Source organism: Nicotiana tabacum, chromosome 22 (genome assembly GCF_000715075.1).
Source record: "Nicotiana tabacum cultivar K326 chromosome 22, ASM71507v2, whole genome shotgun sequence".
NCBI lineage: Eukaryota > Viridiplantae > Streptophyta > Magnoliopsida > Solanales > Solanaceae > Nicotiana > Nicotiana tabacum.
The window spans coordinates 149620324-149692412 of record NC_134101.1 but is presented as its reverse complement, the minus strand read 5'-3'; the positions used below and the strand labels follow the sequence as shown (position 1 = coordinate 149692412).

At 40.6% G+C, this 72089-nt stretch overlaps 1 protein-coding gene across 1 annotated transcript; it reads left to right on the top strand.

Moving 5' to 3' along the window:
• The first annotated feature begins 40603 nt into the window (after positions 1-40603).
• LOC107820048 (chlorophyllase-2-like) lies at positions 40604-42497 on the top strand. Its single transcript, XM_016646254.2, has 2 exons — positions 40604-41080; positions 41507-42497. Exons 1-2 carry the CDS (start codon positions 40796-40798, stop codon positions 42203-42205), a joined length of 984 nt encoding a protein of 327 aa, XP_016501740.1. The 5' UTR covers positions 40604-40795; the 3' UTR covers positions 42206-42497.
• Positions 42498-72089: the final 29592 nt, after the last annotated feature.

Below are 72089 nucleotides of genomic sequence, written 5' to 3'. Positions count from 1 at the left end.
GCAGCCTTGATTAGTTTTCTTGTTTTCCTAATTGCTTTCCGAACATGTGGGGTCAATTTTATCATTCCTCGTCCCCTACCCTGGGAGGACTCCCCTCTTCCTTTCTGTTTGTCACCACCTTCTCTTGATTTAACCATTGTCTGCAAGGAGAATTCAGTTAATGTTTATTAGCATCAATACCAAAAGAAGCAGTGAAGGGTATGATTGAAAATAGTTGACTGCGGACCGCATAAAATGCATTGCGGCCGCAAAAGTACCACCGCGGACTGCAAAGAATAGCACCGCGGACCACAATGGGGTAGGATTCAGACTACCCACCCTCTGAATAAGGGTCACTGCGAACCGCAAAAAAGATGCACGGCCGCGGTAAAGCATCGCGGACCGCAAAAAATGCCATTGCGGACCGCAGTGATCAAGGCTTAAAATCTCTCAAAAGATGGTTGACCGCATACCGCGAAAAAACAACCGTAGACCGCAACGGTCAACATTCTAGGCTTGGAACCTAGGGTTTCAATGTTTCGTGCATTTTAGCATTAATCAACAAATTATCAACCCACTAGGTAGTTTATCACCATGTTTGACTAATTAAACCCTAATCTAAATAACATTATATAACCCTAAGTTAAAAATTGAAAGAAAAAGGACAAAGAAGAAGTAAGAACTACCAAATTAAAAGAAACTAAAAACCAAATTAAAGACTAAGGTTAGATTTGAAGTACCAGAAGTGAGATGTAATACAGATGATTGCTCAGTTCTTTTCTTGTGCAAATTAGGGTGTGAGTGAATAGTACTCAGTAATCTGTAAGAATTGAAAAAGCGAAAAGTGTAAAAGGGGGCCGAAGGTCCTATTTATAGAAAAGACATGGGATCCACACTACTTACCACCACGGACCGCGGTAATTAAACACAGAAGTCACTGACAAGGACTTCACCGCGGACCGTAGAAAATGCACCACCATCGTGGTAAGGCACCGCAGACCGTATAAAATGCATTGCGGCCGCGGTTGAAACTTCAGAGAACTATCACTTTTGCATATTTAGCACTGCAGGTCGCAATCAAATTTTTGCCCTCGCGATAAGGCCATTGCGGCTGCAAAATATACAATGTGGCAGCAGTCCAAACTTCAGAGAGTGCAACATTTTTCCAATTTGGTCATGCACTGCATCAAAACAGCCCTACACACATCTCACAACTAGCTAGTCCAAAAGCAAATCCTACACTAAGAATAAAATCAAAAATAAAAACAAAAAGAAAGACACATGGGTTGCCTCCCATGAAGCGCCTGATTTAACGTCGCGACACGATGCAGGTTACCATCAAATTACTTTAGATGGATCAGTGCCACCAAGTGGCTGTCATCAATCTTGCCAAGGTAGTGTTTGATACTGTGCCCATTAACTCTGAAGATCTCTCCATTTTTGTTTTTCAAGTCAAGTGCCCCAAAGGGAGTCACAAGCACCACTTCAAAAGGTCCACTCAATTTCGACTTAAGCTTTCCCGGAAACTGACGTAACGGAGAATTGAAAAAGAGAACCAAATTACCCACTTTGAACTCCTTGCCACGAGCATACTTGTAATGAAGGTACTTCATCTTGTACTTATACAAGGACGAACTGGAGTAGGCATGAAATCGAAATTCATCAAGTTCATTAAGCTGCTCCACACGAATATTTGTTGCCACATCCCATTCAAGATTTAGCTTACTCAAAGCCCACATGTCCTTGTGCTCTAACTCGACCGGTAGATGGTAAGCTTTCCCAAACATCAACCGATACAGAGACATACTAATCGGAGTCCTGTAAGCAGTCCTATAAGCCCATAGAGCATCATCCAATTTCTTTGACCAATCGGTCCTATTTGCATTGACCGTCTTTGACAATATACTCTTGATTTCCATGTCTGAGACTTCAACCTAGCCACTCGCCTGAGGATAATAAGGGGTAGAAACTTTGTGATTGACACCATACTTTGCAAGCAAAGTGTCAAAAGATCTATTGCAAAAATAAGACCCCTCATCACTTATGATTGCTCGAGGTGTGCCAAAACTAGTAAAAATACTCTTCTTGAGAAACGCAATAACATTCCGGGCCTCATTATTGGGTAAAGCCACGACCTCAACCCACTTTGAAACATAGTCAATTGCCACTAGAATGTATGTGTTGCCACATGAGCTAACAAACGGGCCCATGAAATCAATGCCCCACACATGAAAGATATCAACTTTGAGAATAGTGGTGAGAGGCATCTCATCCTTCTTTGAAATTCCACCCGCTCTTTGACATTCATTGCATCTCTTCACAAGTTCACTTGCATCCTTATACAATGTTCGCCAGTAAAAACCACAACTCAGAACCTTAGAAGTTGTCCTCTCCCCACCATGATAACCACCGTAGGGAGAGGAATGCCAAGCCTCTAGAATACTCAATTGCTCCTCCTCCGGGACACATCTTCAGATCATACCATCATTGTAGATCTTGAATAAGTAAGGCTCATCCCAATAGTAATCCAAACTATCCTGTTTAAGCTTCTTCCTTTGGTTAGAAGAGAGCTCACACAGTACAATATCATTCACAAGGAAATTAGCAACATCCGTAAACCATGACATGCCATTCACTGGTACGGAGAGGAGCATCTCATTAAGAAAAGGATCATTAATTTCAAGTCCATCACGGGGCCTCCCCTCCTCTTCCAAGAGAGACAAGTGGTCCGCCACTTGGTTTTCACACCCTTTCCGGTCCACAATCTCCAAATCAAACTCTTGAAGCAATAAGACCCATCTCATCAAATGAGCTTTGGAATCCATCTTCGTCATCTATTATCGGAGTACGGCATGGTCGGAATGAACTATCAATTTAGCCCCCATGAGATAAGGCCTAAATTTCTCCATTGCGAACACAATAGCCAATAACTCTTTTTCCGTCACCGTGTAATTCACTTGAGCATCATTCATTGTTTTGCTTGCATAATACACCGGGTGAAACATTTTATTCACTCTTTGACCCAAGGTCACCCCAACGGCAACATCACTCGCGTTACACATGAGCTCAAAAGGCAAGCTCCAATTGGGTGCGGTAATAATATGAGTGGTGGTCAACTTGTACTTGAGGAGTTCAAAAGCTATCATTCATTCTTCATTGAACATGAACTTGTCATATTTTTCCAATAACTTGCACAAGGGATTCACTACCTTAGAAAAGTCTTTAATAAATCTTCGGTAGAACCCCGCATGCCCAAGAAAACTTCTAACCCCCTTGACTGAAGTAGAGGGAGGAAGCTTTGAAATCACTTCAATTTTGGCTTTGTCCACCTTTATGTCGTGCTTTGAGATATTATGGCCGAGGACAATGCCCTCCTAAACCATAAAGTGGCATTTTTCCTTATTAAGCACAAGATTGGTTTCTTCACACCAGGCCAACACCCTATCGAGACTCTTCAAATATTCGTCAAATGAGTCACCCACAACACTGAAGTCATCCATGAACACCTCCAAAATATCATCCACCATGTCGGTGAATATAGCCATCATACACTGCTGGAATGTAGCCGGTGCATTACACAACCCAAATGGCATCCTAGAAAAGGCAAAGGTACCATATGGACACGTGAAGGTGGTTTTTTCCTAATCTTCCGGAGCAATCAAAATTTTGTTGTACCCAGAATACCCATCCAAGAAATAGTAGAAGGCACGCCCAGCAAGTCTATCTAGCATATGGTCAAGAAAAGGCAATGGAAAGTGATCATTGCAGGTAACTTTATTCAATTTGCGGTAGTCCATGCACACCCTCCATCTAGTGACAGTCCTGGTAGGAATCAACTCATTTTGCACATTTGTAACCACGATCATACCACCCTTCTTCGGCACACATTACATCGGCGAAGTCCAAGAACTATCAGAGATGGGGTACACAACCCCGACATCCAACCACTTAATCACCTCCTTTTTAACAACCTCTTGCATTGCCTCATTCAACCTCCTTTGATGTTCCACGGAGGGCTTTGCATCATCTTCAAGAATAATCTTGTGCATACAAAAGGCGGGGCTTATCCCCCGAATATCAGCTAAAGTCTATCCAATTGCCTTCTTCCATTTTTGGAGCACCGCCAATGTGGCATCTACCTACATGTTTGTAAGACAAGAGGAAAGAATAGCTGGCAATGTTGAACTATGGCCTAAGAATTCATACCTGAGGTGTGGAGGCAATAACTTCAACTCCAACATGGGAGGTTCCTCGATTGAGGGCTTTATTGGTAGAGCCTTCCTATTCTCAAGATCCAAAGAGAGCTTCCTAGGATTATAAGAGTAAGAGCCCATTCCATGTAAAGCATTGACACACTCCACCCGGCCTTCATCCTCATTTACATCAAGATTCAACAATACCACCTCTAGAGGGTCCTCCATATTGATTATTGCACTAGTATCATCAACTATCACTGCCATGACAATATCCACGAAAGAGCACACTTTAGTACTATTGGGATGCTTCATTGACTTGCACACATGAAAGACCACTTTTTCATCACCACCCAGAAGGTGTTCCCCTACTTCCACATCAACTAAGGCCTTCCCAGTTGAAAGGAAAGGTCTTCCCAATATAATCGGAACCTCATAATCTACCTCACAATCCAAGATCACAAAATCAGCGGGCAAAATGAACTTGTCCACCCGAACAAGAACATCATCTACAATACCAAGCGGACTTTTCATAGTTCTATCCGCCATTTGCAACCTCATTGAAGTAGCTCTCGGTTTCCCAATACCCAAAGTCTTGAAAATGGAGTAAGGCATCAAGTTGATACTTACCCCTAAATCACATAGAGCTTTTGCAAAGTTTGCACTCCCAATGGTGCATTGAATGGTGAAAGCACCGAGATCTTCTAGCTTTTGAGCCATATAGTGCACTATAGTACTAACTTGGTGGGTCATTTTACTGGTGTCACAATCCATGGATTTTTTCTTTGTCACCAAGTCTTTCATGAACTTGACGTACCCTAGCATTTGTTCTAAAGCCTCCACCAAAGGCACATTAATTGATAAGCTCTTCATCATGTCAATAAACTTCTTAAACTTGTTCTCATTTTTTTGCTTCGCAAGCCTTTGACGATAAGGTGGAGGTGGCCTTGGAAAAGGAACCTTGGCTTTAGGCATAACAATTTTTGGCATGTCTATTATGTGTTCCCTAGACGGGTTCATGTCATTCTGAGTTTCCACCTCATTATCTTGGATATCAATCCTCACTTCCTCATTCAAGTTCTCATCAGTCACATTCTCAACCACCAAAGAGATATCATCCTCTTGCAACTCAACTTCATCACTCAAAATTGCTTTTTATTTGGAGGCATTCACATCACCACCTCATCCACTTCTTGTAGTTACCGCCATTACATGCCCTGCATTGTTCCCACCCTTTGGTTGACCACCGTATCACTAGGTAGAGCCCCCTTAGGGCGAGTATTCAAAGATTGTGAGATTTGGCCTAATTGAACCTCCAAGTTTCTGATTGAAGTATTGTGGAATGCCAACTGGGCATCAGAGTTAGCATTCTTTTTCACCATCTGTTCAAACATCATTTCGATTCTCCCTATTTTATTGTTGGATGAACTAGGACTTTGGGATGGAAATGGAGGTGGATTGTTCGGCTGTTGATACATTGGGGGTCTTTGAAAGCCTTGCTCCCGATTTTCTTGATTGCCATTGTTCCAACCACCCTGGTTGTTGTTTCTACCCCACTTGTTGTTGTTTCCACTCCAATTACCCTGATTGTTCTGGTTATTGTTTTTTGAATTTTGGTTGTTGTTCCCTCAATTACTATTCCCTTGTTGTTGTTGATTTCCCCAATTGCCTTGGGATCTCTATTGCTGTTATTGGTTAGAAGAATTGCCCCTTTGGCCCTGATAGTTGTTCACGTATTGCACTTCTTCATTTTGCTCGTCATACCCATCATCTTGGAACCCACCACTATCTTGGTCATATTGATCCGAAATCCCTTTGTTTGTGTTGACCTCTTTGTCTTCTTTTTTTCACTAACATGTTGACACACTCCATAACATTCACTTGTCGTCGAGTTTGAACCTGCTATAATTGTGCCTTTGCTAGATGGTTCATTGTTTTTGTTAGTTCTGTTATTGCGTGCCCATGATCATAGAGCTCCTTTGTGCACGTGAATGACCATGGGGTCACCCTGTGGCACATTGTCTCTACTTTTCCAAGCAGAGGATGTGTCAGCCATCTCATCTAATATTGCATTAGCCTCATCATACAGTGTGTTCATAAAATTTCCCCTGACAAGTTGGTTCACTATGCACTGATTTGTTGTGTTAATGCCCCAGTAGAATGTTTGTTGTATCATTGCCTCAGTCATATCATTATTTGGGCATTCCTTTACCATACTCCGGTATCTCTCCCATATCTCATGCAGTGGTTTGTTGGGCTCCTGTTGAAAGCTAAGATTTCATCCCTCAAGGTTTCCATGTGGCCCGGTGATAAAAACTTTGCAATGAATTTATCCGCCAACTTATCCCAAGTAGTGATGGAATGGTTGGGAAGCCTTTCAAGCCAGTCCAAAGTCTTCCCTCTAAGTGAAAAATGGAATAATCTCAACTGAAGTGCAACCTCTAACACATTTGTTTGCTTGCTCCCCTAACAGGTATCAACAAATCCTTTAAGATGTTTGTAAGCATTCTGATGGGGAGCACCTGTGAAATACCCTCGCTGCTCCAACAATGTCAACATCACATTTGTAATTTGGAAATTTCCCGCCCCGATACGGGGTGGGACAATTGCACTAGCATATCCTTGGTTTGGAAGCACCAGAGGAGCCACTCTTGGAGGTAGCGGGGGAGGTTCTGAAACATTATCATTGGCCTGCCGACCTTTTCTTTGTCCTTGAGGTACTATGGGCACCTCATCTTCACCATTATCATCAACCTCCTCCCCCGAGATCACATTTCCAAGAGGGTCACTGTTGTTGTTTGCCGCCATTTTGTACCTGAATTGGCAACACACAAGTTAGTATCACAGAAGGAAAGAAAAACAATACACAAAACTATTTAGATAGATACCCAAAACCGCTTAGCTCCCCAGCAACGGCACCAAAAAGTGATCGGGTCCAACCCTACACCACTACAGAATGGCGAGAGCGGTCAATGCAGCTTTTACCCGAGAAGGTCGGGATCGAATCCACAGGGAGCTACAACAATGTTTGGAGTTAGATTTCTAGCAGTGTGTAGTGCTCTTAATTACACTTCTAATCATATTTGTTTGTTTGTAACTTCTAATTTTATACTAATGATATGCGAAACTAAGCTAAGTATAAATGCTTGTAGGGTTTTCTAAATTGTTAAAAAGGCACTAGGAAAGTGAATTTCCCCTATGTGAATACTTGACGGGTTCTAAAGCTTAAGGCAAAGTTGTTATGTTTGGGATCGCGATATAGCCAATGCACGACACTACTCACTATATACCTATAGGTAGCTTGAGTGACTTTGCCCTAATTGACTTTCTCAAGACCAATTGGGTATCAAAATTGTGCAAGCAATATAGGCTCAAGTCGGGTATTACTATCTCTAGGTTTAACCCTTTAATTGGGGCTATCAATCTCTTGAATACGCCCCAATTCCTTGTTGACCTAATTTTCCTAGACTCAAACTCTCTTTCTCAAGAAGATCCCACGTCAAAAAGACATAAATTAGTGTTTGTAACCACTAATTCTACATGGAAAACACAAATCAGGCCAAATATCAACCACCCATAAATATCTAAGCCTTAAAACAAGAGACTCATCAAATACCCACACTAGGGTTGAGCCACAACCCTAGCAAATGGTTCTAGTTACTCATAATAATGGAAGAAATCAGATATTAAGATGAAGAATAACCCATAAAATATAATTACAAGCTAAGATTTGAAGATTCAATGTTAAACTAGCTACACAATTGCTAAAAATAGCTAAAAACGTCGTTCACGTGTTTAGCTACAAATAAGATACCCTAAAATTTGAAAAAGAAGTATTTATATAAGGCCGAATTTTCTAGACAAAAATACTCGTGACGGAGGTACCGCGGACTGCGAAAAATGAACCGTGGCCTCGTTGAGGCTTTTTGGCTTAAAGTTTTGGTCTCTAAATCTGGCCACCGCGGACCGCAGTAAATGGACCGCGGCCGCAATGGCTTCACCGCGGATCGCGGTGTCTTGAAACTTCAAAAATCCTAGCTCTCAAAATCCCTTCTCCATGGACTGCAACAAATGGATTGCGACCGTGATGAGGCTACCGCGGCCGCGAAGAATCTACCACGGACCGCATTGCTTAAACTTCCAAAATTGCATCCTCTCTGAACTATTCCACCGTGGACTGCAACAAAAGCATTACGGTCGTGGTGTGTCTTTTGTAGCCGCAGTGGATTTACTACTGTAGCAGTGCTTTGACTTGTTCTTAGCACTTGTACAGGTTTCACTCCTTATTGAGCTGGTTTTGACTTCCTTGTCACTTTTTGACCCAACACTGCAAACAAGCACAACATGTAACCTTTCGGGATTACTTGTATACATTTTTAATCCAAAACTCAAGTAAACAGGAGTATAAAATAGACTAGAATCCCTAGTTATCAGAAGCTACGAAGGGGGAGATCACCTTCTCGGTCAACGTGTCCAACAGTTCAGGACGCCAAATTCTATGTCCTCGACGGTGACATAAGGTACAACACATTGCTTGGAAGGCCATGAATACACAACATGAGGGCAGTACCATCAATTCTACATTAGATGATGAAGTTTCCAACGAAGGAGGGTATAAAAATAGTATATGGAGAACAACATGCGGTGAAAGAAACTTTTGCGGTCCACTGGAAAACGTTAGATTCTATACACTCTACTTCGGAAGATCCGGGAGGCAAACATACCCCCAAGGATAATGAGGAAGATTTCCTCGCTCCCCGAACCTTCGTTTCCCCCGAAGAGTCAGACGCAACAAAGTCGACTATTGAAGAACTAGAGCAAGCTATTTTGATCAATCATCTCCCAGATTGGAAGGTATACCTGGTAATAGGACTAAACGGGATTAACCCTCGAACTCAGGAAAAAACTCATTCAATTTCTTATTGATAACATCAATTGTTTCGCTTGGTCCCACTTAGATATGACAGGGATCCCACCGGAAATAACCACCCATCAACTAAGAGTCGACCCCAGATTCAAATCGATAAAGCAAAAAAGAAGACCCCAGTCCGAAATAAAACACGTATTCATCAAGGATAAGGTAACAAAACTCCTCAAAATAGGGTCTATTAGGGAGGTAAAGTATCCCGAATGGCTGGCAAATGTGGTGGTAGTTCCCAAAAAAGGAAATAAGTTAAGAATGTGCATAGATTACAAAAACTTAAACAAAACGTGCCCCAAGGATTCATTCCAGTTGCCTAACATCGACCGTTTGATCGATGCCACAGCAGGTCACGAGACCCTCACTTTTCTCGATGCTTACTCGGGGTATAATCAAATTCAGATGAACCCTGGGGATAGGGAAAAGACTTCGTTCATCACGAAGTACGGTACATATTGTTACAATATAATGCCCTTTGGGATGAAAAATGCGGGAGTCACATACCAGCGCCTGGTTAATAAAATGTTCAAATATCAAATAGGTAAATATATGGAGGTTTATATCGATGACATGCTAGTTAAGTCCCTACACGCAGAGGACCATTTGACCCATTTGCAGGAGACATTCAACATCCTTAGAAGCTACAACATGAAACTCAATCCCGAGAAATGTGCCTTCGGAGTGGGTTCGGGTAAATTCCTAGGCTTCATGGTGTCAAACAAGGGAATCGAGATCAACCCCGACAAAATCAAGGTCATCGAAGAAATCACGGTAGTAAACAACGTGAAGGCCGTGCAACAACTGATGGGGCGGATATCAGCCTTGGGCCGATTCATACCGAGATCATCAGACAGGAGTCATCATTTCTTATCCTTGCTCAAAAAGAAAAACAACTTTAAATGGACTCCAAAATGTCAACGCGCCTTGGAGGAGTTGAAGCGATACATGACTAGCCCGCCTTTACTCCATACGCCGAAGGAGGATGGAACGCTGTATTTATACTTGGTCGTATCCGAGAAAGTGGTAAGTGGTGTGCTAGTTCAAGAAGAGCAAGGTATGTAATTCCCTGTTGATTATGTAAGTTGGACCCTGGGAGATGCCGAAACTAGGTATCCGCACCTAGAAAAATTAGCTCTTGCATTAATAAGCGCATCGCGAAAATTGAAACCTTACTTTCAATGACATCATATTTGTGTTTTAACGAGATATCCTCTTCGAAGCATATTGCATAAGCCCAAATTATTGGGATGATTGGCCAAATGGGCCATAGGACTGGGGGGATAAGATATCGAGTATCAACCCCGAACGACTATCAAGTCCCAAATCCTGGCGGATTTTGTGGCCGGCTTCTCGCCCTTTCTTGTGCCCGAGGTAGAGAAAGAACTTTACTAAAAACAAGCACATCTTCTGGGGTGTGGACCCTATCCACTGACGACGCCTCGAACGTTAGAGGATCTGAGCTCGGCATAATCCTGAAGCCGCCTATGGGTGGCATAATCAGACAATCTATAAAAACTGCATGGTTGACTAACAACAAAGCAGAATATGAGGCTATGATTGCAGGTTTGGAAATGGCCAAAGGCTTAGGAGATGAAGTTATCGAAGCAAGATATGATTCCCTCCTGGCAGTAAATCAGGTAAACGGGAGCATCGAGGTTCGAGAGGATAGGATACAAAGATACTTAGGTAAAATTCAAGTCACATTGCACCGCTTCAAAGAATGCACTGGTCCACATACCTCAAGAGCAGAATAGCGAGGCCGATGCCATTGAAAACCTGGGATCATCTGTCGAAGAAGATGACCTACTCCCCAAGGCCGTTGTTCAGCTATCCAAATCAGTGATCGAAGAAGGTCATGCCGAGATCAACTCCACTAGCCTAACATGGGATTAGAGAAACAAATACATCGATTATTAAGAAAATGGGAAGCTGTCCGCGGATCCAAAAGAGCCGAGGGCCCTGCGAACCAAAGCAGCCCGATTCTTGCTCGATGAAAATAAAACTCTGTACAGAAGAACCCTTGATGGGCTCCTAGCGGTATGTTTGGGACCGGGGGACACTGATTATGTGCTCCGAGAAATCCACGAGGGAACCTACGGAAATCACTCAGGTGCCAATTCCTTAGTCTGGAAGGTGATCAGAGCAGGCAACTATTGTGATAACATGGAAAAGGATACCAAAGAATTCGTCCGTAAATGCGACAATTGGCAGAGATTTGCCCCGTTGATTAACCAACCTAGTGAGCAGCTGCATTCGGTCTTGTCGCCATGGCCATTCATGAAATGGGGGATGGACATCATCGGTCCTCTACCAACAGCACCAGGAAAAGCTAGATTTATTTTATTTATGACTGACTACTTCTCAAAGTGGGTGGAAGAATAGGCCTTAGAAAAAATAAAGTCATTAACTTTCTCTAAGACCACATCATATGCCGATTCGGAATTCCTTCCGAGATAACATGCGATAACAGGAAGCAGTTCATCGGAAGCAAAGTAACACAGTTCCTCGAGGATCATAAAATCAAAAGAGTCCTGTCGACACCCTACCACCCGTGTGCTAACGTTCAGGCTGAATCTACAAAAAAGACCATCATTCAAAACTTAAAGAAGAAGTTGGAAAGTGCTAAGGGAAAATGGAGAGAAATATTACCAAAAGTGTTGTGGGCATATCGAACAACTCCAAAATAAAGCACAGGAGAAACGCCCTTCTCTCTGGTATATGGTGTCGAGGCTTTGATATTGGTAGAAGTTGAGGAGCCAAGCGCCAGATTCAAAGACACCACCGAGAGATCAAACAATGAGGCCATGACTACGGCCCTTGAACTATTGGATGAAAAGCGAGAAGCTTCACTAGTCCGAGTGGCCGCCCAAAAAGAAATGATCGAGAGGTATTATAACAGGAGAACAAATCTACGACATTTTGGGATCGGGGACTTAGTCCTAAGGAAAGTCACCCTCAACACCCGAAACCCTAATGAAGGAAAGCTAGGCCAAAACTGGGAAGGACCATATCGCGTCCTAGGAGTGATCGGCAAAGAGTCCTACAAGCTCGATACCATGGAAGGCGAACAACTTCCAAGCAATTGGAACATATCAATGCTCAAACGTTACTACTACTGAGGTGTCTGAAGGAAGATGCCAAAATGCCCCCGGGCCTTTGAAGACCTCGGGTTTATAGAGCATGCATTGCACTCTTTTCCTTAGACCGGATTTTGTCCCAATAAGGGTTTTACCAGCAAGGTTTTTAACGAGGCAACACCCATATGCTACCCAAGGAAAATTTCACAAGTACTCAAGGCTTCTATTCAATAAACCTCGAACACTAGGGGCATCCCCCCGGGAAGATCACCTTCTCAGAGAAGCCAAGATGGGCCAAAAAGGGTCTCAGTAGGAAAATGATGTATCGGGCCAAACGGTCGAACGAACCGTGTCCGCATAGAATAATTGAGCCCTCGATGGCAAAAACATGTATACTTGTGCCAAGTAACTCATCTGTAAGACCTCAAGCAAGGCATGAACCATACTTGTGCCAAGTAACTCATCTGTAAGACCTCAAGCAAGGCATGAACCATACTTGTACCAAGTAACTTCTCTATAAGACGTCAAGAAAGGCATGTTAAAATTTTTAAGACCTCACAAAAGGCATAATCCCAATCTTAAAGTTAAAGCTATATATCCGAACTTATAAGACCCCTAAAAAGGCATACCCTCAATATAAACGCTGAACTACTTCACTCGGGGACTGAAAGGCTCCGGCCTAACACAATGACTACAGTCACAAGGCTGTACCAGCCAAACTAACGCAACTTGGGGACGCCCGACCATCGCTACAAAATCTCAGGCCTTCAATTACTTCGAAAAAACTTCGAAAACAATCGGTTAATCAGGATACCCTCGGCATAAGCAAAAGAGCTTCGATCATATCAGCTCCAAACAACAGGCTTCGAAACAACTCAGCCATTGAGCTAAACCTCCCGAGGTGCTCAATTACCTCTACCTAACGGCTCACAATCGAGGTTCTTATCAAATCATCGAAGAGTCGGGCGAACAAAAATACCGACCCAATGCGTAAGAGCCACTGTCGCCAACCTATACTAAGAGGTCGTACCGACCCAACGCATAAGAGCCTAAGGACCAGCCAAAAAACTTAAGGGCCAATAATCTCGAGTCGAAACTCGACTCGGAGATCGAACCCAAAATAGTTAACCAAAAATGCCCAAGGGCAAATGCGTAAGAGCCACTATCGCTAGCTAAAAATTAGGGGTTGTAGTGACCCAACGCGTAAAAGTCTAAGGGCCAGTTTAAAAACATTAGGGCCAATGAGCTCGAGTCAAAAATCCGACTCGGAGACTAAGCCCAAAACAGTTAACTAAAAATGCCTAAGGGCAAAAGCATAAGAGCCACTGCCGCTAGCCCATACTAAGAGGTTGCAGCGACCCAATGCGTAAGAGCCATTATCGCCAGCCAAAAACCTCAGGACCAGTTTCTAGACCTAAGGGTCGGTAAACCAGAGTTGAGAACATAACACAAGGACTAGGTCCCGAACGGTCGACCTTCGACCATTACGAATCGCTCAGCAATAGCGAAAACCCAAGGGTCTAACCCGAGGTCCCACATCTTAGATCAATTGCCGAAACACTTCGCAGATTATTCCTAAAAGGCAAAGGAAAAAATGAGTGATGAAAACCGAAAGGCCTTCCATATATATCGGTCACAAAGGTACATTTACAAGGCCTTTAAAAACCCTTACAAAGAAGAGATCATATAAAATCCTAACCTACCAATCGGGTCTACGCCTTCGATGACTCCCTCGGAAGTTATGCCCCAACGGTTTCAACCACGGCCCCAGGGCCTTCAATGGCCTCTTTCCTTGTGGGGATTCCGTCTTCATTCTCATCAACTCCTAAACCACTGCTCGACACACCTTCAGAAGTAATCAAGGCAACATCTTTCTTCTCTAGGTCTTCACCCTCTCGAGAACAACAGACATATTAGTGCGCTCCGCATGTATATCCTCGAGAGTCCGCCTCCGAGACTCTAACCGAGCATGTTTTATGGCTTGAGTCAATTTCAGCTCGACCCCCTCGGGCGTTTTCCTAGCTTGAGCATTTATTATAGTGGCATCCTCTTTGTGCAAGGATATGAGCGCCTCAACTTCAGTTTTGATCTCGGATAGTGCAGCAACTAACTCAGTATGAAGACCTCTATACTTGTTGCTATCCACCCTCGCATCTTGAAGTTGATGCCCGATTAAGGCCATCTTTCCCTCGAGGGTATCCTTCTCGGAAGCTATCTAACTTACGTGCCGTTTGAGCTCGAGAATTTTGGAGTCTCTAGCTAGGAGCTCCTCCCTCATTAGGGCATCTTTCTTCTCAAACTACATAAATCAGATCAAAAGTGTCAAAACACTGAGATCTGGTAAACATTCAGACAAAAGCAAATGAAAGCTACGTAACCTTCTTAGCGAGATGATTCTTCTCACGTTTGTAGCGGACCACCTCAGCTTGAAACTAGGCGATGGTCTGATTGTGAAGCACCCTGGCCTAGAACCATGAAAGAGACAAGTTAGAAAGATGAAGGCCAGGATGGCAGACATAATTTACAAGAACTACCTGCCCACAAAGCCTGTCCATCTCACTGAAATTGAGTGAGGCATCGAGCTTAGGGATTTTCTCGGGCGCAGCTAAAGGCCTTTCAAACGCATCTTTATCTCTGATGGGCACCCCTATATCGTAAGGTTCTTTATACTGGACATCCCGCATTTCCTTAGCAGCCAAGGTTGGTCCCGGAGGAGGATCACTTACATCAGTAATACCGACGGGATCAACTCGAGGAATATTTTGGCTGTCAATCGGCTCAGGGAAATTACCCAATGCCTCCTCGATGGCCTCTTCAGCTCGAGGATGGACAACGACAGCACTAAGTACCAACTTGAAAGCATCTATCTTTGCATTATAAGGGGCGATCAGGTTTTCCCCTCCCTCAGATGCTATCGAGGAATCATTTTTCTACTCACCTTAAGCTTGGGGAATCCCCGCTACTCCTGGAGTTAAGGCCGGTGAATTAGCCTTGGGTTCTTCCGCTTTGATCTTCTTGGATTTCGAAGGCTCAGTCGACGGTTCCCTTCGTCTTTTCTTCTCTTCGTCGGATCCCGGGATATCCGCTTCACCAAGTTGTGCTTCCCTAAACAGAGGGACCTCCCCCAGACCAGCACAAATGTAGAATATAAACGTAGGGAGTGGGAGCATTGTCGGCAACAGTTCTGCTAAGAAATATAATTATAGCAGAAGTAAAGGCTCAATGTGGACCTTGGCTTCCCATCAAGCTTGGGACAGATCGCGCCACACACGCTCAATGAACGAACAAATCGAATCCTGCTGGTTAACCCAACCCGAGAGGTTCTTAACCACATTAGGGTACACGGCGATGGCTGCATCAGTAGAACAAGTTAGTTCGTGGGAAGATGTACCCAAAGAGAATCAAGAGAATATTTAATTAGCACATCTACTTACGTTGCATGTTCCACTTTTCGGGGAACGGCATCCTGTCCGCTGGAATCAGCTCGGAAGTCCGAACTCAAACAAAGTGGCTTATCCACCCTCCATTCCTAACCTCGTAGTTGCAAGCAAAAAGGGCTCTCGAGGCCCGATAGTGGAGTTTTATCAAGCCCCCACGGAAGAATCGGGGGCTATACATTCTGATCAGGTGGTCAAGAGTGAAGGACATCTCCTTAATCATGTTTTCATAATATCTGGCTATGTAAACAATACGCCAGAATGAGGGATGAATCTGACCAAGGGTTACTCGACAGATCTTCAGAGGGGGTAGCATAATTTTCCCCAAATTTTCATGAACTGGGGACTGGGGACTAAGGAAGAGGAACACCTTCTTCTTGGTCAGGTGCGGCCGGTGGAGATAATGTAGCAATTGTTGATAGAAGAGCTGGATAAGAAGGAGAAGAAGCTGATAGCGATGAAAGATGAGAAGCAGCTACGACAAACGTAGTGCTAGTTGTTGGATGCTCGCTAACCGAAGACGGCAGGGACCCGATACTCAGACCGGCAGCACTGAGCATAGTAACGAAGCCCGGAAGAGTTGGCATTTTCTACCATATCAACTTCACCCCAAAGTGCCGAAACATCATCCTCTACTGGTGTAACTAACTCAACAGTTTGAGCATTCTTTTGAGTTGATGATGATCGTCGCCTTCTATGTAGAGAAGCTCCATAATCACTACCTTGTCCATCACTGTGGATCATCACATTGTCTATGACCGGCTCGGGGTGAGGGCTAGTCATCACAACTTCCGGATATGACTCGGGGGCAATAGTCTTCACCCCTTATTCTTTCCCCTAGCTACGGAAGAATGCCTTCTTTTTGATTACTTGTTCTCCGGCCGGGGACTCCATAATGAAACTCATGTACCCGAAGCAGGCCCTAACATACCTGTTCGTGTGATCGCCTCCTGAAGAAAACTTGCTGCATCAGCAGGGTCAACCAAAATGTCCTCCTCGGGGACATCAGCTGAGCCCGCGGGTAGACCTGATTTCAAAGAAAAGATAGAAGGGATAAATCAATTTCTTTACACAAAAAAGCTAAAACAAGGTGAGTTTGAGTTACCATGATTTTTGGCCTTTCACCCATATTTGAGGGCAATTCTTTCTACGAATGGGTTTCGTGCGTAGTGACGTCTAAAATTTTCTGGACCCACCAGTCCAAGCCTTCAACCATAGGTGGAACCCATCGAGTTGCTAAAATAGGCGAAGAACGAAAGATCAATACGAGTATGAAAAAATCTCTAACAAAAGAAATATAGGCAAGGAACTTACGAGTGTCATTCCATGATCTCGGAAAGGATGAAGCTGTTACCGGAATGATATCATTGGTGGCAACTGCAACAAACCTTTCCATCCACCCATGGTCGTTGTCATCATCTATGTTAGATAATAAAGCATGGTGGTCGTGTTTGCTGAAGTTTATCATTCCCCCGCGAAAGATTTTGGGGGAATGAAGATTCATCACATGAGCTAAAGATAGCTCCTCTCCCATTCTTGGTACAAGCGCCAAAGATAGGCAATTGTCCTCCACACATAAAGACTTACTTGTATCAAACATACTTGATAGCGGAGGCAGAACTCCGCAACAACGGAGTCAAGCTCTCCGCTCAAAAAGAACGCACCCAAAGTAAAGGGGTACGTGTAAAAATATGTCAAACCGTCCCTGGGTAGGGTTACTCGCTCCATTAGATCAGGAGCAACAATATCCAAATGAAGACAGCGGCAATCTTCCTTCACAACATTAGAAGGACAGATGGAAGAAGGGTATCTGCCAACAGCCCACGTGCGAGGAAGAGCTGAAGGGAATTTCTCTTCGAAGTCTTTTGTTGTAACAAGACTTTTAGGAATGACAGAATCCGCTGTTGGAGGAGCAGCGTCATCAACTTTGCTCTTACCCTTTGAAAACTGACATTCTTTGAAGAAGAATCCATCTGGATGAAAGAAAAGGGGTTTTCCTTTGAATGGAGTTAAAGAAAGGTAAACTAACAGTAAAAATGATTTTGGAAAGATTGGAAAATTATGGAGTATAAAGGGAGAAGGTTTATACGTATAAATAAAAGTTTTGGCGGCTAAATTTATAGCCATGATTACCTCGATAACTGGCAAAAGCTATGATGAATCGTGGGGTGATGCATGTTCGGAGCATTAAAGAGAGACGTGCGTTTAATCAACAGTCAGAAGCCTTTATAGGGAATCATAGTAATTTCCGCCAAAAGAGTATTTCTACCAATTTTTCGGTAACACAAAGTTATGTCATCGGAAAGCAGGGGGATTATCTATATAGGGTAAAATATGTTATGCCAGGTGGTCGCTTAAAAGAATGACACATGGAACCGGGGGCGCAATTATCCCGTTTGGCACCGTGTAGAATGAAATACATAAAGAGGCAATAAATACCTTCCGTCCGGTAGCATTAATGAAGAATATTCCACGGCATTAAGTGACTGACCGTTACAAGGAATTTGTCATTATGCTTACCATTACATCTTCATCAATGGCCCTCATAATTTAAAGAAGGGCACGATCCTAGGACTTTATTCCCTAGACGTAGCTATAAATAGTGAGCTATGTTATCATTGTAAGGACAAGAATTTCCTGGCAAACTAATACTACAATCTACTCAAAGCTCTATACATTCTTATCTTCTTATTTTCTGTTCTTATTATTGTTCTTATTACTGTTGCACCCGGAGGCTTCGCTACCAGAATTTTTATTTCTATCATTTCGTCTTCATATCAAGGCTAAGTGTTATATATTTTTTCAACTATCTTATTAATTCAGGAACGAATAAATTCACTTGTCTACAAACCACGTATAAATTTAACTGCATTATTTTACGTGTAAACATTGTCAGCAAATATTTTTAGAAAGGATTGATTTATCATGCTAAGTATTAACTAAGAGAGCTTTTGAAATAGTAGCATTTAAGAGAAAGAAAGCAAGATAATTATGTTCCTTTTGCTAAGAAATTTTGGTTGAAGGTACATGCGTGATAGTTGTTACCGTAAGAAACCACAATATATCAAATTAAGGATGTGTTTGGTACGAAGGAAAATATTTTCCGAAAAATATTTTCTAATTTTTTCATGTTTGGGTGGCCTTAATATTTTGAAAAACATTTTCTTCATGAACTCAATGTTTTTCCTATCAAGAAAATGGGAAAATATTTTTCAAAACTCCTTCTCAACCTTCCTCACCCTATTCCTCATCCCCACCAACCCATCCCACACCCCATCTCCACCCACCCAATCCTAGCCCACTCCAACCCCAACCTCCGCCCCATCCCCACCTACCTACCACATCCCCACTCTAAATAAAAATATTATTAATAGTACTTTCTTTTCATGTTATAGATAGATTTTTTTTTTCATTTCAACATATGAGCATTTTGTTTTCATAATATAAAAAAATATTTTTTCCATTTTAACAAAAAAAAAATACTTTCTTTCATGTAGAAAAAGTATTTTTTTCATTTCAACAAAAAAAGTATTTTCTTTTCATGATGTAGAAAAAGTATTTTCTTTTATTTCAATAAAATGATTACTTTATTTTCATGTTGTAGAAAGAGTACTTTCTTTTTCAACCAAAAAAAGAGTATTTTCTTTTTAGTTATGGAGCACAAATTTCAATGTTATTTTTAAGTAAAAAAATAAAGCAGCATATTAGTTCTTTTGAGTTTGTATGAATTTTTAGTTACAAATTTCATCTAACTTAAATAACCTATCTATGCCATCCGTTAAAAGGTCGCCCTATCATGCCACTAACGTTATACTTTTGGCCTATTTATGCCATTAACACTATACTTTTGGCCTGTTTATGCCATTGTTTATTAACAGTTCCATTTTCTGATTTTTAAATAATAAGAATTAATTTTTCGACCCCACCTTTGCCACGTGTCTTTATATACTAGTTCTTCTATACTCGACCCAACATTTCGTTTAACCCTGACTATTTATAATTAATCATGCCCAACCCGATAAAACCAACCATCTTTTAATCCAACCCCTAATCCCTTGTCACGACCCGATAAGATCAATGTTCAGTGATTTGTATTTATTTGAAACTGATGTTGTGTTTATTTCAATTCAGTGTGTAAAAATCTAAACCTTAGAAGCTCATGATTTGTACTACCAGTCCTTGGGAAAAGTATTAAGGTTCAGTTATTTTATCATTTATTTGTCTAAAAAACTTCATTAAATTGGATTGTTATTAATAGGCTTACCTAGCGGGTTGGGTAGGTGTCATCACGACTAGTTGGATTTTGGGTCGTGACAAGGAATTAGTGGTTGGGTTAAAAGATGGTTGGATTTTATTGGGTTGGACATGGTTAATTATCCATAATTAGGGTTAAAGGAAATGTAGGGTCAAATAAAGAAGAACCGGTAATATAAAGACACGTGGAAAATGTGGGGTCGAAAAATTAATTCTTATTATTTAAAAACCAGAAAATGGAACTGTTAATAAACAATGGCATAAATAGGCCAAAAGTATAACGTTAGTGGCATGAATAGAACGACCTTTTAATGGAAGGCATATATAGGCCCCCATTTATGTTAGTTGAGTGACATTTTTAGGCCGTTTCCATGTATTCTATTATTTCTTCGAATCAGCTTAAATTATAGACCGTGATAATTTGAAGGGTTTGATGGAGGCATATATTCAAACATGCATGGCATAAAGTGATCAGACCTACATGCTAAGTCTTACAAAGATTCAAATTCATAAAAAGACTTGGAACTTTTCGTAGTGAAATTTGGTGAGAAAGCAAATACACGTTGACATGATTAGAATGAATTGTGAAGCATATGATCATCGGAATGAAGAAAAAGTAGATCAATTTTTTTTTGGCAATGTTTGAAACCAATATAGGAAAATCAAGATTGATATGCATGCAGCTCTAGAGAAATGACTGTCCAGTATTTATCTAAGTGAAAATTAGGACATTTTAAAGAAGACATGCCAGATAGTATGGAACTGCATATGCAGGTATACAGTATTTGGAAAATGCGTCTTATTAATCTAGATATTGTATCTAAGGATAGTTTAGTCATTCTTATGTACATATAAAATACTATATATATATCTCCATGTACTACGATAGACATCATTGTGAAATACATATTGTTACATGGTATCAGAAGTCTAGGTCATCTCTACATTGATTATTCCTCTCTTTCATCGAATTATGGTTTCCTCTTCCGCTACTGAATCAACAACTTCTCCACCCACCTCCATGGCAGAGGCTTCTTCCCTTTTTCCATCATCTCATTCTGTTATTTCTGTCTCGAACATTAATAATCTTGTTCCAACGGTTCTTGATTACACAAATTATATGTTATGGAGAGAACTTTTCTTGCCTGTCTTCAAGGGTTATGGTGTCTATGGCTTCATTGATGGAAGTATCCCTCGTCCCGAGCCTTCTATTTCTCGTGATAATGGCACCTCTGTATCCAATCCTGCTTTCGATCAATGGGTTCAACTGGACTCTATTGTTCTCTCATGGATTCAGGCAACTATTTCTCAAGAGATTCTCCGGGCTATAATCAAGCCACACCATACTCTCACTGCTACGGATGCTTGGCTTCAAATTGAGCGTCTCTTTCGTGACCAATTCAGTTCCCGAACTCTTCAACTCAAGGTCCAGTTTCACAATCTTAAGAAAGGTGATCTTTCAATAAATGAATATGTTCATCGTCTCAAGTCCATTGTTGATGCGTTAACATCCATTAGTAATCTCGTCTCTGATTCGGATCTCGTTTTACAAATACTTTCTGGTCTACCTTCTGAATACATGTCTGTAAGCACGTCTATCTCTACTCGTATCCCTCTTCCCACCTTTGTTGAAACCGGATCCCTTCTTTTTCTTCATGAAGCTCAATTGAGTAGTATCTCTCGTCCATCTACTGATAATTCTACTACTGCTTTTGTGGCTAAGCAACAGTCTTTTTTCTCTAATGGTCGTGGACGTGGTAGGCACAACAATGGTGGCCGAAATTTTAATGGTGGATGTGGTAAAGGTCGACACAATCAAGGATTCTCAAAATCCTTTAGCATTGCCCCTCAACAATTTTCTGGTCGCCCCCGTCTTCCCTCTATATTAGGCCCTATGCCCTTTTCCAGTCAAGTTCTGTTATTTCCCTCTTCAACCACTCATGGAATACTTTCTTGTCAACTTTGCTATCAACCCTACCATACTGCTCGTGACTGCCCATCATTGGGTTCTAAAGCTTTTGTCTCAGATGTTCACACTAGTCCTTCTTTCTCGTCTCATGCTTCGCCTGGTGATTCCTCTTGGTTTGTGGATAGTGGTGCTTCTTCTCACATGACCCCAAATGCATACAGCTTATTATCTATTCATCCATATAATGGCTCTGATCGTGTAACTGTGGGTAATGGTACTCAACTTCCTATCTCCTATACAGGGCATGGTACACTTTCTACTCCTCATTCCGTCTTTTCTCTTAAGGATATTTTAATTGTTCCTCACCTTTATGCTAATTTACTAAGTGTTCGTAAATTTGTCTCAGATAATGTTTGTTCTATTGAATTTAATCCTTTTGGTTTGTCTATTAAGGAATTCCAGACGAAGAGGCTCCTTCATCGTTGCAATAGCTCTGGACCTCTTTATACTCTCTCTTCGCCTTTCGGTGGTCTAGTTGATGCATCTCACTCTGCTCTTGCCAGTGTTCGTGCCTCTCCAAACCTTTGGCATTGTCGGCTAGGACATCTAAGCTCGGCAATTTTAGCTAGATTAGTTAGGATTAATAACTTGCCTTGTTCTTCATTGCAAGGCTTAGACAATTTATGTAATGCTTGTCAACTTGGCAAATATCACAAGTTACCATTTATGGATTCGTGTTCCTTTTCTAAATCTCCTTTTGAATTAATCCATAGTGATATTTGGACTTCTCTAGCTCCTTCATTTTCTGGTTTTAGATATTACATTTTGTTTCATGATGATTTCACTAAGTTTTCTTCTTCTTTTTTGTTTTTTTTTTTGGCAATCTGCTAGGCAAGCGCCTAGGGCTAGATTTTTATTAATAAAAAGAAAAGAAAATACAACAATTCGGATAAGTACAAATAAGGGGGACAATAGCACCGGTTTTGTTACCCATATGCCTTGGCTATATAATCACTCCTCTGCGCCTCACATTGCCTTATGATGGCAGCCTCATGTAGAGGATTCATGGGGTAGCTGCCGGCATAGTCTCACAAGGGCATATAATCTCATAGCCGTGTGGATATTTTCCAAAGGTATAGGACCAAGGTAACACCAACCCGGCTAAACCTTACCTTACTATTCCTATTGAGGCTTTAAATAGCCTCACCTACTAACATGCATGTAAAAAATAAGAACTGAAAAGTACCAAATAGTCAATGATCATCATAGAGTTTATAACATACTCTGTGATGATATTACAAATGAGAATGCTAATATAATGGTAGAATAAAATGATGAAGGAATTAAAATGTTGTCCGAGCTTGTAATTTCTTCAATTTGTAACTCTTTTTCATCACAATCCCAATTCTTCAAGATGTATTCAAAATTCAAGATTTCTTTTTTGAACAATTGGACTTTGTAGATGTAGTTGAGGCGGCCATCTTTTGTTTGGCAACTCTCATTGGAAGTCGCCTAACATTTAAAAAATCACTAACCTTATCGTCCTAACTATTTTTCCTTGTATGGGTCTTCTTACCTTTGCCGCTATGCATTGGTGATAGATCTCCTTTTCTTGCTGCCTCTGCTCTACACTGTTGTAACATTGCTTCTTCCTCTCCGTCTTCATACAAGTCTCTCCCCAGGTGCACTGGTTGTGGAACATTTTGGTCGATAACAATTGTCTCCAATGCATATTGACCTTGTGTATTTGTCACCATTGTCTTGTTTTGTTCTGTGTTTTGCAATTTGTTCTTTCTTCTACTCATGTGACCAGTGCTACAAGTAACAACATTTAAAGGTTTTACTGGATGTGGACTCACCATTACATTCAATAATTTTCTTTCCTCTGCTGAAATGACTGGATTGGTTGTGACAATTTATTGCTGCTCAGCTTGTATTGTTGCTGCTGCTTTTCGATCTCCATGTTGCATAACAGCTGAAGTATTTGAAGTGAGTTGCTGCTGCTGCGTCATAGTTGTATATGGTTCTGCATGTTGTCTTGAGATATCCATTGAAGAAGGCTTCTCAACATTTGTTGTTGAATTGTACTCCAATCTTTCAGTGGTCACCATTAGTTCCTGCCCAGATTTTCCTCGATCAGCTGTATTAATCTTCCCCTTGCTTGTTGCAACAACTTTATTTAAACTTCTTGTTGGAGAATTGGTAGTAGCACCTGGAGTGACCTGTTTGGAAGATGTTGTTATGTCTTGAGGTAAACTTCCAGTTGCAGCATTTGGCTTAGCACCAGTTGGAGAATTCCTGGGAATGAAAGCAGGTGCATGACAGTTCAAATTCCTCGTTAGAGGTGCTGTAGTTTTCCCATAGGACTGTGTCTTAATTGTAGCATCAAGGTCCTCTCCTGAACTCTCCTGATCAAACTCTTGCTCGCCTTCTTCAGATGAATAGCCAGCAAATCCATCACCCCGATCTTCTTCATCATCATATTCTCGTTGGTGATGCCACAACTTAGAATTGATATCCATTTCCTTTACCTTTGATTGGATAACCTCATTATTGTTCCCAATTGACAGCACAAGCTGCCCAGATTCACCTTCAAATTCCCCAAACGACTCCACAGATTGAGAAATGATATCAAATACGGAAGTGTTAAAGGTTACCAACGGTTGTTTCAGCAAAGTATGCTTCATCATCATTTCATTCTAGGCATCTTTGATTATTTTTTCTACATTAGGATTGGAAAAAGCAACTTAGGAGCATTGGAACTGTGTGCTTCTGCCTTTTGCGCATCAACAGGAACAATGTCCTTCGAAATAATTATCCGATCACCAGTGTTTGTGGAAGGTTGCTACTGTGAGTTACTGCTTGGAGCTTGTGGTTGCCCATTTTTTGAAGTTGTGTTCATCAGCATAGTTGTAGAGCTGGTTTTACCAACTATTGATTGTGTGTCATCATCCATCTATTGCTCCCTATTTTTAGCCTCCTTCGTAACATGCTCACCCTCATTCACCAAAGCATCAAAAGAGTTCAAGACCCCAATAACATTTGATGGAACAATCTGATTTTGCGCACCTGTAGCTTTCTTCTTGTTAGTCGATTTATTCACCACTGCCCACTTTTTGCTCTTTGTATCTGAGCTGCATGGAACTGTAGCATTTTGCCTTAGATTATTCGACACCTGCCCCTCAACATGTACGACTGTAGCCTTGATACCTGATGATCTTCCAACAATATCAGCTGCATCATTAGTTTTAGGATCCCCCACAGTAGCTAGATAACCAGTTGTGTTCAATGCAACAGTAGCCCCCACATTTGAACATGTAATAGTTGCTTCAATTCCAGATTTCTGTCCTACAAACACATTTGTTTCCTGATTCTTGGCATTGGTTGCTCGATCAGTTGTTGGTTCAGCGACCCCAGCAGCATCTCGATCCCAAGCTCCCTTCAATGCAACAGTAGCCTTCAAATTTTTAACTTCTGCAGCTCCACGATTATCTCTAGCATTGTCATCCAACTTCGAAATAGTAGAAGTTGCACCAGTTTGACCTGGTATTGCATCTCGATCAGCAACTTCCATTAAATTTGCATCTTTTGACGCAACTATTACTGCTGGATTATTCTTGGCATAGAGTGCTCGAACAGCTGCAGCTAAAGCAGTGTCATCCATCAGCCCAGGTTGAATAGCATCGTTTGGGCCTTCATTAGTTGACAAAACAGCTGTAGCATTAGAAAAAGCCAAATTGTTGTATGCTTTCACAATTGGATTCACAACATTGAAAATCCTTGCCAATGCTGTTTTAGTAGGGACATCACATGGAGGCTTAGGAGGACCTTTATCAATCATTGAGGCATCAACTACAGTTTGCATTACATTCTCATTGTTTTCATTAACAATGTGTTTTCCTCCTTCAATTTGCAACACCTGCTGACCAACTACTGCTTTTTTTGCTGCTTCAAATCCTTTCTTTCCATCTTTTTCTGGTATATCCTTGGTTATTTGCCCAGCTCTTTTAGCGTTTAAGTAGTCCCTTGCATCCCTTTGTATCTTGTCAACAACAAACACCTCCTTACCAGGCAGATTACTGTGTAAATAATTCTCCTCTGCCACCACCTCTGTTCCATCTTTTTCTTTCTTAATTCTACACGCCTTTTTATCATGTCCTTGATGCTTGCAAAACGTACAATACTTAGGAAGGTTATCATACACTATATCTTGATAGAACACGACTGATTTACCTGTAACTCGATCTAAAATCTGCAGCCTGACCTTTTTAGGATGTTTATCTAATAGATCAAGAATAACTTTGACCCTAGCAGCACTAGGTCGCGTTCTTTCTTGCGTTGCCTTATCAAGTAAGGAGAAATCTGTTGCAAGAAAATAATTTTACTCCAATGTTGACTCAATCTCCTCCTCTATCTCTACAGTCTCCATCACATAATCAACTGCATTCAAATAAATACATTCTAGAAATTTACCTTCATCTCCCCAATCCTCGCCACATTCTGATATTCCCTAGCTATTTTACCTTCTTCTGCGCAACCATCTGTTATGTTGCTTAGCCTTCCTTACCAGCAAGACAACTCTCCTCTATCTCATATAATTTTCCTTATACCTTACAGACACAATCTTGTAGTAAAATCAACCTTCCACCTGCTGATCATTCCTTCAACAATAAAATGCATCCTATAATTACCCGTCAACAAACAGGTTCTCTTAAGCCTCGTCTTATTTCGCCATTGCTTTCTCATACCTCTTTTCTTCCTTCTAAACCCTCATCCTTTACTGAAGCTTCTAAGTGTCCTCATTGGAGACGTGCAATGGCAGAAGAGTATAATGCCCTCATGGCTAACCACATATGGGATTTAATTCCCCTCCCTTTTGATGCTAATGTTATTGGTTGTCGTTGGGTGTATAGAGTTAAACAAAAATCAGATGGTTCTCTTGAGCGTCTTAAAACTCGTCTTGTGGCTCAGGGTTATGATCAACAATAAGGACTAGACTATGATCAAACATTTAGTCCTGTGGTGAAACCAGTCACCATCCGTACGGTTCTTGCTCTTGCTGCATCTAAACGATGGCATGTTCATCAATTAGACGTTAAAAATGCTTTTTTGCATGGCAATCTTAATGAACTGGTATATATGAAGCAGCCTAGTGGATTTGTTCATCCACAATTTCCCCATCATGTTTGTCGAATGAACAAAGTTCTTTATGGCTTAAAGCAAACCCCTAGGGCGTGGTTTCAACAGTTCACTTCTTTTCTTCTAACTCATGGTTTTCATAATAGCTCCTCTGATTCCTCTCTCTTTATTCACAAACACAATTCAGACTTTGTTGTTCTTCTTCTTTATGTTGATGATATTCTTCTTACTACCTCCTCTCCTTCATTGCTTCAATCTTTAATTCGAACTTTCAAGTTTGAATTTTTGATGAATGATTTGGGGTTAGTTAACTTTTTCCTTGGTATTTCTGTTAGTGCTCGCGATGGCGACTATTTTCTTTGTCAATCAAAATATATTAAGGATCTTCTTAGTCGTCCCAATTTACTATCGTCAAAGCCAGTTTCTACACCTCTTTTTCTCAAATCATCTCTACATTCAAATGACTCTCCTTCATTTTCTGATCCAACTCTTTATAGGAGTCTTGTTGGTGGTCTTCAATACCTAACGTTCACTCACCCCGACATTGCTTTTGCAGTTAATCAAGTTTCTCAGTTTATGCATTCTCCCCTGGATATTCACTTTACTACAATAAAACAGATTTTACGCTACTTGCACGGAACTTTGAATCATGGTTTATTTGTTGCTGGTGGTTCTCTTGGCAGTTTGCAATGTTATACTGATGCAGATTGGGTCGGTTGTCCTACAACTCGCCGTTCTACTGCGGCATACTGCATTTTTCTTGGCTCTAATCTTATTTCATGGTCTTCTAAAAAGCAAAATGTTGTTTCTCGATCAAGTGCTGAAGCTAAATATAGATCAGTTGCTCATGCTGCAGCTGAACTCACTTGGTTACACTCTCTTCTCCGAGATCTTCACATATGTGTTTCTTCGCCTTCAATAATTTTTTGTGATAATGTTAGCACTATTTATTTGGCTCACAATCCTGTCCAACATGCTCGCACCAAGCATATTGAAATTGATGTTCATTTTGTCCGTGAAAAGGTTGCATCAGGTACTCTCCAAGTTCAATATGTTCCAAGTCAAGATCAACTTGTTGATTTGTTAACCAAAGCAGTTCCATCTCCGCAATTGTTATATCTACGTGACAAGCTATGTGTTCTTTCCGATCATGCATCGCTTGAGGGGGAGTAATAGATATTGTATCTAAGGATAGTTTAGTCATTCTTACGTACATGTAAAATACTATAAATATCTCTCCATGTACTACGATAGACATCATTGTGAAATACATATTGTTACAAATCTAGTATTTGGAAAATGCGTCCTAAAATATTGAATGATGGTTCTACTTCTAACTATAAGCTCAAACAGGTAATTGAAAAAACTGTTCAGAACCAATATAGGGTTTCGGTCGTTTTACATTGCTTCAGAGTGGCAAATATAGTAGCAGATTTCATTGCCAAATTAACTACGTATTTGCAATAAATATTTTGGCATACAAAAATAAATTGCAATCACACAAAATATAATTCAAATAATCAATTGTGAGTACAATTCTGTTTCTCTCTTGATTCTTCTCTCCTGATTATCTTCGTGATTCGAGGGCTGGAGCAACTTATTTCTCCAACGTAGGATGATGCGGACTTCCTTGGATTTATTTGATGCCCATGAAAGTATGTTGTGGATCTTCTTGAAGTATTTGATTATCAAGAATTATTCGGAGTATCCCGTGAGTTTATGGTATATTCGAGGTGATATCTATTTTTTAGATATACTTTTCCAAGGGAATATGTAACTTTTTTACAGAAGTGACCTAGGATTAGGATAGAGTATTCTCCAAATTAGGGTTTTGGTAGAGTAGCCTCCAAACAACTCTAATAAACTCCTAAAATTTCAAGAATCGTCTTGTAGTGTCTTGAATTTAAGAATTTAGCCCAAATTTTGTATGACCACTAAAATTTTGATGTCTACACTACGTACTACTCAAGCACAGGCCGTGTTCTTTATGCTTTACAGCAGCTTCCTAGAGATGAGAAGGGTACTTTTTAGCGCGACAAATATGGCAGCTGCCTAGAATTACAGCTAGATAGGACAAAGCCAAAATTTTAAGCTAAGGTATACTCCCTCCGTTTCAATTTATATGAACCCATTTAACTCGGTACGGAGTTTAAGAAAAGATAGAAGACCTTTGATTTTGTGGTGTAAAATGATGCACATATATTTTGTGTGGCTATAAATCATTGTATAAAGGTAAATTGTTTCCAAATAAAGAAAGGGGTCATTCTTTTTGGCACGGACTAAAAAGGAAATATGTTCTCATAAATTTAAACGGAGGGAGTAAGTTGTTAGTTGTAAGGAAGAAGATGTAGATGTAGATTTTCACCCAATCTTTGTTGTAATTTTTATGAGGTTAGGCCTAGTCCCCTGTTTTATTACAATGAATGAATGCAACATTGTCCAAACCCCCTCCTGGGTAACTTTATATATACACAGAAAGGTAGGTGCTTTAATTATGTAATATATATATGTTGTCACTCTCCTCAGATTGCTGGTCTAATAGTTGCTCAACCAAACTCCAACAAAGACAGTAAAAATTCATGGCCTACTTCAAATAGTTTCAACTGCTTAATTTTACATTAAGTTCTTTTTGGAAAAATATCGTCAAATAACTTAGACAAATCCTAACTTTAAATTGAAAAATTACATATTCTAAAAAGCAATAAACAAATTCGCAGAGAAACGTTAAGCATTTATCTATGGGGGCATAGGTCAGTTATTCGACAATATTTAACAGTCGATAGGACCCTCAGGATTAAATACACAGTATTTTGTTGTACATTTAAATTCGGGGGGAAAAAATTACGATGTTAATTTTAGTGAAAACACACCAATGTGTCTGAAAAATAATTGACACAATAAAAAGGACCATCGGAATTAATAGTAAGAATCTTGGCCAGTAGTACACATTAAAAACTGTTAGGACAATTATTACGCTGCCAATTTTAGTTCATGAACAGAACGATAAGAATGAATAACCATATTGTTTATCCTTTTGGTTGACAAAGTTATCCGGTTATTATGATGTTAAGAGGTAATATGTATTCCGTAAAATTAGTCAAAGTGTGTGCAAACTGACCTAGACATAACCGTACGTTATTAACAAGTAAAATTTACGAAAGGAAAAAAAAAAGAGTAACCATATATCTCTGAGCAATATTTCCTACTCCAAGCCACCAGAAAATTGGCTTAATTACGACAATAGCATGTGATAAACGAATAGTTCCTTCTTTTTCTGCTATAGGTAATTTTTGGACTAGAAGGATACATAATGCAATGATACAGAGTTTGGATATATTTGAAGAAAAAAAATTAAAATCTGAAAATCTATTTCATTTTCAATCATTTTCTATATGTATTTTCAAATGACACTTGAAAATTTTTAAACTTTAAAATCGACGGTTTACGAAGAATTGGTCCAACCGTCCAAATGGCCAAAAAAGTGTAAACGCTTGCTGGTTCAATTATTCGTGAAAAATGGAGAGAGTATCAAATACTACCAAAAAAAAAATGAGAAACTAACTACAGAAAAAGTCATGCATCAAATATTTGGAACTGTAAATTAACTCTAAAAAGATGTTCTTCATTTCCTTTTCCGATTTCTTGAAAAAGAATATTTGGAAAATTTTAAATCAGTATACATGTTTGGAAAAAGGAAAGATAAGAAATGACTCAAATGAATATGACAAGTGACCAGCCATATAAGGACTTAATGATCAGACAATTAATTTGCCTGGTAAAAATATGTGTTGGCCCAAGTGAAGGTTAGTTTTGAAGATTGACAAAGGAAGTTCGGGCATGAACTGGGTCCATCCCTTGTGTGCATAGACAGGGGCGGATTCAAGCATGTGGAATGCACGTGAAGCAGATAAACTTAACTTGGTATAATTGATATCTCCTGATCGAAAAGGTTGCATAATTGATAAGGAGAAGGACTCCTTACTCAAAGACAACATTATCCAAGATAAGGAAGGAGTTAGAAGTTGAGATCAACTAGAACACTTCCATCAAGGAAGAATAGCATTAGAACTCTAGTTATTTCTTCATCTACTAACTCTATATATTGCAGGATGTTCTTATTTTACAGGCAATGCACAAACGCATAAGTTAAACAGGAATTGAGAGCAAAATAGAAATGCATTTTGCAAGCAGTTCGTGTGTGATTCAAGTGTGCAAACCTAAAGCTACATGAACCAGATAGAAGAACCAGTTCCAAGTGTCTCTCTTTTATTCTAGTTCAATTGCAGTAGGTGTTTCATATTGAACTTTTCAGCTTTATCTAGAGCAATTGTAATAGGTACTCAGAGTATTCAAGTTAGAGTTAACTTGAAGTTGTCGCAACAGCGGAGGCTGTTTGCTACAACGGGATTAAATTTAATCCTAGGTTTACAAAAGTATTTTGTAAATACAGTTTTAGGCTCAGTAATTTAGTGGATAGTTTGGGAAAATCCTACTGGGAAGTAGGTCATGATTTTTTCACCTTTTGAGCCAAGTATTTTCCAAGTAAAATACTTGTGTTCTTTACTTTTCACATTTACTATTTCTGCAATAGTAGGTTAAGGAACACTTAGAAGAAACAGGTCTTTTTCATAATCCGTTTAAGCGAAAAAATGGACACCACAAAAATCACCCCCCCCTCTTGTGTGGTATTGAAGTTAAAATATCAATTGGTATCAGAGCAGGTTATCCTTGAAGAGGTTAACACCTTAGGAACAGATCAAGATCAACGCACCACCTGGAAACTGGGCAATCCACAGGCAGGCCTCCACTCTTTAATGGCCAGTACTACTCTTGGTAGAAAAACGAGATGAGAGAACACATCATCAGAGAAGACTATGAGCTATAGGATATTGTCACTGATGGTCACTTGGCTACCATGAAGAAGAATGCTGAAGAAGTAGATGTGCCAAAAAACGAGAGCTGACTGCACTGTTAAGGACTTGAGGAAATGGGAGAAGAATGCTAAGGCCAAGAAATGGCTTGTGTGTGGACTAGGTCCAGGAGAGTACAATAGAATTCAAAGTTGTACCACTGCTAAGAAAATCTGGGACACTTTGCAAGTGGCTCATGGAGGAACACCTCAAGCGAAGAGGTCCATAGGAACACTATTGTATTCTCAATATGAGAATTTCACTATGAAGGAAGGGGAAATTATCCAGAAGATGTATACAAGGTTCACCACACTGACAAATGAACTTAAGTCTCTTGGAAGGATTATCCCTGAAGAAGATAGAGTTGAGAAGATTTTGACAAGGGTTCTACCAGTCACTTGGGAGAGCAAAATCACTGCCATTCAGGAATCAAAGAACATTTCCACTCTCAAGTTGGATGAGCTAATTGGAAATCTCACTGCTCATGAACTTAGAAGGCAAACCATGAAGATAGATGTACACAAGAAGGAAAGGAGCCTGACACTCAAAATCACTTAAGGTTCTGAACTAGAAGATGATGAAATGGCCATGATCACAAAGGACTTCAAGAAGTACCTAATGAGATGAAAGGATCCTTCAAGAAGTGGAAACTACAGCAAATAAAGGGTTCCTGAAAAGCAAACTAATGTGGGGTGTTACAAGTGTGGGAAGACTGATCACCACATCAAAAACTGCCCTCAATGGAAAATTGAATGGAAGAAGGAAAGAGCTGAACGAAGAAACAGTAAGAAGGAATAGGTTCAACCCAAGAAAAACAAAGGATCAACAAAGACTATAGTTTCTCCTTGGGGAGAAAGCTCAGATGAAAGCTTAGATGATGAAGATGGCGATGAACAAGCACTTATGGCCATTGGAGAACCTGATGGGGAATCTGAGGTATGTGTAATTCATCTCAAAGACAAGATTAAATTTTTGTCTAAATAAAGTCTATCTGAGTTACTTCTATATTTCATTGATGAATCTGAGGATCTAAACAATGAAAAGGAACAATTGTCTAAGGAGTGTGTGATTTTGAAAGCTAAGTGCACAGATCTGTAACTTAGGGCTAGTGAAAGTGATAGTAAAAATGCTGAGTTAAAGAACCAGGTTCATGAACTTGACACCACTGTCTTAAAGCTTAGATTTGAAAATCTAAAACTGAAATTATGAACAGGTAAAAAGAAAGCTGATCATACACAACTCTCTTTAGAAGAAAACCTAAGAAAAATGAAAGATGAGTTGTACAAAAGAGATGAGCAGATAAGAGTCCTAAATGAGGATCTAAGCAAGGTCAAGCATGAGCTAGATATAACCTATAAGTGGAACAGGTCCTCCGATGCACTTTCATGGCTACATGAACACCATGGTAGTAATAAGAGGACTTGGATACGGGACCTCTGCACCTAAATGGGATCCCAAAAATAAGTATCTCACAATTCCCGAGAACAAAATTTTCACACACTGTGGTAAAACTGATCACTAGAAAAGTGAATGTACTGCAAAAAAAGGCTAGTCAAAAGAATAAAATATTTGTTCAAGGAAAAAATAGGCTGCCTAACATCAAGTTTAAGGAAGACAAAGTTTATGAGGTTTGTGCAATGGGGAAGCAGCTAAGATCCTCTTTTAAATGCAAGAAAGTGGTAAGCACCACCAGAACGATGGAACTGGTCCATATGGATCTTTGTGGTCTAATGAGAAATTAAGAAGAGTGGTAAAAGATATGTGATAGTACTTGTTGATGATTACTCTAGGTTTACTTGGACATTGTTTTTAACATTTGAAGATGAAGCATTTGACATGTTTACGTTTTTTGTTAGAAAAACATAGAAACAACTAGGTAATCAACTTGCATCAATTAGGTCTGATCATGGAACTGAATTTGAAAATGCTAATTTTGCTTAATTTTGTGATGAGCATGGCATAGACCATAATTTTTCTACTCCTAGGACTTCACAAAAAAATGGAGTAGTTGAAAGAAAGAATAGGACACTTAAAGATATGTCTAGGACTATGCTTCTTTCTAGTAAATTGCCCCATAGCTTCTAGGCAGAAGCTGTAAATACTGCATGCTACATCATCACTAGGTGTATGACTAGACCTCTTGTAGAGAAGAATCCCTATGAGTTACTTAAAGGGAAAAAACCAAATATATCTCATCTTAGGGCATTTAGATGCAAGTGCTTTGTGCATAACAATGGTAAAGACTCCCTAGGTAAGTTTGATCCCAGAAGTGATGAGGGAGTATTCTTGGGATATTCTTCACATAGTAAAGCTTATAAGGTAAACAACAAAAGAACTATGTGTGAAAAAGAAAGTGTACATGTGGTTTTTGATGAAACTAATATTCTTTCTGAGAGACAGGAACAAGACGATGAAGCAATTGGGCTGGTAAGAAATTTAAATGAAATCATAGCCCAGGATAAAGCTGCACCAGAAGAAGGAATATGTGATGGAATATGTTCTTCTATTCAGGGAAACCTGACAGGGGGGACTGAACAAAGAACTGAATCTTATACCTCGATAGAACCTGTCCATGAACATGTTCCTCAGCAACAAAACATTAGAGAAACATCAAAAGGAAACCAACTGGTTTTAAAACCTTACAAGTATCAAAGTTCTCATCCAATTGAGAACATAATTATTGATCCAGACTCCAGAATTTAAAACAGATCTTCATTAAAGAATCTTTGTGCTTTCGGTTCTTTCTTATCTCTTATTGAACCTAAAAATGTTGCTAGGCTTTGCAGGATGCAGACTTTGTAAATGCAATGCAAGATGAACTCAACCAATTTAAAAAGAGTCAAGTTTGGCATCTGGTACCAAGACCCAAGGACAGATTAGTAATTGGCACAAAATGGATCTTCAGAAACAAACTTGATGAAGATGAAACAGTTACCAGGAACAAGGCAAGATTGGTAGTTCAAGGATATAGCCAAGAGGAGGGCATAGACTATGAGGAGACCTTTGCTCCAGTTACAAGGTTGGAAGCAATAGGACTCCGCATAGACTTTGCTGCTTAAATGGAATTCACTCTTCACTAGATGGACGTCAAGAGTGCCTTCCTCAATGGATCTTTAAAGGAAGAAGTGTTTGTCAAGAAACCTCTAAGGTTTGAAAGCAATGAGTGTCCTCATCATGTGTACACTCTTGACAAGGCACTCTATGGGCTCAAGCAGGCTCCTAGAGCATGGTATGAAAGATTATCAAAATTTCTACTTGATCATGGCTACAAGAGAGCTAAAACCGATAACACTTTATTCTTGAAGGAGAAAAGTAAAGACCTCCTAGTAGTGCAGATATACGTTGATGATATAATCTTTAGAGCAACTACTGATAAACTAAGTAAGGAATTTTCTAAACTAATGGGGAATGAATTTGAAAGGAGTATGATGGTTGAGCTTAATTTCTTTTTAGGCTTACACATTAAATAAAACTCAAATGGAACTATGATCCATTAGTAGAAATATGTAAAAAGTTGCTTAAAAGGTTTAAAATGGAAGAATAAAAAGAAATCGATACTCCTATAGAAACAACCACAAAATTGGATATAGATGAACCTGGTTCATCTGTTGATTAGAAGTTAGGGGAATGATTAGTTCTCTTTTATATCTCACTGCTAGCAGACCTGACATTATTTTCAGTGTAGGTCTTTGTGCTCGATTTCAGGTAAATCCAAAAGAGTCCCACTTAACTGGTGTCAAGAAAATATTGAGATACTTGAAAGGCACCACTGACCTTTGTCTTTGCTATACAAAAGGTAGTAATTTTAACCTAACGGAATACGCTGACACTGATTATGCAGGTTTCCTTGTGGACAGGAAGAGCACCTCAGGTGTGGCACACTTTCTTGGTTCATGTCTTGTGTCATGAGCTACTAAAAAGAAACACTCAGCGGCCTTATCTATTGCTGAAGCTGAGTATATTGTTGTTGCTTCATGTTGTGCTCAATTGATGCGGATCAAACATCAATTATTGGACTTTGGAATTGATGTTCGTTGCATCCCTATATTTTGTGATAACACTAGTGCCATTAGTATGACAAAGAATCCGATTTGTTATAAGAGAACTAAGCACATAGATGTTAGGCACCATTTTTTGAGGGACAACTATGAGAAAGGCTTGATCACTGTGGAGTTTTGTGCTACGGACAAGCAAATTGCTAACATCTTCACAAAAGCCTTAAGTAGAGATCACTTTGAGAGGAACAGGTTGGAACTAGGGATGATTAAGATCACCTAAAAGGTCTAGTTCAAGGTTAAACGAAAAAAATATTAAAAAAACTGAAAAAATGTTTTTTTTTAGAAAATCTGTATAATCTAGTACATTAGTAGATTAGATCTTGATCAATCTCATACTTTCAATAATATACGCTTGTTCCAAGTGTTGAAATGATTCATTAATATCTAATGATACTTTCTCTATTTTGGCAAATTTAGACTTACACAAGAGAATTATCAGTGAAGAACCTGGTTCCTCAAGATCATACAGTATATTTTCTACACTCTGCATAATTTGAAATAATAATATTTGGATAATGATCAGAGTCCTACAAAATTCTAAAGTTCTTCTAAACTTATCTGTTACAAGTGAACCAATTCTGTTCAAAGACTCCCAATCGAATTAAACCACCTAGATATTAGGGATAGGCTCCAACGTCTTTTCAAAACTGATATTTAGTTTATTAGACTTCTAAGAGTCTGAAAAGCCTGCTGTTACCCATTAATTACCCCTCTTTTAAATTGATCATCATCATCTCTGTCTTCACTCCATAATTTCAAGCCGTCGAAATACTCTCCATCGTCGCTCATTCTCTAAATCACAATCTACCTCTCTTTTCTTCTAGAACTAAGTATAGCAATGGCTAACCATTCTGACAACCCCGTCACACCCCCACTATGCACCTCATCTTCAACCACTCCTCGACCTAAGAAAAGAAGAGTTAAGATGGTTGCTCACAAGAAAGTGGCTGGGAGGGAATTATCAAAGAAATTAGATGCTCAATTGAAAGCTAGCCAAGCCCAAGAACCACAAAACTATGAAAAATCCTTCAAGTCTGCTACCGAGGGGGAAGAAACTGGGTCTTCTGATTCAAAAGAGGTAACCTCTGGCCCAAATACTACTAGTGAAGTCATTTCTGAGTTGGCTGAGAATCTCCAGAACAAGTTTATTCTAGTTGGAACTATGGTTGATGTAGAATCTTCTGATTCCAGAAGGATTGGTGGTAAAAATAAAAAGGAAAAAGAAAAAGAGAGTGAGGTTACTCGTGGTGAAGAAAGGGGAACGAGTAAAAGAGTGGTTGATTGTTCACTCACTCCTGATACATGGATAATTGCTATTTGTGGAGCAGAATCTGGTACAATAGAGGAAAGTGTGAAGAAAATAGGGGGAAGTGGGTCTGGATTAGCCGCTGAAGGGATGGTTAAAATTGAGCAAAATTTAGATGAACCTAGCTCATCAGTAGAAGAAACCCTCGCAGACCTATTGAAGAAAGTGAGTGAGAGCTACAACCCAAAGAAGAAGAGAACTTCCATAGCTAAGACCCCTGGCACTGCCAGGGCTAACAAGAAAAGGAAGGTTGCCCCTTTTGACACTACTGAAATTCCTCCCACAAGAGGAAGAGCCACAAGAAGTCAGATAAAGTAGAATGAGGACGATTTGCAAGGAGCCTTAGAAGAAAGCAAAAACACAAAGGTCGAAGAAGGGAATAAGAAGGTGAGTGAGCCTATTGAGGCTGTGGACGTTGATGAGATGGATCTGCTCCATCAAGATGAAGATGTGATTGAAGAGGTGGAGGTTCAGACTCCCAAACCCAAGAAAGCCAAGACTTCCATTAAGAAGTCCACTTTGAAGGCAACATCTGCTGAACCATCCACCCTGGCAAAAAGGACCAGGTCTGCAGTGAAAACTCAACAAGTAAAAATTACTAAGGAAGAAGAATGGAGTGGAGAGGAAGAGGAAGAGGTAGAGGAAGAGGAAGAGGAAGATGATTCAAAAATTGAGAAGGACAAGATGGCCAAGTTTGGCAAGAGGACAATTCTGAAGGGTAGACTCCTCAGGTATTTGGAGGATGAAGGGATAGTGCTACTGTTGGAGAAATTAGAATTGCAAGGTTGGAGGGACATGATCCTTCAGATGAATGGCAAGTTGGCCAGGAGTGAAACTGTAGAGTTTATAGCAAATGATGAAGTGAAAAATGGAAGGGTTACCAATATGGTAAAAGAAGTGCAAGTTTCCTTCGATGTGAAGGAGTTGGGTGGAATTCTAGGTGTACCTGCTGAGGGGTACAATGACTACATAAAGCTTAAGTGGACAAGCCTAGAAAACCTTCCTACTGCCTTGTCTATTACTAGAAAATTCAGCGACAATGAGGAGGAATTGGAGCCAAAAGTTGTGTACAAGAGTGAGATGAAGCCATCTCACAAAGTGTTGTTCGAATTTGCCATTAAATGCATTTTACCAAGGTAGGAAATGAGGCACATTGCAAACTTCATGGACTTGGTACTGATGGAGTGTTTGGATAATGGGCAACAAATTAATTGGCCTAGATTTATAATCCAGCTTCTTGATAGGGTTATCAATGGCACCAAGTCTCATGACATTCCCTATAGCTTCATACTCACAACCATGCTTGCATATTTTAAGGTGCCTCTGAATAAGTGGGAAGTGGCTACAAGCAAATATCGCTTTGGGGCAAAAACTCTAATCGCTTGTGACTATGAGGTCCATGCCACTCCTAATGAACCTGGTTCATCTAAGAAGGTACCAGTAAATAGCAAGGTCAGAGACTTGGTGCAAGAGAGTGGGGCAAAGAATGCTGAGATTGAGAGGCTGAAGAAAAGATTGGCTGAGGTGGAGACTAAGAGAGATGTTCTCGGAACTGAGCTGCCAAGAGAAAAGGAGAAGAATGATGGCATTCTTCAAGATATGCTGAAACCTCTCCAAGCCAAAAACTAAGCACCCAGTTCTTCCAAGCCTTAAGCTCCTAGCCTAGTGCAGTTCCTTCAGTGATCCAGTTTGGGATGTTTTCTGTTTGCTCATGTTTTCAGTATTTTTATTTTCTTTTATGCTTTGTGGAAGAATTATATCAAGTATCAATGAAATCTACTGGTTTTTTCTCTAACTGTTTGTTTATATTTCTTTGATGGTTAAAATTCTTAGCTTGATCGATAATGATTAATCCATGATTGCATTTGGGGTAGCCCTAGCGGCCATGAGTAAGTTTTAAAATCTGGGTATCACACATTTTTTATGCAACTTTTTGATGATGCTAAAAGGGGAAAAAAGTTGTTCTTTGAACAGTGATGTTTATCACTTAATGTACCTGGCCCTTGATGATAAGTGATAAAAAGGAAAAATATTTCTAATATTGTGCTGATGTTGAGCTGATTTGAAACATGGCCTAAGTTTATGAAAAGCACAGAGTTTGTCATCATCAAAAGGGGGGAATTTGTTGGCCCAAGTGAAGGTTAGTTTTAAAGATTGACAAAAGAAGCTCAGGCATAAACCAGGTCCATCCCTTGTGTGCATATACACGGGCAAACTCGAGCATGTGGGATGCACGTGAAGGAGATAAACTTAACTTAGCATAATTGATCTCTCCAGATCGAAAAGGTTGCATAATTGATAAGGAGAAAGACTCCTTACACAAAGAGAACATTATCCAAGATAGGGAAAAAGTTAGAAGTTGAGATCAACTAGAACTCTTCCACCAAGGAAGAGTAGCATTAGAACTCTAGTTATTTCTTCATGTACTAACTCTATATATTGCAGGATGTTCTTATTTTACAGGCAATGCACAAAGGCAGAAGTTAAATAGGAATTGAGAGCAAAATAGCACGGCATTTTGCAAGCAGTTCGTGTGTGATTCAAGTGTGCAAACCTGAAGCTACATGAACCAGATAGAAAAACCAGTTCCAAGTGTCTCTCTTTTATTCTAGTTCAACTGTAGTAGGAGTTTTCATATTGTACCTTTCAGCTTTATCTAGAGGCAATTGTAATAGGTACTCAGAATATTCAAGTTAGAGTTAACTTAAAGTTGTCGCAACAGTTAGAGGTTGTTTGCTACAAAGGGATTAAAGTTAATCCTAGGTTTACAAAAGTGTTTTGTAAATGCAGTTTTTGGCTCAGTGATTTAGTGGAGAGTTTGGAAAAATTCTACTGGGAAGTAGGTCGTGGGTTTTTCACCTTTTGAGCCAGGTATTTTCAACCTAAAATACTTGTGTTCTTTACTTTACGCATTTACTATTTCTGCAATAGTAGGTTAAGGAATACTTAAAAGAACCAGGTTCTTCCATAATCAATTTAAGCGAAAAATTGGACACCACACAAATCACCCCTTACGATAAAATTGAAGTTAAAACATCAATATGCAAAACTGGAGATATGATTAGACAAATATCGACAAACAAAGAATTATATTATGACAGCTTCCGCACGTCTCTGCTAATAACGTTAAAACAAAGCAGCACGTTTTGCTTTTCCCTAAAGGAAAAGAAGAAGCAAGCAAGAAAGTTCAATTTTTTGCGACCTCATTTGCATGGTAAAATTACGTAAAACTAGATCCGTTTTAGAACAGGTGTTCAATGTAATTACCTTCAGGTTTTCATTTTTTTAAAAAAGATGTATACTAGATTACTTTGGCATCGGGAAAACAGTGATAAATCTTAATGATCAGGTCACTGGCTTATAATTTATTTATTTTTTAAAGATTTATTATATAGGAGGATGGGGAGGGAAAAAGGGAAAGGAAATTGTGAAAATCAGATCCACTCCTAATGTTTCGACAGTTTGTATGATGATATGATACATTAATGTTCATGTACTACATAAGTTAAATTCTATTGAGACGGTGAGGTAGGTTTGTCCATTTAAGCTCATTAACTGCCTTAGCTAAGGTTCCATATATTGCATTCACTATAAATCAAGAGGCTTTGCTGCATGCAACAGAAGCACGGAGAGAGAAAGAGAGAGATGGCAAAGAAGGTAGGGGATGATGGTATAGCATTAGATTTTCAAGTAGGAGATGAGGCTGTAGAGATAATAAACGTTAAGCGCTCATTTCTCTTTGATGTCCTGCCATGTCCATTGTTAGTGTTTTCGCCCACTACACAAGGATCCTATCCCGTTTTACTCTTTTTCCATGGTTTCATGCTCCAGCCAAACTGCTACAAATCCCTCCTTCTACACATTTCTTCCCATCAATATATCATCGTCGCTCCTCAGGTATTGAGTTCTGCTGTTGGACTTCTCATGGTTTCTTTTTTGCTTTTCAAACAAAAAGAAATTAAACTACGTTACACTTAAGCATTGTGCCACTAATCAGTATATAGCGAAGTAAAACTGATTGATCTCACTTTGGTTCATAGATATGATGATCAAACTGCATCCATTCCTTAACTCAATTTAATAATCAGTATGAAGTTAAAATACTTCAAAAGAATCTGTGAGAGAGGGAAAAAAACATTTCTAGTAAATGACTTTCTCATGGAACACATCTTGGAAAATATTTGTTATACCAAACACACCAAAATATTCATTACAGTCCAGCGTTTGGGTAATTATTATCTAAGAATTGTCATTCATCTTTGAGATTGAAGTCCCAATCCCTTAGCTAAGGTTATCTTTCGACGTGTTTAAATATTGTTGCAGTTTTCTCCTATGGCAACCCAAAGCCAGGAAGTGAAAAACGCAAAAAAAATAGTAGAGTGGTTATCAACTAACAACCTAGACGCTGTCCTGCCGGAGAAAGTCCTTCCGGACCTCCAGAAAGTCGCCGTCTCCGGCCACAGCAGAGGTGGCAAAACAGCATTCGCCCTAGCATTAGGCCACGGCGGCAGCTCAACATCAAACGCAACCCAATTAGAACCCCCTCTCAAAATCTCAGCACTCCTCGGAATTGATCCAGTAGCAGGATCCTCTCTGTCCTGTTTATGCTCTCCCAATATTCTCCAATTTATTCCTTACAGTTTTGATCAATCAATTCCCGTGGCTGTAATTGGTTCCGGCTTGTCAAATCAACGAGCATTTGGTGTGTGTCCACCTGGCGCACCAAATGGGGTAAATCATGCTGAGTTTTTCAACGAGAGTAAGCCTCCTTGTTATTATTTCTTGGCTAAGGATTATGGCCATCTTGATATGTTGGATGATGGAACGGCAGCTTTGATTAGTTGGATGACGAAAAGTGGAAAGGCATCGAAGGATACCATGAGAAGGACTGTTGGAGGGCTTTTTGTGGCATTTCTCAAGGCTTATTTGGATGGTCAAGCTGATGATTTAATTAATATTGTGGAATCGCCTAAAATTCGTGCTCCTATTACACTTGATCCTGTTATATCTATCGAGGAGTAATTTTGAAAATATAGTCATAAAATATAAAGATCTTTTGAGATGTACTACTATATGAAAATAAATCTATCTACCAAGTGTGTGGACGTCTGCATTCCTATAATTGTATTTTGAAATTTGGTCACATTCGACGACAATATATGTACTATATATATGTTTGAGAAATAAGGTATGCGTATACACTACCCTCCCCAGACCCTACTGCTAGAATTATACTGGGTTGTTGTTATTGTATATGTTTGAGGAATAAGTTTGTTTGTTTCGGAAATGCGTAATAAAGAAGTTTTTTTTTTCTTATTCTCTTTCGTATAGTAATCGTTCGCTAGCTCCTTTTTTATTTTCTTGAAATCGATTTCTTTAAAAAAAAAGAGTATATATATATATATATATATATATATATATATATATACAAGAATTTTTTTAAAGATCTGGTCATTCAAAAAATATTTACAACCACAAACTACAGGTAAGTCTACATAATATATGAAATTTTAAATCTTGAAAATAAGACATGTTACATGTTGCAATACGTAAATATGAATTGAATTTAATGGTGAAATAAGATAACATGCTTTCGAAGAAAAGGAGGGGGGCGGGGTGCTGAAATCCTAGATCTAGATTGAGTTGCTGAGCTATGGAGAAGGAGAATGAGTTACACAGAGGTAGAGAAGAAGAATGTTTCTCTTCATTTTTGTTAAAGTCGGTTATTACACTATACAATAGTTTATATTTATATACAAAAATAAGTTATCACTAAGTACATACTTAACTAACTAATGCTCTGCTAACTTAGCTTAGCTGGAATCAAGCCGTACACTCTAACACTATAGCTAACATTTTAACTTACATTTCAACACCCTCCCTCAAGCTGATGGTTGAAACATATCCTTCAACCTCAACTTGGACATCAGATAGTTATGTTGCACTTTCCAAGGCTCTTAGTCAGTAAATCAGCTTGTTGTTCTTTGGTAGGCATATGATGAGTCTTGATCAAAATTTGTACAATTTTTTCTCTCACATAGTGGCAATCAATATCAATATTTGGTTCTTTCATGGAAGATATGATTAGCAACAATCTAGATTGCAGCTTTGTTGTCACAGTAAGGTAACTTCACTCCCAAATCTGAGAACAATCCTGTAAGCCAAGTTAATTCTGCAACTATTGAAGCCATGCTTCTAAATTCTGCTCCAGCTGAGCTTCTAGCAACTATTTCCCGCTTCTTAGACTTCCAGGATACCAATGCATCACCAAACTTAACTACATATCATGTTACTGACCTTCTTGATAGTAAGAAACTACCTCAATCTGAGTCACAATAGGCTTCAAGTTTCCCAGATCCTCCTGAAGGTATCAACAGACTAAGTCCCAGAGCTGTCTTGATGTACCTCACAACTCTCAAAGCAGCATCCATATAAGACTGCTTAGGTCCATACATATACTGACTGAGTACTTGAACTACATATGATATGTCATTCTAGTAATGGTAAGATACAGAAGTCTGCCTATCAATCTCAGATAAGGACCAACATTCTCAAGTTCTTTGTCTTCTGCATCAGCTTCATTAGAGGATTCCTTGCTCAAGAAATTATCAAACTCAACAGAGGTGAGTTTAGAGCAGGTCTCCATGGGTGTACCAACAGGTTTAGCACCACCAAGTCCTAGTTTCAGCAATTAACTCCAATGCATACTTCCTTTGGCTCATCACAATCCCTTGCTTTGACCTGGAAAACTCTATCCCCAGAAAGAACTTAAGTTCACCTAGGCCCTTCATCTTAAACTTGAGCTTTAGATCATTTCTAGTTTGTAGGATCAGACTTGGACTACTTCTGTTACAATCCATATCCACATGTGTTAGTTCATGCCATATATTAGTTAACATAAATCCAAGAAGGAATTATCTTTTAGATGATAAGAAGTCAATCCTATTGGTCTTAAGTGATACAAGAGTGTATAAGGGTGATTAACCAGTATTAGAAGTTAAACGAATCAAGGATGTTGTAACTCGTATTTTCAGGTAATCTAGCGGTGCTTAATACACTCAAGAGGTCATTTATTAAGGTATTTTAATCATATAATATCCGTATCATAAGTCTTGAAGTCAAACGAGTTATGAAACAAAAGTCGACAAAAGTTGTCGCAACTTAGGTTCATAATTTTACTTAAACATTGGGTCAAATGTTTCTAATCTTTTCTCATAATTTACAAGGAATTACGGGGTGATATACCAACCAAATTAAAGATCTAGGAGTCTAGTTTCCAACTCATTAAACCGTTCATCGATACGATCTCGGAGTAGAGAGATACTCGTGTTTTCGCGAGATTGCGCCAAGCACCTCTCTATGGGGCCCACTAAGTCGGTTTAAGATATTTGGGCCTATATAGGATGACTCCAACCCGTTTTGAGTCATTTCTTTTCACTATTTTCAGACATTAGAACCCTAGGAACATCCTCTCAAGGTTCTCTCAAGATTCAAGACCCAAATAAAGGGCAAACAACACAAATCAAGTGTCGGGAATTCCGTAGCGCTAGTAAGTCTCTTGTTCTTCTTGTTGTTGCTCATTTTTGTGTCATTCCAGCTCGTGTGAGAGGTTGTTTTAAAGGGTTTATGTTCTGTAAATACTCCCTCATGTTCTTAATATCAATCCTAGGTGATTTCAAGCCTTCTAAAGTGATTCTAGTGCCGAAAAATACTAATTGATTGCTAGTTTCACTTTTTTTGTTGTTGTGGCAGCATTGGAGGGATATTTCATGGAAATTTAAGGTCAAATTAGAGTTTTTATTTCTGTATAAAGGTAAGGAACCTCTTACTCTATATGTATTTAAAATTATCCAAGTTGCAGCTAAGCCATTGAAGCTAGAACTTGTGAAATATATATCGAAAGGCTTGGAAGTAATGTTATTGTTTTGTGGACTGTTTTGCGTTGTTGTTGGGCTGCGTATTTTACTACTATCTTGTGGAGTTTTGGAGGAGGAAGGGTGTGGAGAAACACCATATATATGTAGGGTTATGGGCTGATAGTTATTCGTAACATTTCCAGGTTGTTTGACACGACTACGGTGGTCGTCGTATGTATGGAGTGATTAGGCTGTGTGTGGACTTTTTTGGGAGGCTCAATATGTTTATTATTGATGTTGTTTGGGCTGTTTGGTGATTGTTTTGAATTGTGTGAGGTCATATATATAGGGGAGGTGCTGTCCGTTTCATCGTAAAATAGGTTGTGGTCGATACATAATAGTTATGACGCTTAAATGATAACGATAGTATCGTTTCTCTTATTGTAGACTAAGGAGTTTTGACAATTGCATAGCTTGAGATTGGGGCAGTATATACAAGGTATGTGAGGCTATCCCTTTCCTTCTTTTGCACGACTCCGATTGCACATAATGTAATGAACGATCTTCCAAGATACTCTACTCTTAGAAGCTAGCAGTACTTACATTGTTTTCCCTCTTATGGAGCGATTGATGTTAATGTTGCTTCTCTTAGTCTTATGTTATCAATGTTGTTGGTACTTCCTCATTCTTATAAGGTTCATAGTGAAGAGTTAGTCCTAATAACGTGTACAGAGGATACCGACCTTACGTCACTCCGAAAGGTTTAGAATGTGATTCCATGAGTCGAGCATGTATTATATATATGTATCTATTTTACTCTACCGAGCCACGCTATAGTTGGCCGGGTACGACACCTATTGTGCAACCACTGATCAGTTGGGTTTTACCGAGCTCCACGTGGCCGGGTACGATTCTACCGAGCCTATTATGGCCGGGTACGATATGATGATGATGATGCCCACAGAGGCGAATGCTTTAAAGGTTTATGTATTTATACATATGTATCATGCATTTCATGTAAGTAGCCCTCAGAGGTACTAAGATGTTACAGGTTGTATATTCTCTATCCTTGCTTACATTACTGATCGTATTTATGGTTCCTTGCCTTACATACTCAGTACTTTATTCGTACTGACGTCCTTTTATTTGTGGACGCTGCATGTCGTGCTGCAGGTCCTGATAGACAAGCAGGTGCAGCTCCCCCACCACAGTAGACTATCCAGTTCAGCGGTGATTGGCGAGATCCCTTCTCCGGACTTGCCTTGGTCTTGGTATGCAATTTTTGTTATAGACATTATGGGTATGTCGGGGCCCTGTTCCGGCTATGTTGCAACACTTATGTTCTTTTAGAGGCTCATAGATAGGTGTCGGCTCATGTATAGTTTGGTATGCCTTGTCGGCTAGTTTTTGTTGTATAGTCTTTCATAGTAGCGTGGTAGCTCATACCTTATATGTAGTTTCTTGATTGTCTGGTCATCCCCTGCTATGTATGTTCATGCCGTCATATTTTATTGCTGGTTGTCCGTGATCTAGGTCTACCATTTATATTGATCTCGTCAGCCTTAAAAGATAATAATGAAGGTTAGATGAAATGTACGTTGGTGCTCGGCAAGTGTGGTCGGGTGCTAGTCATGGCCCTTCAGTTTGGGTCGTGACAACTTCCTATTACTAACAGATCATCAACATAGACTAGGACTAGTACTAGTTCTATCTGCACCTTTTTTGGTAAATAATGAATAGTCAAAATGACTTTGAGTGAATCAAATATGAACCAATGCATCCATATACTTTATGTTCCATTGTCCAGAGGCTTGTTTAAGCCAATACAAGGACTTATGAAGTTTGCAAGCCATCTGTTTCTTTCTTTGGCTGGCAAAACCAGGAGAAACCTCCATGTAGACCTCTTCAAGTAGCTCCCCATGCAAAAAGCATTGTGGACATCTATCTTATAAATTAACCAATGTTTGGCAGTAGCTATGGCCAAAACAGACCTCACAGTGACCATTTTAGACAATTGAGAAAAAGTTTCAGTATAGACCTAAAGATCTTCACAGAGGATGAAGTTTGCAAGCCATCTGTTTCCTTCCTTTGCTGGAAAAATCAGGAGGAACCTCTATGTAGACCTCTTCAAGTAGCTCCCCATGCAAGAAAGCATTGTGGACATCCATATGATAAATGAATCAATGTTAGCAGCTATGGCCAAAATAGACCTCACGGTGACCATTTTAACTCTCAAGTGGCTAAGCTATAAGCCTTGTCTTATATCTTTCGACTCTCCTGAAGAAGTGTACTTAACCTTAAAGACCCATTTGCAGCCAATGGGCTTCTTTCCTAGAGGTAGAGCCACTATGCTCTAAATGTTGTTTTCTTCTAGAGCTAAAATCTCATTCTTCACTACAGCAATCCACTTGGGTCTTTGACAACTTCAGAAAATGTCTTAGGTTCAACAATGACAGAGTAAGCTGCCAAGGCACTGCCAAAATATGAAGAAACATTATCATAACTAACATAGGGGGAAATAGGATAACAGTACTGAGCCTTCCCTTTATTGTGAGTGACATAGTCCCTCATCCAAATAGGAGGTCTGCTAGCTCTGGTGGATTTCCTATTATGATGGGGCTCAGGGACAGGCGATGGTGAAGAGAAGGGCAAGCTTGGCTCAGTAGGTATTGACACTGAGACATCAAGATCACCAGCAGTTGAATTGTCACCATTGTCTGCAGCAATTTCACTTGCGAAGTTGTTGAAAGAAATCTCTTTACCAGGTAAAGAATTAGCAAAAGGGATGTGTTCAGATTGCTGAGATGATGAATTGTTCTCAGGATAAGAGAGAATAACAGAAGTAAGATCCACGACAAGAAATATAGAAGAGGTAGTGTCAGCATACTTCAAAGGAAATACATCTTCCTTGAACAGTACATCTCTACTAACAGTAAAAGTCTTAGAGTGAATACCAACATTTTGTAGCCCTTTTGTGTCACAAAATAGCCTAAGAAGACAGCTAGAACTGCTCTGGGAGCAAATTTGTATGATTTCCTCACATCTGTAGCAAACTCAAGGCAGCCAAACACTCTCGTATGCTCCAACGAAGGAGCATGACCAAGTAAAACTTCAAAAGGAGATTTTCCTTGAATTACAACTAAGGGCAGTCTGTTTATGATATACACAGTTGTGGTAATACACTCTCCCTAGAATCTAAGAGGAATAGCTGCCTGAAATCTTAGAAACTTAGAAACAACTAAAATGTACCTGAATCATATGCAAAGGAATTCACTCCTCTAAAATGTACTAAAATCTCCTCTCTGCAACCCCATTCTGCTGTGGAGTATATATGCAAAGAACTTTGATGAATAATTCCTTTAGACTTTAGTAGCTCAGCCACTTAAGAATTAAGAAATTCACTCCCGTTATCTAACCTAAAGATCTTCACAGAGGATGAATAGATATTCTGAATCATTAAAAAAAGGATCTAAGTCACTTCTGCCTTAGTAGGCAACAAAACTATCTAACAATATCTAGAGTAGTCATATATAATAGTAAGAAAATTCTTCTTTCCATCAAAAGTAGGAACTCTATAGGGTCTCCACACATCACTATGTAATGTGTGAAACAAGCATTGGTGTCAGTAGTGCTCAAAGGGAAAGGAAACATGGTCTGTTTTGCCAAAGGACATACAGTACAAGATTCAGTAGTATTCTTGCATTCACAGTCCTGAAATACAGCTATGTTCCTCAAAGTTTTTTCAGGTGTATGCCCTAATATCTTATTCCATAAGGCTACATCCATTATTTTGTGGTTTTTGATCATATTTACAGTAGGTGGTGGTGTTCTAGGAACCAATGGTTTAGGAATTGTATTGGGATCTGGAGATCCACTTGTACTGACATCTCCAGAGTATAAAATATATAGCCCATCATCTTCTCTACCAATACCTTTGACTGTCCACTGGAAAGTTCCTAAAAAATACAGAATTCAGGAAAGAACATCACTGCCCATCTCATTTTTTTGTTAGCTTTGAGATAGAGAATAAGTTGTATTTGAAATCAGGTGTATGTAGGACATTACTAATCCTTTGTCCCTGAATAATATCGGAGGATCCTATATGACTGATATTAGCTATGTTTCCTATAGGGAATTGAATTGTGCCACCCTTATTGCTAGCAAGCAACTTAGGATTAATCAACATATTAAGACTATCCACCATGTGGCTTGAAGCACCTGAGTCTGCTATCTACTTAGCCAACACTTTTGAGTTCAGTGCACAAGATGTCATACCTACTGGCATTGTTGTTGTTGAACTGTTGCCTTTTCCCAATAGTCGAATTATTTGTTAATACTTTTCCTAAGTGAACTGTGGAATGTTGAGCAATACATTCTGAGTTCCCTGTCCAGTTGTAGCACTATGTCGTACCAGTGAAGAACATGCAAAATTAGTTACAGTAGCAGCTTGATTGTTTCCTGCACTAGTAGATGAATCCTGAGCATAATGCACTGCATTTCCTAAGCCAAACTTCTTCTTAGCTTTAAAGTCAGGGGGATATCCATTTAACTTGTAGCAGTTCTCTCTAGCATGTCCCTTAAAGTTGCAGTAGTCATAGTACAAAGAGTTATTTTTTGTTGTCAATAACAATTTCCTCTATCATAGGACTATCCACCAAGTAGTTGTTCCCTCTAGCATAAGAGTTCACTCCTGTAGAGCCTCCTAACGAGTTGTTGTGGCCTTTCCCACTGAATAGACATGTGCCATTGTTTGGCACACCTATGGTTTTGCCACTGAACATGGTAGTTTTACTTCAAAAATTTGGGATGTTTGACACATAGACCTTCTACTCTCCTTAGAAATAATCATAGAATAGGCTATATTAATAGAGGGAAAGTGCAGCATGTTCACTATCTGGTTGCTAGATTCGGAGTAAGACTCATTAAATCCCATCAAAAACTGCAATAGCCTTTGGTATTGAAATTGCTCAACATACTTCTTTGACTCCTCACAGCCACACCGAAGGCATAACATAAGAGCATCAAACTCTGCCCAAAGTTCCTTCAACGTAGAGAAATAAGTTGGCACAAAGGATATCCCTTGAGTCAAAGCGGAAATCTGTTTGTAAAGATACAACACACGAGAGCCATTAACTTTATCAAACCTTTCTTTGAGGTCCATCCACACTTTGTGAGCACTTGAGGCACACACCATGCCACTTAACAACTCATAACTTATTGAATTCATGATCCTTGAGAGTACTATGTCAATACACTTTTCCCACAATTTATGAAAAGTTATATCAAACTTCTCCTTAGGGTATCTACCATCCACAAACCCTAGCTCACTCTTTCCTAGTAAATTCACACGTGTTGTACTACTCCACAGTGTATAATTCTCAGGTCTAGTTAATTTGACTAAAATTAGAGAGCTACCTGTAGTATCGCATGGTTGAAGGAACAATGCAAGATGTTGATCAATTAAGATAAGACCTCCTCTGACTGTTGCTGCACTTGTATCAATTTCTTCACTCTCGATCGTCATTGTTGAGCGATAATCGAGCTTAGATGAAGAAGGACAAAAAAATGTAGCCGTTGATTATCGATAAGCCCTAGCATCGAAGATATTAAAAATTACTCCAACTCAATTACTGAATGCATCTAAGAATCTAGGAACTTGATAACAATGCATGGATCTTCAACGTGGGGGGGGGCGGGGTGCTGAAATCCTAGATCTAGATTGAGTTGCTGAGCTATGGAGAAGGAGAATGAGTTACACAGAGGTAGAGAAGAAGAATGTTTCTCTTCATTTTTGTTAAAGTCGGTTATTACACTATACAATAGTTTATATTTAATACAAAAATAAGCTATCACTAAGTACCTACTTAAGTAACTAATATCTACCATGTTAACTTAGCTGGAATCAAGCTGTACATTCTAACACTATAGCTAACATTCTAACAAATATTTCAACAGAGAGCACGCTTTTCCTTGAGAATTGCACGATTATGAGTGGTTAATTATTTGAAACATAATTGCCTGAAATTTCTAGCGTATTTAGTTCATCGAGTTATGTGTTTTTAATTTCTTGCTCTTAACTAGGGAAGGTTTTAATAGAACAACTTATATTTTTGTTAAGATCTGGGACATGTGGAGTTGGAGGAAACACCTGATGAGTTTGTGATGTGGGTGTGGTGACAAAAGGAAAATGATTCTCATAAAACTTCACATCTCTAGAAATAAAGATAGTCTTTGTCTTCAAATCTAAAAACTTGTACCCTTTTTGATGTAGTGAATATCCCAAGAAGGCACATACCTGTGCTATAGGATCAAGTTTGCTTATGTTGTGAGCTAAAGTAGAAGAATAGCACAAACATCCAAAAACCTTTAGATTGTCAAACACTGGTGGTTTGCCAAACATGATTTGATAGGGAGCCTTTCCCTTAAGTACTCTAGAAGGGAACTTATTTATTAAATATGTTGCAGTTAAAATGCACTCACTCCAGTATTGTATAGGAACTTTGGATTTAAAGAACAAAACCCTTGCAACCTTCTGTAAATGCCTATGCTTCCTCTCAACTATACCATTTTGTTGGGGTGTCCCCACGCAAGAAGTTTCATGTAAAATCCTTGTGAAAATAGGAAATCAGATTGTTGCGATCCTCCTCCTAATTCTAAGGCATTATCAGATCTCACCTTCTTGACCTTAATGCTAAACTGCCTTTCTATCATGGCAAAGAAAGATTTTAGAACTGTGAATGCATTTGCTTTTGAACTTAGCAGAAAGATCCATGTTCCTCTACTAAAATCATATACAACAGTTAGAAAATATTTATAACCATTATAGGTGTTAGACTTGAAAGGTCCGCAAGTATCAATGTGTATAAGGTCAAATATTCCATTTGACATGATTTGGCTTATGGGAAAAAGGAGCCTAGTCTGCTTAGCTTGATGACAAACATCACTGTAACGACCCAGCTGGTCGTTTTAAAAATTTATGCCCCGATCCCCTATTAACTGCTTTCCCCGTATTTGTTTCTGCTATTGTGAGTTGCCAGGGGGAATTATTGGGAGTTTCAGAGAGTTTTGGGACACTTAGTCCTTAAATAAGAGCTTAAGTTTTGGAAATTTGACCGTAGTCAGAATAGTGTGAAGATGGCCTCGGAATGGAATTCTGATGGTTCCGTTTGCTCCGTTGGGTGATTTCTGGTTAAGGAGCATGTTCGGATGGTTTTTTGGAGGTCCGTAGCTAACTTAGACTTGAAATGCCGAAAGTTAAATTATTGAAGTTTCCGGTTCGCTAGTGAGATTTTGATCCAAGGTTCGGAATGGAATTCCGGAAGTTGGAGTAGTTCCGTAGTGTTGAATATGACGTGTGTGAAAATTTTTAGGTCATTCGGACGAGGTTTGATAGACCTTTTGATCAAAAGCGTATTTTGAAAGTTTTGAAGTTTTTGTTCTTGAGTCCGATGCTAAATTGGTGTTTTGGTCTTGTTTTGAGCGTTTCAAAGATTGGAACAAGTTTGAATGATGTTTTAGGAATGGTTAACATGTTTGGTGGAGGTCCCGGGGGCCTCAGGTGTGTTTCGGATGCTCAACGGGCATTTTGGAACTTGTTGGAAATGAAGAAAAAACTATAGATGCCCAATTCTGGTTTCCTTCTTCGCGTTTGCGAGTAGGGTCTCATGTTTGTGAAGAGGAGCTGGCGCTAGGGGAGTTTTTGTGCTTCGCGCTTGTGATGAGTCTCCTACGTTCACGAAGCTGGGAGGTTTTATACCTATGCGGTTGCGATGGTGTTCCCGCGTTCGCGTAGGAGGAAGAGGTGTTACATCGCGTTCGCAACCTAGGCATCACGTTCGTGATGAAGGAATCTGGACCCAAGTGAATTTGTGCTTCGCGAACGTGAGGGGCCTTCCGCGTTCGCGAAGAAGGAATATCTGGGCAGTATTTAAATAGCCCATCTGCGACCCTTCTTCATTTTTCCACCATTTTTGAATGGGATTGAAGCTTTTGAGGGTGAATTTTGAGGAAACCAAAGGGGAATCACTTGTAAGTAATATTTTTTACATCATAACTCGTTTATATGTGATTAAAGACCTAATTAGTGGTAAAAGTTTTGGGAAAAAGGGTAATTAGGGCTGAGATTAAGAGACCTTAGCATGTGTATTTGAGGGGCCAATTGAACTCCGATTTTAGTGTTATTGTTATGAATAGACTCGTGAGAGTACGAGTTTTACGAAAATGTAAATTTCACCCGATTCCGAGACGTGGGCACGAGGGGTATTTTGGTCATTTGCCTAATTTCGTGTATTAGCTTAGATTTTATTTGTAGAATTAGTTACTTGAAGTGTTATTTACATTATGCAATTGAATTGAATAGATTTGGGCCATTTGGAGTCGAGTACTCATGGCAAGAACGTGGTTTCGGGTTGACTTTTGAGCCTGTTTGAAGTAAGTAGCTTGCGTAACCTTGTGTGGGGACATTCCCCTTAGGATTTGGTATTGTCGTAATTGAAATGCCTTGTACATGAGGTAGCGAGTGCGTACTTGTGCTAATTGTTGAAAATCCTGTTTTAACTTAACTAGCTTTAATTGTTTTTCCTTTCTTGCTTACTCTACTTGAAATTTAAATCTGTTGTTAGCTTAGAAAAGCATGTTTAATTTACTTAATTTCTTTATTGTTTAAACTGTCGTAATTGTATTATGTGAAGCATGTTAGGTTAGAATTACCTATTTTACTTGGTACAAAATTTAGCTTAATTGAGTACTCCTTGTGTTGTTGCTGTGTGTTTTACTTTGGGACACGGGACGGCATCTCGGGAGATCCCCTGTACGTATTGATGATTTGAGTTGAGGTGCAGGATACCAAGAGATCCCTTGCACGTATATTGAGGATACCAAGAGATCCTCGAGATACCAAGAGATCCCCTAGCATATATTGAGGATACAAAGAGATCCTCGGGATACCAAGAGATCCTCGGGATACTAAGATATCCCCGATTATTATCTTTGAGAAGAGTGGTATTCCTGGTGATTGTTTCTATTTCTGTTTCAGTTGTAGTTATCCTTATTATCTTGTATTGATTCTTATTGTAATCTTTCAACTGTACTGCTTTATCTTATATTGTCGCACCTTATTTTTCATTTAATCTCAGTAGGGCCCTGACCTTCCTCGTCACTACCAGACCGAGGTTAGGCTTGACACTTACTGAGTACCGCTATGGTGTCCTCATGCCCTTTCTGTGCATGTTTTTCATGTGCAGATCCAATTACCTCCACTCAGAGTCATCACGCTTGAGGCGAGGCGCTTATAGAGACTCTAAGGTATATCTACCGTGTCTGCAGACTAAAGAGTCCCTTTCTACTGCCCCTTTTTAGTATTAGTCCTTCCATATTTTCCTTTCCTTTGTTAGATATTCTGGAGTTAGATGCTTGTAGACATTCAAAGGCTTGTGATCATGAGATTCCGAGTTTTGGGAAATGTATTCAGATTTCAAGAATTATTATTGTGTATGCCGAGCGACACTTTTAAATACTGTTTTATTTCGCTATTTTGTTTTTATTATTTCTTCCGCTGATTTGGTTTATTTTCCGCATTGTTAGGCTTACCTAGTCTTAGAGACTAGGTGCCATCACGATGGTTCACAGAAGTTGAACCGGGGTCGTGACAAGTTGGTATCAGAGCTGTAGGTTCATAAGAGTCATGAATCACAAGCCAGTTTATTAGAGTCTCACTAATCGGTACGGAGATGTATATACTTATCTACGAAAGGCTATGTAACTGTTAGGAAAATTCCACTTCATTTGATTTCCTCATCGTGCGAGATTTGATGTCACAATTCTAAACATCTGTCTTCTATTCTCTCATAGATGGTGAGGACACGTGCTATCCGAGATGATCAGGCATCCGCGCCCCCTACTGCAGCCATCAGAGGCCAGGGCCGTGGTAGAGGCCGAGGACGTGCACGTGGTGCAGCCAGAGCACCTGCGCGAGCTGCTACCGAGGTACCACCAGCAGTTCCATCCGGAGTACAGGCACCTGACACGCCTACTGCTACTACTATTCCAGCACTTCAGGAGACTCTGGCACAGTTCATGAGCATGTACACCACTTTGACTCAGGAAGGTTTGCTTCCTCTTGCTGCAGCTACATCTCAGGCCGGGGGAGGAGAACAGACTCCTGCTTCCCGCACTCCTGAGCAGCAAGTGCATGTGGATTAGGTTCCCGAGGTTATTTCTATACCGCCTGTAGCCCCAGGTCAGCAAGAGGACAGGGCATCGGTTTCAGAGGATGAGCAACGGAGGCTTGAGAGGTTCAAGAAGTATGATCCTCCTGTATTCAGTGGGTTAGCCTCAGATGATGCCCAAGGATTTTTGGAGGAGTGTCACCGTATCCTCCGCATTATAGGTATATCAGGATCGAGTAGGGTGTCTTTCACTGCCTTCCAGCTTCGAGGAGCTGCGTATGAGTGGTGGCGTACCTATGAGTTAGACAGTCCGGATGAGGAAGCTTCACTGACTTGGACTCGGTTTTCAGATATGTTCTTGAGGGAGTTTGTTCCTCAGAGCCTCAAGAATGCATGACGTGCAGAGTTTGAGCATTTGCGCTAGGGTGCTATGACTATCTCGGAGTATGTTGTCTGTTACACCAGTTTGGCTAAACATGCCCTAGCCTTGGTTTCTACTGTTCACGAGAGGGTTCACCGGTTTATTGAGGGGCTTATTCCCAGCATCAGGTCTAACATGGCTTGTGAGTTGGAGATGTATATTTCCTATCAGCAGGTAGTGAGCAATGCTAGGAGGATTGAGGGTATGCATGCTAGGGAGAGTGAAGAGCGGTAGGCCAAGAGGTCTCGAGAGTCGGGCTATTATTCTGGTGCCCGAGCCCCAGCTGCAGGTCGTCATGGTGAGGGTTATATGAGTCGCCCTGTTCATTCAGCTCTTCCAGCAGCCAGTGGTATTCCAGCTCCTCCTAGGCCTCAGGAGCCTTATTATACACATTCGGTATCTAGCGTGCCTCCTGCGTGGGATGCTTTCAGAGGTCAGTCCAGTAGACCTAGCCCAAGCCAATCACAACCACCACATCCTCCCAATACTTGTTTTGAGTGTGGTGACACATGCCATATGGTGAGGGATTGCCCTAGACTTAGGAGGAGTGCGCCTCCACAGACTTTTCAGCCATAGTGTGCCCCGTAGAAATCTCAGGCTATGGTTATAGCTCCAGTCGCTGCCCCAACTGCTCAGCCAGCTAGGGGTGGAGGTATAGGAGGTAGATGTCATCCTAGAGGGGGAGTCTAGGCCCGATACTATGCCCTTCCTGCCCCGTACCGAGGTTGTTGCCTCCGATTCTGTCATCACAGGTATTATACTGGTTTGTCACAAAGATGCATCGGTTCTATTCGATCCAGGCTCCACTTACTCTTATGTGTCTTTTTATTTTGCTCCGCATACCTCGTGATTCTTTGATTTCCCCTATTTATGTTTCTATTCCTATGGGAGATTCTCTTATTATGGACAACGTTTATCGGTCGTGTTTTGTTGCTCTTAGTTGTTTTGAGACCAGAGCCGATTTATTGTTACTCAGCATAATAGATTTTGATATTATCTTGGGCATGGACTGGTTGTCGCCCCATTATGCTTTTCTTGATTGTCACGCCAAAACCGTGATGCTGGCTATGCTAGGTGTATCGCGTGTTGAGTAGAGGGGTACTTTAGATCACAATCCTAGTAAAGTTATTTCTTTCCTTAAGGCTCAGCGAATGGTTGAGAAGGGGTGTGACGCGTATCTAGCTTATGTGAGAGATTTCAGTATTGATACCCCTTCAGTGGATTCAGTCCTAGTAGTATGGGAATATTTCGATATGTTCTAGTTGATCTTTCCGGGCATGCCATCTGATAGAGCTATTGATTTTTGCATTGATCTGTTGCCGGGCACTCAGCCCATTTCTATTCCTCCGTATTATATGGCTCTTCCCGAGTTGAAGGAGTTTAAGGATCAGTTACAGGAATTGCTTGCTAAGGGTTTTATTAGGCCTAGTGTATCACCTAGGAGTGCTCCTGTATTGTTTGTGAAGAAGAAGGATGGTTCTATGCATATGCGCATTGATTATCGCCAGTTGAACAAAGTTACAGTGAAGAACCGCTATTCTTCACCTCGTATTGATGATCTGTTTGACCAATTACAGGGTGCACGGGTGTTTTCTAAGATTGACTTGTGCTCAGGTTACCATTAATTGAAGATTCAGGAGCCAGATATCTCAAAGACTGCTTTCAGGACTCGGTATGGTCATTACGACTTCCTTGTTATGTCATTTGGGCTGACCAATGCCCCAGCAGCCTTTATGCATTTGATGCACAGTGTGTTCCGGTCGTATCTTGACTCATTCATCATTGTCATTATTGATGATATTCTGGTTTATTCTTGGAGTCGGGAAGATCATGAGCAACACTTGAGGACAATGCTTCAGACCTTGAGAGAAAACAAGTTATATGCTAAGTTCTTGAAATGTGAGTTTTGGTTGGATTCCATGGCATTCTTAGGCCACGTGGTGTCGAGTGAGGGTATTCAGGTGGATCCGAAGAAAGTAGAGGTAGTGCAGAGTTGGCCCAGACCATCCTCAGCTGCAGAGATCCATAGTTTTCTTGGCTTGGCGGGTTATTATGGTCGTTTTGTGGAGGGGTTTTCATCAATTGCAGCTGCTATGACTAGACTGACCCAGAAGTGTGCTCCGTTATAGTGAACAGAAGAGTATAAGGCGAGCTTTCACAAGCTCAAGATAGCTTTGACTACAACCCTAATTTGATATTGCCTATAGGTTCAGTGTCTCACACTATCTAATGTGATTTCTTGAGGATTGACCTTGGAGCGGTTTTGATGCAGGACGGTAGGGTGATTGCCTACGCTTCTAGACAGTTGAAGGTTCATGAGAAGAATTATCCTGTCCACCACCTTGAGTTAGCTGCCATTGTTCACACTCTAAAGATCTGGCGTCATTATTTGTACGGTGTTCCTTGTGAGATTTATACCGATCATCGGAGCTTGCATCACCTGTTCAAGCAAAAGGATCTAAACTTTCGCCAGATGAGGTGGTTAGAGTTGCTGAAGGACTATGATATCACTATTTTGTATCACCCGGGCAAGGCTAATGTGGTGGCTGATGCCTTGAGTCGCCAGGCAGAGAGTTTGGCTTATTTACCAGCATCGGAGAGGCCTATGGCGATGGATGTTAAGGCCTTAGCCAGCCAGTTTGTGAGATTATATCTTTCGGAGCCCAATCGGGTTCTAGCTTGTGTGGTTTCTTGGTCTTCCTTATTTGATTGTATCAGGGAGCATTAGTATGATGACCCTCATATGCTTGTCCTTAAGGACAAGGTTCATCATGGTGATGCCAGAGATGTGACCATTGGTGATGACAAGGTATTGAGGATGTAGGGTCGGATTTGTGTACCCAATGTTGATGGGCTTTGGGAGTTGATTCTAGAGGAGGCCCACAGCTCGCGGTATTCCATTCATCCGGGTGCCGCAAAGATGTATCAGGATTTGAGGTAGCACTACTGGTAGAGGCGGATGAAGAAAGATATAGTTGGATTTGTAGCTCGGTGCCTCAATTGTCAGAAGGTAAAGTATGAGCACCAGAGACCGAGAGGGTTGCTTCAGGAGATAGAGATTCCGGAGTGGAAGTGGGAGCGGATCACCATGGAGTTTGTAGTTAGGCTCCCACGGACTTTGAGAAAGTTCAATGCTATTTGGGTGAATGTGGATCGGCTGACCAAGTCCATGCAATTCGTTTCTGTGTGTACTACTTATTCTTCGTAGCGGTTGGCAGAGATTTATATCTGGGAGATTGTTCATCTGCATTGTATTCCAGTTTCCATCATTTCAGTTAGAGGTACTCAGTTCACATCACGATTCTGGAGGGCCGTGCAATATGAGTTGGGTACTCGGGTGGAGTTGAGTACATCATTTCACCCTCAGACAAACGGACAGTCCAAGCGCACTATTTAGATTCTTGAGGATATGCTCCGTGCGTGTGTGATTGAGTTTGGAGGGTCTTGGGATTAGTTCTTGCCATTGATGGAGTTTGCCTACAACAACAACTATCAATCAAGCATTTTGATGGCACCGTACGAGGCTTTATATTGTAGGCGGTGTAGATCCCCGGTGGGTTGGTTTGAGCCGGGTGAGGCCAGATTGTTGGGCACAGACTTGGTTCAGGATGCTTTGGAGAAGGTTAAGGTGATTCAAGATAGACTCTATACAGCTCAGTCCAGATAGAAGAGCTATTCAGATCGGAAGGTTCTTGATGTTTTCTACATTGTTCGAGAGCGGGTTCTACTTCGAGTTTCGCCTATGAAGGGCGTTATGAGATTTGGGAAGAAGGGGAAGTTGAGTCTGAGGTTTATTGGCCCTTTTGAGATATTGAGGCGTGTTGGGGAGGTTGCTTATGAGCTTGCCTTACCTCCCAGCTTGGTAGGAGTTTATCTGGTATTTCATATTTCTATGCTCTGGAGGTACCACGGTGATCCGTCGCACATGTTGGACTTCAGTTCATTCCAGTTGGACAAGGATCTATCTTATGTTGAGGAGCCAGTGGCAATATTGGACAAGCAGGTTAGAAAGATGAGGTCAAAGAACATTGCATTAGTGAAAGTTTAGTGGCGGGGTCAACCGATCAAGGAGGTGACCTGGGAGACCGAGCAGGATATGCGCAGCCGTTACCCTCATCTTTTCACTACTTCAGGTATGTCTCTATGCTCATTCGAGGATGAACGAATGTTTAAGTGTGGGAGGATGCAACGACCCGGCTGGTCGTTTTAAGAATTTATGCCCCAATCCCCTATTAACTGCTTTCCCCGTATTTGTTTCTGCTGTTGTGAGTTGTCAGGGGGAATTATTGAGAGTTTCGGAGAGTTTTGGGACACTTAGTCCCTACATGAGAGCTTAAGTTTTGAAAATTTGATGGTAGTCGGAATAGTGTGAACATGGCCTTGGAATGTAATTCCGATGGTTCCGTTAGCTTCGTTTGATGATTTCAGGTTTAGGAGCGTATTCGGATGGTTTTTTGGAGTTCCGTAACTAATTTAGGCTTGAAATGCCGAAAGTTGAATTTTTGAAGTTTCCGGTTCGATAGTGAGATTTTGATCCAAGAGTCAGAATAGAATTCCGGAAGTTGGAGTAGATCTGTAGTGGTGAATGCGACGTGTGTACAAAATTTCAAGTCATTCGGATGAGGTTTGATAGACTTTTTGATCGAAAGCGTATTTTGAGAGTTTTGAAGTTCTTAGGCTTGAATCCGATGCTAAATTGGTTTGATGTTGTTTTGAGTGTTTCGAAGATTGGAACAAGTTTGAATGATGTTTTAGGATTGGTTGACATGTTTGGTTGAGGTCCTGGGGGGCCTTGGTTGTGTTTCGGATGCTCAACGGGGCATTTTGGAACTTGTTGGAATTGCAGAAAAAACTGCAGCAGCCCAAATCTGGTTTCCTTCTCCGCGTTCGCGAGTAGGGTCTCTCGTTCGCGAAGAGGAGCTGGGGCTGGGGGAGTTTTTGTGCTTCGCGTTCTCGAAGCTGGGAGGTTTTATACCTATACGTTAGCGATGGTGTTCCCGCGTTCGCGTAGGAGGAAGAGGTGTTGCATCGCGTTCGCGACCTGGGCATCGCATTCACGATGAAGGAATCTGGACCCAAGTGAATTTGTGCTTCGCGAACGCGAGGGGCCTTCCGTGTTCGCGAAGAAGGAATATCTGGGCAGTATTTAAATAATCCATCCACGACCCTTCTTCATTTTCCACCATTTTTGAATGGATTTGAAGCTTTTGAGGGTGATTTTTAGGGAAACCAAAGGGGAATCACTCAGAGGTAACATTTTTGACTTCATAACTCGTTTATATGTGATTAAAGACCTAATTAGTGGTGAAAAATTTAAGAAAAATGGTTAATTAGGGCTTGAGATTAAGAGACCTTAACATGGGTATTTGAGGGGTCAATTTAACTCCGATTTCAGTGTTCTTGTTATGTATAGACTCGTGAGAGTACAAGGTTTCTGAAAATGTAAATTTCACCCGATTCCGAGTTGTGGGCTCTAGGGGCGTTTTGGTCATTTTACCTAATTTCGCGTATTAGCTTAGAATTTATTTGTAGAATTAGTTACTTGAATTGTTATTTACATTATGCAATTGAATTGAATAGATTTAGGCCATTTGGAGTCGAGTACTCATGGCAAGAACGTGGTTTCAAGTTGACTTTTGAGCCGGTTCGAGGTAAGTGGCCTGCCTAACCTTGTGTGGGGGACATTCCCCTTGGATTTGGTATTGTGGTAATTGAAATGCCTTGTACATGAGGTGACGAGTGCGTACTTGTGCTAATCGTTGAAAATCCTGATTTCACTTAAGTAGCTTTAATTATGTTTTCCTTTCTTGCTTACTCTACTTGAAATTTAAATCTGTTGTTAGCTTATAAAAGCATGTTTAATTTACTTAATTGCTTTATTGTTTAAACTGCCATAATTGTATTATGTGAAGCATGTTAGGTTAGAATTACCTGTTTTACTTGGTACGAAATTTAGCTTAATTGAGTATTCCTTGTGTTGTTGCTGTGTGTTTTACTTTGGGACTACGAGACGGCATCCCGGGAGATCCCCTGTACGTATTGATGATTTGAGTTGACGTGCGGGATATCGAAAGATCCCTAACACGTATAGTGAGGATACCAAGAGATCCTCGAAATACCAAGAGATCCCCTAGCATATATTGAGGATACCAAGAAATCCCTAGCATGTATTGAGGGTACTAAGAGATCCCCGATTATTATCTTTGAGAAGAGTGGTATTCCTCGTGATTATTTCTATTTCTGTTTCAGTTGTAGTTATCATTATTATCCTGTATTGAATCTTATTGTTATCTTTCAACTATACTGCTTTATCTTATACTGTCGCACCTTATTTTTAATTTAATCTCAGTAGGGCTCTGACCTTCCTCGTCACTACCCGATCGAGGTTAGGCTTGGCACTTACTAAGTACCACTTTGGTGTACTCATGCCTTTTATGTTCATGTTTTTCATGTGCAATCCAGGTACCTCCACTCAGACTCATCACGCTTGAGGCGAGGCGCTTGTAGAGACTCCGAGGTATATCTGCCACATCCGCAGACCGAAGAGTCCCTTTCTACTCCTCCTTTTTTGTATTAGGACTTCCATATTTTCCTTTCCTTTGTTAGATATTCTGGAGTTAGATGCTTGTAGACATTCAAAGGCTTGTGATCATGAGATTCTAGGTTTTGGGAAATGTATTCAAATTTCGAGAGTTATTATTGTGTATGCTGAGCGACACTTTTAAACACTATTTTATTTCACTATTTTATTTTTATTATTTCTTCCGCAAATTTGGTTTATTTTCCGCATTGTTAGGCTTACCTAGTCGTAGGGACTAGGTGCCGTCACGATGGTTCACGAAGGGCGAACTGGGGTCGTGACAATCACACACATAATCAAAAGAAGAAGGGAAAGAAATGAAACAGAGGGTTTTTATTACTTCAAAAGGTAAATGGTCCAATCTAACATGCCATTGGATTCCATCAAAAAATTCACTCATAGACATAGGTCCTAAACTAGAAACAATACTGGAAATAGAACTGGAATGATTTCCTTTTGGAATTGAAACTACATTTTTACTAAAAGAAGTATATTCTCTAGTAATAGAAATAGGATTCAGCAGGTACAAGCCTCCTCTTATTTCACCAAAAACTTGCCCCACCCTCACTAAAGGGACCTGCAAGACACACCCACTAGAGGTCAAATTAAGAGAATATTTAAACTGAACACATAACTTATGAACTAATAGTAAGTTATACTTAAAAGATGGAACATAGAGGAGTCTTTCAAGCATCATGTCATTTTGGATAGAAACTCTTCCTATATGTGTGACATACAATTGGAAATAATTAGGCAGGCTAATATTAACAGGTATAGGAAGAGGAGACAATTCTAGAAAGATACTTGAATCAAAACACATGTGTTCAGATGCCCCTGATTCAATAATCCAAGTTTTAGTGTTAAAAACTGGGAAACATGTTCTTGAATACTTAAGAATAGTACTAGCAACTGCATTGGTATTGATTTCAGATTCTGTATTTCCTGTATTACCAACTTGAACCTGTCTTATTATGTTAACTAGTTTTGAAATATGTTCCTTACTAAAAGATCGATTCTGACTTCCCACAACCCCTTCTTTGTTAGGATTTGGGTTGATTTCATTGTCCTGTCCTCCCATTGCTGCATTCCCTTTTACTACAGGTTGATAGTTGTTAGATTTGGTAAACTGAAAATCATCTGGATAGCCAATTAGCCTTTAGCAATCTGCCCTAACATGTCATGTTCTTATGCAATGAATATAGCTGACATTGGGGGTTATATTTGGCCTTTTTATCTTTGTTCTTTTGCTGCTGATTGTTTCCATATTTTGATGAAGCATTCCATCCCCTTTGTCCTTGATTATTGTGCCTTGGTGCACCCTTTCCTTGTGCACCTACCATGAATGAAGATTCATTTGAGTTGAGTTGAGGACTAACAAGATTCACAAAAGCTTCTCTCTGATTCTCATTTTGTAAAAGCAATGAATAGACAAAGTCCATGCTAGGGAATGGACAAATCATGAGAATGTTTCCTCTAGCCTAGGCATACATATCATTAAGGCCCATGAGGAACTGAAGTATCCTTTGATCCTCTAAGAACTTAGCCACTTTAGCCTTTCCACCACACACATAGTCAAAGGAGCAATTTATATGAGAGCTTAGTGTGTCCATTTCATCCCATAGTTTCTTGAGTGTAATGAAATAGCTTGAAATACTATTATTTCATTGAACTGATGCTAAAATTTGCTTTTGCAGCTGATATAGTTTGGCCCCACTTGATTGACCAAACCTGTGTTCTAGGTTGTTCCACATGTTCCTTGCTGTTTTTGAATAGATGACACTGTCACCTATGTCCTTTGATAGTGAATTAAGCAGCCATGAAGTCACCATATCATTAGCTCTGCTTCACAGAGGACAATCTGCTAAGTCGAGCTTAGGTTCTACAAAAATCCCATCGATGAAGCCAAGTTTGTTCTTAGTTGAAAGAGCAATGAGAATGGATCTTTGTGATGACCCGGCCAGTCGTCTTATGAGTTACCACTCCTTTTTCCCCATTTCAGCTTCTTATTGCTTTATCTATCGGTTCTATATGCGATCGGGTTGGTTGGCTCGAGTTCGAAAAAGATTTGGTAAGGTTTGAGACATTTAGTCTCTTTTGAGGAAGCTTAAGTTGGAAAAGTTAATTGGATGTTGACTTATGTGTTAAAAGTCTCAAATGTGAGTTTTTATGGTTCGGATAGCTTCAGAAGGTGATTTGGGACTTGAGAGCATGATCGGAATGAGTTTTGGAGGTCTGGAGTAGATTTAGGCTTGAATTGGCGAAGTTGGTATTTTGGCGATTTTCGGTTGATAGGTGAGATTTTGATATAGGGGTCAGAATGGAATTCCGAGAGTTGAAGTAGTTCCTTTTTGTCATTTGGGATGTGTGTGCAAAATTTCAGCTCATTCGGATGTGGTTTGGTTGGGTTTTTGATCAAAAGAGGAATTCAGAAGATTTTGGAAACTTAGGCTTGAATCCGATGCGTTTTGATTGATTCGGTGTTGTTTAAGGTGTTTTGAAGATTGGTATAAGTTTGAATAAGGTTTTGGGATATGTTGGTGGTTTTGATTGAGGTCCCGGGAGCCTCGGGGTGATTTCGGATGGTTGACAGAGAGTTTGAGATTTTGTTGAAGGTGCAGATTTTTCTGCTTCTAGTATTTCCGCACCTGCGGATTTGGGACCACAGGTGCGATGCCAAAGATGTGAGGAAGGGAGTCATAGAAGCGGAAAGGAGATTGGGAGGTAGAAACCGCAGAAGCGGTTAGCAGGACCGCACCTACGATGGCGCAGGTGCGGATATTGTATCGCAGATGCAAAAAATGGGAACTTAAGTGGGGACCACAGGTGCGGTGGTCTTGACCGCAAATGTGTACCGCAAAAGTGGAAATTGGTCGCAGATGTGAAAATGCCTGGGCCAGAAGGTATAAATTGTTTCTTTCGCGATTTTTGAGCTATTTCACCATTTCTAAGTCGGCTTTGGAGCTTTTTGGAGGATTTTGAAGAGGGAATTTAAGGAGACTTCATTGAGGTAAGAATTTTGGACCTAAAACTCGTTCCCATGGTATTATTTCATGGATTATAGCTATAATTAATAGAAATTTAGGGTTAAAATTGGGGAAACTAGGGCTTGGTATTAGAGACCTAGACTTGAGGATTTAAGGGACTATTTATGGTAAGATTATAGTACTTTTGATATGTGTGAACTCGTGGTTAGATAAGGAATCTGTTGATGTAAAAATTATCGAATTCCGAGACGTGGGCCAGGGGGTCGGGTTTTGGTAATTTCGGGATTTATGTTGTAAATTGATTATTTTCGCTTGGGCTTCATTTCCTTAGCATATTTTGACGCCGTGATTCTGATTTTGGTTAGATTCGATGCGAGTGTAGGCCAATTTGAGGGGCAAAGGCGTTACGGGCTAGAGTTTGGACCGGACCGAGGTGAGTAATGATTGTAAATGATGTCCTGAGGGTATGAAATCCCGGATTACACATCGTTGTGCTATATTGAGATGATGCACAAGCTAGATGACGAGCGTGGGGTCGTGCACGATTGGAGATTGTGACTTAGTCCATCCCGAATGACTATTTTACTGCGTATTTGATTAAAAACTATTTGCTATCATCATGTTTTGGGCTGAATGCCATATTTGGGCATCGTGCCAACTATTTGAACACTTAGGGGATTTTTATTGATATTTCCTAACTATTTTGACTTTATACTTGAACTCAATCATGCTATATTTTACTATTTTTTTCATGACTCAGCCATATTTACTCTACTTTAACACTTAAATGATGTTTTAAATGATATTTTGGGTTGAGCACTATGTTTTACTGTTGCCCGAGTGGCTGTGAGATTCTGGCTGAGTAAGGCTGAGGGCCTATGTTGTGAGGAAACACTAATTATGATTATGAGGCCGAGGGCCTGAGAGTTGTATGCCACGAGGTGGCTTGTTGATATGAGGCCGAGAATCTAAGTGATGATGCCACGAGATGACTTGATATTGCACTTGGGCAAACATGGGCCCCTCTAGAAGTCTGCACACCCCCAGTGAGCGTGGGTACCCATTATGATGTGAGGGACAGCCCGAGGGTCTGGTATTGTTAACATTTTAGCCCGATGGGCAATCCTTTATGTGCTTATCTGTCTTGTTTGTTTGTCCTTTACATGTTTAATTGTTGAATAGGCATTTATTGAAGTTTAAACTGAACTTATATGATTTTACATATCTTTACTAAATCACTATTCTTACCTGTATTACTGCTTCATTATAGCCTATAATATGCCTTACATGATTTCATGGTGTCAGTCGTTTATTTATGATTATTACTCACTGAGTTGGAGTACTCACTTTACTCTCTGCACCTTGTATGCAGATTCAGGCAAATCTGGTCCCACTCCCGAGTTTTGATCTTTCCAGCTCAGGCAGATCCGAAGATTCTCTAGGTAGCTACCGGCGTTCGCAGCCTAGAGCTTCTTCCCTTGTCTTACTTCTCATTGTTTTGTATTTGTATTGAACTCTGTAGACTTTCTCATCTTATTCCGAATTTTTAGATCCTCATGACTAGTGACACCCTGGTATCGGGCTGTGTTGGATTGTTCTTCCGCATATTGTACTATTGACTGCTTAAATGTTGGGTCATTTATCATGTTTTAGACTTAATTTTCATTTTAACTGCTTAAAACTGAAATGGGTAAGTGTCGGCTGGCCTTGTCTCCACGAGAGGCGCCATCACGATCGGTCCGGGTCTAAGGTCGTGACAAGTTGGTATTAGAGCCTAGGTTACATCGGTCTCACGAGTCATGAGCAGGTTTAGTAGATTCTCGCGGATTGGTACAGAGACGCTTGTATTTATCCTCGAGAGGCTGCAGAACCTTTAGGAAAAACTTCATATTCTTGAGATTCTTGTCGTGCAAATTTGTTGATCCGAGTACTAAACTTCTGTCGTTCTATTCTCTCATAGATGGTGACGACACGCGCTACCGGTCAGGATGGATGACAACCAGTACCACCAAGTGTGGCCACTAGAGGCCGAGGTGTGGTAGGGGCAGAGGTGTGGCCCGTACCACCTAGGGAAGCACCTGCACATCCATCAGCCGCCCTAGTTCAAGATCGGGTCCTAGTTATGGACGTTCCAATAGCACCAGCTTAGGCACCAACTATGCCCATTGTGATTTCGGGTCTTCAGGAGGCCTTGGCTCAGATCCTATCAGTTTGCACTGGCCTAGCTCTGGCGGTCTCAGCCACTACAGCTGCAGCTACTTCTCAAGCCGGGGGGAGGCAATCAAACTCCCGCTGCTCGCACACCTGAGCAGGTCGTGCAAGGACTTCAAACGCCGGGGGCACATCCAGCCCAGCCGGTTGCAGCTACTTAGGACTATGTAGTTCCTGCCATGCTAGAGGACGAGCAACGTAGGTTGGAGAGGTTTGGTAGACTTCAGCCTCCGACTTTTAGCGGTGTAAAAAGCAATGATGCCCAAGGTGTCTTGGATAAGTGTCAGAGGATGCTTCGTACAGTAGGTATTCTGAAGACCAGGGGGTTATTTTCACTACTTATCAATTTTCTGGAGTTGCCTTCACTTGGCGGGAGACTTTTAAGAGGCGTAGGTCTATTTGTGCAGCACCCCTTACCTGGCAACAGTTCTTCATTCTCTTTCTGGAGAAGTATGTGCCATAGTCTTGCAAAGAAGAGCTGCGTAGGAAGTTTGAATGGTCGCGTCAGGGAGAGATGCTGTGATGTAGTATGAGATGAGGTTCTCCGAGTTAGCTCGTCATGCTATTTGGTTGGTTCCGACAGATAGAGAGAGGTTTAGGAGGTTTGTTGATGGCCTCACGTATCAGCTTCGTATTCTCATGACCAGGGAGAGGGTGACTGGTGCTACTTTCGAGGAGGTTATGGATATCGCCCGTGAGATTGAGTCTGTTCCGTCGCCATGAGCGAGAGGAGAGGGAGGCCAAGAGGCCTCGAGGATCTGGTAGTTATAGCGGTGCTCCTTCGAGAGGTCAGTTTCAGCACGGTAGAGGCCGTCCATTCAGGCATGCTTAGCCAACTTGCCCAGGTTAGCGTGGGGCGTTATCGGGTCATGGTTCTCATGGTTATCATCAAGGCCTATCATCACTTAGTGCCCTTGCAGCTTAGAGTTCGTCCCGTGCTCTATCAGTTCAGGGCTCTTCTATGCCAGATGCATGTACTAGTCACTCCGGTGCGAGGGGTTCCCTTCAGTCCCCTTCTCAAGCACCTGGGAGTTGCTATGAGTGTGGAAAGATGGGTAATATGTGGAGGTAGTGCCCTCGTCGTCTGTGGGTTCATCTTAGCAGAGGGGTCAGTCATCGACTTCAGCGCCAGTTACTTTATCACCACCCGCCCAGCCAGCTAGGGGTGGAGGTCAGTCAACTAGGGGTCACCACAGAGGGGGAGGTCGATCAGGTGGTGGTCAGGACCGATTCTATGTACTTCCAGCTAGTCCCGATGCTATTGCTTCAGATGTTGTTATTACAAATATTATTTCAGTCTACCACAGAGATGCTTTTGTATTATTTGATCACGGTTCCACCTTTTCTTATGTGTCATCATACTTTGCTCATTATTTGTGTATGCCCCATGAGTCTCTTGCTTCACCTGTTCATGTATCTACCCCGGTGGGCAATACTGTTATTGTAGACCGTGTGTACCGATCATGTGTGGTGACTATTGGGGGTTTGAAGCATCGAGTGGATCTTTTATTATTGTGTATGGTAGATTTTAATGTCATTTTGGGCATGGATTGGCTATCTCTGTATCGTGCTATTCAGGACTGTCATGCTAAGACAGTCATATTGTCTATACCGGGTGTGCCACTGATTGAGTGGTGAGGTTTGACTGATTATGTTTCCAGTAGGGTGATCTCATTCTTGAAAGCTCAGCGTATGGTTGGGAAAGGTTGTCTTTAGTGTCTAGCCTTTGTGAGGGATATCGGTGCAGAGACTCCAGTATCGATTCTGTTCTAGTTGTGAGGGATTTTTTCGATGTGTTTCTTGTAGACCTACCGGGCATGCCATCGAACATGGATATTGACTTTGGTATTGACCTGGTGTCGGGCACTTAGCCCATTTCTATTCTGTCGTATCGTATGACACCAGTGGAGTTGAAAGAGTTAAAGGAGCAGCTTTAGCGGCTCCTTGATAAGGGGTTCATTCGGCCTAGTGTATCACCTTGGGGTGCGCCGGTTCTATTTTTGAAGAAGAAGGATGGCACTATGAGGATGTTCATTGATTATAGGCAATTGAACAAGGTAACAATTACGAACAAGTATCCTTTTCCTAGCATTGATGATTTATTCGATCAGCTTCACGGAGCGAGAGTGTTCTCCAAGATTGATCTCCATTTGGATCATCACCAGTTGAAGATCAGAGACTGGGATATTCTTAAGATGACTTTCAGGACCCGATATGGTCATTATGAGTTGTTGGTGATGTCTTTTGGGCTGACCAATGCCCCAAAAACGTTCATGCATTTGATGAACAACGTGTTCCGGCCTTATCTCAACTCGTTTTTCATAGTCTTCATTGATGATATTCTGGTGTATTCGCGTAGTCAGGAGGAGCACACAGAGCATTTGAGAGTCGTGTTGTAGAGATTGACGGAGGAGAAGCTTTATGCAAAATTCTCCAAGTGTGAGTTTTGGCTCAGTTCAGTGGCTTTCTTGGGACACGTGGTGTCCAACGAGGGTATTCAGGTTGATCTGAAGAAGATAGAGGCGGTTCAGAGTTTGCTTAGACCGTCCTTAGCCATAGAAATTTGCAGCTTTCTTGGTTTGGTGGGTTAGTATCGCTGGTTTGTTTAGGGATTTTCATCCATCACATTGCCCTTGACCAAGTTGACTCAGAAGGGTGCTTCACTTGTATGGTCGAAAGAGTGTGAGGAGAGCTTTCAGAAGCTCAAGACAGCCCTGACCACAGCTCTAGTGTTAGTTTTTCCATCAGCTTCAAGTAATATACCATGTATTGTGATGCTTCGAGAGTTGGCATTGGGTGTGTTTTGATGCAGGAGGGTAGACTTATTGCTTATGCTTCTCATCAGTTGAATCCCCACGAGAAGAACTACCCTGTTCATGATTTGGAGTTGGCTGCCATAGTTTACACGTTGAAGATTTGGAGGCATTACTTGTATGGTGTGTCTTGTGAGGTGTTTACTGATCATCGTAGTCTCTAGCACTTGTTCAAGCAGAAGGATCTTAATTTGAGGCAGCAGAGATGGTTGGAGTTGCTAAAGGATTATGATATCACTATATTGTAACATCCGGGAAAGGCCAATGTGGTGGCCGATGCTTTGAGCCGAAAGGCAGTGAGTATGGGGAGTTTGGCATATATTCTAGTTGGGGAGAGACCTCTTGCAGTTTATGTTCAGGCCTTGGCCAATCAGTTCACGAGGTTAGATATTTCAGAGCCCAGTCGGGTATTGGCTTGTGTGGTTTCTCGGTCTTCCTTATATGATCGCATTAGAGAGCGCCAGTATGATGATCCGCATTTTCTGGTCCTTAAGGATAAAATTCAGCATGATGATGCCAGAGATGTGACCATTGGTGATGATGGGGTGTTGAGGATACAGGGCTGGATTTGTGTTCCCAATGTATATGGGCTTCGGGAGTTGATTCGGGAGGAGGCCCATACCTTGCGGTATTCCATTCATCCGGGTGCCGCGAAGATGTATCAGGATTTGAGGCAACATTATTGGTGGAGAAGAATGAAGAAAGACATTATGGGATTTGTAGCTCGGTGTCTCAATTGTCAGCATGTGAAATATGAGCATCAGAGACCGGGTGGCTTGCTTCAGCGGATGGATATTCCAGAGTGGAAGTGGGAGTGGATCACTATGGACTTTATAGTTGGACTCCCATGGACTTTGAAGAAGTTCGATGCTATTGAGGTGATTGTGGATCGGCTGGCCAAGTCCACGCACTTCATTCCTGTGTGTACTACCTATTCTTCAGAGTGGTTGGCAGAGATCTATATCCGAGAGATTGTTCAGTTGCATGGTGTCCCAATTTCCATCATTTCAGATAGGGGCACTCAGTTTACTTCGCAGTTTTGGAGGTCTGTGCAACGAGAGTTGGGTACTTAGGTGGAGTTGAGCACAACTTTTCACCCTTAGATGGACGGGTAGTCCGAGCGCACTATTTAGATATTGGAGGACATGTTCCGCAGTTGTGTCATTAATTTTGGAGGGTCATGGGATCAATTTCTACCACTTGTAGAGTTTGCCTATAACAACAGCTACCAATAGAGTATTGAGATGGCTCCATATAAGGTTTTGTATGGGAGACAGTGTAGATCTCCAGTTGGTTGGTTTGAGCCAGGTGAGGCTAGGCTATTGGGGACAGACTTGGTGCAGGATGCTTTAGAAAAGGTTAAGGTGATTCAGGAGAGACTTCATACCGCACAATCGAGGCAAAAGAGTTATGCTGGCAGGAAGGTTCGGGATGTGACCTACATGGTTGGCGAGAAGGTTCTGTTGAAGGTTTCACCCATGAAGGGTGTTATGAGATTTGGAAAGAAGGGTAAATTGAGTCCTCGGCTCATTGGGCCTTTTGAGGTGCTTTGGAAGAATGGGGAGGTGGCTTATAAGCTTGCCATGCCACCCATCTTGTTGAGTGTGCATCCGATATTTCATGTTTCTATGCTCCAGAAGTACATTGGGGATCTGTCTCATGTTCCAGATTTCAGCACGGTTCAGTTGGATGGTGATTTGACTTATGATGTGGAGCCATCAGCTATTTTTGAGTGTCAGGTTCGAAAGTTGAGGTCAAAGAATATAGCTTTAGTGAAAGTGGAGAGGTCGGCTCGTGGAGGAGGCTACCTGGAAGATCGAGGGGGAGATGCGGAGCAGATATCTTTACCTGTTTGAGGCTTCAGGTATGTTTCTT

What these genes read in the sequence shown, in the direction of transcription:
- LOC107820048 (XM_016646254.2), top strand. Translation starts at nt 40,796, where the DNA reads ATGCAACAGAAGCACGGAGAGAGAAAGAGAGAGATGGCAAAGAAGGTA. An exon ending in ATATCATCGTCGCTCCTCAG is followed by an intron (nt 41,081 to 41,506) that starts GTATTGAGTTCT and finishes ATATTGTTGCAG; the next exon opens with TTTTCTCCTATGGCAACCCA.